Genomic DNA, 72,089 nt, shown 5'->3' on the forward strand with positions numbered 1-72,089 from the left:
TCCGGAGGACTGCCCCTGGCCCGGGAAGAAGGGCACAGGCCCCGAGTCTCAGGCAGGGCACGGCCCTGTCATCGCCGACGCCCCTGGCTGCCCGGCGCCTGAAACCGCACTCCTCCTTCCAGTCCTCCATTGCTCCCGCTGGCCCAAGGGCACCTCCCCAACTATGCCCAGACGAGTGGAGAACCCCGCCCCCACTGCTTGCAATCTGGCGGGGCCTGTGGAGGAGGGCGCGGCAGGGACACCGCCAAGCATGGGAGAGGGCCCGCACCCAAGGGGAACTTCCCTCCCTTGTGCTCCCACCGTACCCCCTCGAGGTCCCTGAGCCATCGCCTCTGCCCCTGGACACAACCCCTGCTAGCCAGCCCCCGGATGATGCCATGGAGGGCTGGGCCCTAGTCCAGGGGAAGCGGGCAAGCGGAAGGCTCGAGCTCGCTCCTCCATGTGACGCGGAGGCCCCCCGGAAGACCAGGAAGGGGGGCACCGATGCCGAGCCTTCCTTCTACCCACGGGTGTGGTTAATCCACCAGAGCCGGCTGGGGAAGACGTGGCAGCACTGGAAGGCGGGTAGGTTCTCCCCTCCACGGGAGTCCCTCCCTCCAAGACCCCGATGGCACCATCTGAAACCCCAGTGTGCCCGAAGTAAACGTGCGTCAGGTGCCGGCGGGGAGATCCCGGGGTAGCGGAAAACATTTCCCCTCTATATATGAGGAGATCGAGGCCCTGGGTCTGACCCGGGTCACCAAGGGGAGGGACGATCCTATGCCAGCGGGCCTCGATCTGGGCGACTTCTTTCCAGCCCCCTTTTCCCATACTCCATCCCCGTAACCGTTGCTTCTGCCCACCTCCGAGGAGCCACTGGACTCTCCATCAAACGGCTGCAGAGGGCACCTGCTGAGAGCCACCGAGCCAGTTGAGGCGACGGCCAGTGCCAGCGGCTGGAACCTGAGCCACCCAGGGGCACCCCTCGCTGGTGAGGAGCATTCGACCTCCTTTCAGGAGAGAACATCCAGAAGAAAAGTCCCCTCCTGATGCTGTGCTGCCAAACTCCACCAGAGAGCTTGCGCCCGGCATCAGTGAGAGCCCTCTCCCGACCCGACTCTCACTTCTACATGACCCCTGCCTTATCCCCCCCTCCCGAGATATTATTGCACCCCGGGACAGTCTCCTTCTTTCCAACAGTGACTCCCAGGAATGGCGTTGTGGTTGCCCGTCCCGACCAACAGGGGATGCTATTCTCCTCACGCCGCCCCCTATCGCCCCAGCATTCAGGTCAAACCCATCAGGAGCCCCCTCGGGGGCCGCACCCTGTCTGCCCGTATCGCTGGGCCAGGGGGCTGTACCAAGGGCCCCTTCGGGGGAGCACCAGACCAAACCCAGCCCCCCATGCGCTGCGAGAGGAGTTGCGGAGTTCCTAGAAGACGTCCGTGGCTCCGCAACAAAGTCCAGCTTGCCCTCCAGTGATGGGGGGACTTTAATCAAATCCTCCGGGCCGCAAGGGCCCTCAGGGGGGAGGGGGAAAAGGACGGGAGATAGGGCGCCGCGGCCTACCAGCGGGTCCACCACTTCCGTGACTCCTTACTCACCTACGGGGTGGGTCACGGACTGCTGCGCGGCCCGAAGGGAGCCACGAGCATCCTGCGGCGAGGATCCCCCCAGCCGCCTCATGGCAACCCTTTACCATCGCAACATTGAAACCCGTGGCTGTAAGATGGGTCTCCGCGGTCCCAGGTGCTCTCTTCCTTCGAGAGGGGAGGTACTCTGTGGTTTTCCTGCAGGAGACCATACGGATAGACCGCCGAAGACAGCTGGCGGCTGGATTGGGGGACAGGGTCTACTTTAGCACCTCACAGTCATATGGGTGGAGTGGCGACCCTGTTCTCCCCCGACCTACGGCCCGAGGGTTGGGGGTCGCTGAGGCTGTGCCGGGTCGCCTGCTGCACTCCGGGTCCGCATGGAGGGGCTCGTAGTCAACCTCGTCAACATCTATGCCCCAGCAGCGAGCCCGGAGCGGCTGCAATTCTATCAGCAGGCATCCGCCTTCCTCGGCACCTTGGATCCTCAGGAGTGCCTGGTCCTGGGAGGGGACTTAACATCACCTTGAGGAACGGGACCGCTCGGGAACGAGCAGAGCCCGGCCGCCGTCGCCGTCCTCCAGGAGATAGTCGAACACCACTCCCTGGTGGACGTCTGGAGCGACACACACGGATGACACTTCCACGTTCACCTTTGTCCGGGTGGAGGCCCATCGGTCGCGCCACTCCCGGTTGGACCGCATTTATTTATCACGCTTTCATCTTCACGAGCCCACTCCTCCAGCATCCGGCCGGCCCCATTTTCTGACCATCACATAGCCACCGTGACAGCCTCCCTCTGCGCGGAGAGGCGGGGCGGCCTATTGGCATTTTAACAACAGCTTGCTGGAGGATGCGGGCTTCGTGGCGTCCTTCCGGGAGTTCTGGCTGGCCGGGCGAGGGCAGCGGCGTGGCTTTCCCTCGGCAGGGCGGTGGGGGACGTAGGGAAGGGCGCGCGGCTCTTCTGCCGTGACACACCGGGGCGCCAGCCGACGGAGGGATGCAGCGATAGAGCAGTTGGAACGGGAGGTCTTAGAGCTGGAGAGGCGTCTGGCCGCCAGCCCCGAGGATCCACCCCTCTGGGAGCGTGCCGGGAGAAGCGGGAGGAGCTCCGGAGCCTCGAGGACCATCGGGCCCGGGTGCCTTTGTTCGATCCCGCATCCGTCTCCTTCGGGAGATGGATTGCGACTCCGCTTCTTCTAGCCCTGGAAAAAAAGAAGGGGGCTAAGAAACATATCATCTGCTACGGCAGAAGATGGCACCCCCTCACGGATCGGTGGAGATGTGCGAGGGCGGAGGGCGAGAGCCTTCTACGCAAGCCTATTCTTTCCGGAGCCGACCGATCCTAACACTTGCAGAGTGTTGTGGGAGGAGCTCCCGACGGTCAGCGTGTGCGATCAAGACCGGCTAGAGCTGCCCCTCACTCTGGCCGAGTTCTCGGAAGCCCTCCGTCGCATGCCCACCAATAAATCTCCGGGCATGGGGGCTGACGTGGAGTTCTACCGCGTGTTCTGGGACATCCTGGGCCCAGACTAGTCACCGTCTGGGCCGAGTCTTTGCAGAGCGGGGTCCTCCCTCTTTCGTGCAGGCGAGCCGTGCTCACCTTATTGCCGAAGAAGGGGGACCACCGCGATTTACGAAACTGGCGTCCCGTCTCGCTCCTCAGCACGGACTAAAAATTGTGGCAAAAGCCATCTCCTGAGGCTAGGGTCCGTGCGGCGGACATGGTCCACCCAGACCGACTACACCGTCCCGGGCCGCAGCATCTTGGACAACCTATATCTGGTCCGGACCTATTGGAACTTGGGTGTAGATGGTCTGTGGTTCGCCCTCCTGTCTCTAGATCAGGAGAAGGCGTTCGACAGGGTGGATCACGGGTATCTCCTGAGCACTCTGCAGGCGTTTGGATTCGGAGCCAGGTTTGGAATTTCCTCCAGGTGCTGTACGCTTCCGCAAGTGGTCTGGTAAGGTTCAACTGACCCTAACCGAACCGGTAAGCTTCGGGCGAGGAGTACGGCAGGGGTGCCCCCTCTCAGGCCAGCTGTACGCCTCTGGGATCGAGCCCTTCCTCTGTCTCCTCCGAAGAAGGTTGACAGGGTTGGTGCTGCGGGAGCCGGAGCTGCGGCTGATCCTGTCGGCGTACGCTGATGTCGTGCTCCTCATGGTCCAGGACCCGGGCGCCTTGGTGCGAGGGAGGGCTTGCCAGGCCATCTATTCAGCAGCCTCCTCCACGCGGGTCAACTGGGTCAAGAGCTCTGGCTTGGTGGTAGGGGGACTGGCGGCAGGCGAGCTCCCTCCCACCCGCGCTTCAGGCCATCCGGTGGAGCACGGGTCCGCTCTCTATCTGGGCGTTTACCTTTCTGCCACGCATCCCTCTCTGCCGGAGAACTGGCAGAATTTAGAGGGCGGGGTGATAGAACGACTCCGGAAATGGACAGACTATTCCGGTGCTCTCCCTTCGAGGATTCTCAGGATAGCCTTCTAGGGGCACAAAGCTCTAAAGATGTAGAGCAGGTTGCACAGAGGAGCCAAGAGGCCAGTGAAGAAGCTTGGCAACATGTGACCTCCAGAAGAGGTAAGCGGAATGTCCGGGTTCCAGTAACACAGACACAGGTAACTAACCGCTTTCATGTTCTCTCCACAGGTACCAATGCGGAGAGTGGACCAGATGATATGTCTGGGGGGAGAAAGCGAAGGAGACTCCGCTGGTTGGGAGGCATGAGATGCGATGTCCTGAGGTTGGGGGTTCCACGACCACCACTCCCAAGAGGAGAAGGCGGTTGTGGTGGTCGGGGACTCTCTCCTCCGGGGACTGAGTCATCTATCTGCCGCCCTGACCGGGAAAACCGAGAAGTCTGCTGCTTGCCAGGGGCTAAGATTCGTGATGTGACGGAGAGACTGCCGAGACTCATCAAGCCCTCGGATCGCTACCCCTTCCTGCTTCTCCACGTGGGCACCAATGATACTGCCAGAATGACCTTGAGCGGATCACTGCGGACTACGTGGCTCTGGGAAGAAGGATAAAGGAGTTGGAGGCGCAAGTGGTGTTCTCGTCCATCCTCCCGTGGAAGGAAAAGGCATGGGTAGGGACCGTCGAATCGTGGAGGTCAACGAATGGCTACGCAGGTGGTGTCGGAGAGAAGGCTTTTGGATTCTTTGACCATGGGATGGTGTTCCATGAAGGAGGAGTGCTGGGCAGAGACGGGCTCCATCTTACGAAGAGAGGGAAGAACATCTTTGCCAGCAGGCTGGCTAACCTAGTGAGGAGGGCTTTAAACTAGGTTCACCGGGGGAAGGAGACCAAAGCCCTGAGGTAAGTGGGAAAGCGGGATACCGGGAGGAAGCACAGGCAGGAAGGTCTGTGAGGGGAGGGCTCCTGCCTCATACTGGGAATGAGGGGCGATCAACAGGTTATCTCAAGTGCTTATATACAAATGCACAAAGCCTTGGAAACAAGCAGGGAGAACTGGAGGTCCTGGTGATGTCAAGGAATTATGACGTGATTGGAATAACAGAGACTTGGTGGGATAACTCACATGACTGGAGTACAGTCATGGATGGTTATAAACTGTTCAGGAAGGACAGGCAGGGCAGAAAAGGTGGGGGAGTAGCACTGTATGTAAGGGAGCAGTATGACTGCTCAGAGCTCCGGTACGAAACTGTGGAAAAACCTGAGTGGCTCTGGATTAAGTTTAGAAGTGTGTGCAACAAGAGTGATGTCATGGTGGGAGTCTGCTATAGACCACCGGACCAGGGGGATGAGGTGGATGAGGCTTTCTTCCGGCAACTCACGGAAGCTACTAGATCGCATGCCCTGATTCTCATGGGTGACTTTAATTTTCCTGATATCTGCTGGGAGAGCAATACAGCGGTGCATAGACAATCCAGGAAGTTTTTGGAAAGCGTAGGGGACAATTCCTGGTGCAAGTGCTAGGGGAGCCAACTAGGGGGAGCGCTTTTCTTGACCTGCTGCTCACAAACCGGTAGAATTAGTGGGGGAAGCAAAAGTGGATGGGAATCTGGGAGGCAGTGACCATGAGTTGGTTGAGTTCAGGATCCTGACGCAGGGAAGAAGGTAAGCAGCAGGATACGGACCCTGGACTTCAGGAAAGCAGACTTTGACTCCCTCAGGAACAGATGGCCAGGATCCCCTGGGGGACTAACATGAAAGGGAAGGGAGTCCAGGAGAGCTGGCTGTATTTCAAGGAATCCCTGTTGAGGTTACAGGGACAAACCATCCCGATGACTCGAAAGAATAGTAAATATGGCGGCGACCAGCTTGGCTTAATGGTGAAATCCTAGCGGATCTTAAACATAAAAAAGAAGCTTACAGAAGTGGAAGGTTGGACATATGACCAGGGAAGAGTATAAAAAATATTGCTCGGGCATGTAGGAAAGATATCAGGAGGGCCAAATCGCACCTGGAGCTGCAGCTAGCAAGAGATGTCAAGAGTAACAAGAAGGGTTTCTTCAGGTATGTTGGCAACAAGAAGAAAGCCAAGGAAAGTGTGGGCCCCTTACTGAATGAGGGAGGCAAGCTAGTGACAGAGGATGTGGAAAAAGCTAATGTACTCAATGCTTTTTTTGCCTCTGTTTTCACTAACAAGGTCAGCTCCCAGACTGCTGTGCTGGGCAACACAAATGGGGAAGAGATGGCCAGCCCTCTGTAGAGATAGAGGTGGTTAGGGACTATTTAGAAAAGCTGGACGTGCACAAGTCCATGGGGCCGGACGAATTGCATCCGAGAGTGCTGAAGGAATTGGCGGCTGTGATTGCAGAGCCCTTGGCCATTATCTTTTGAAAACTCGTGGCGAACGGGGAAGTCCCGGATGACTGGAAAAAGGCTAATGTAGTGCCCATCTTTAAAAAAGGGAAGAAGGAGGATCCTGGGAACTACAGGCCGGTCAGCCTAACCTCAGTCCCTGGAAAAATCATGGAGCAGGTCCTCAAAGAATCAATCCTGAAGCACTTAGAGGAGAGGAAAGTGATCAGGAACAGTCAGCATGGATTCACCAAGGGAAGGTCATGCCTGACTAATCTAATCGCCTTTTATGATGAGATTACTGGTTCTGTGGATGAAGGGAAAGCAGTGGATGTATTGTTTCTTGACTTTAGCAAAGCTTTTGACACGGTCTCCACCAGCATTCTTGTCAGCAAGTTAAGGAAGTATGGGCTGGATGAATGCACTATAAGGTGGGTAGAAAGCTGGCTAGATTGTCGGGCCTCAACGGGTAGTGATCAATGGCTCCATGTCTAGTTGGCAGCCGGTGTCAAGTGGAGTGCCCCAGGGTCGGTCCTGGGGCCGTTTTGTTTCAATATCTTCATAAATGATCTGGAGGATGGTGTGGATTGCACTCTCAGCAAATTTGCGGATGATACCAAACTGGGAGGAGTGGTAGATACGCTGGAGGGGAGGGATAGGATACAGAAGGACCTAGACAAATTGGAGGATTGGGCCAAAAGAAATCTAATGAGGTTCAATAAGGATAAATGCAGGGTCCTGCACTTAGGATGGAAGAATCCAATGCACCGCTACAGACTAGGGACCGAATGGCTCGGCAGCAGTTCTGCGGAAAAGGACCTAGGGGTGACAGTGGACGAGAAGCTGGATATGAGTCAGCAGTGTGCCCTTGTTGCCAAGAAGGCCAATGGCATTTTGGGTTGTATAAGTAGGGGCATAGCGAGCAGATCGAGGGACGTGATCGTTCCCCTCTATTCGACACTGGTGAGGCCTCATCTGGAGTACTGTGTCCAGTTTGGGCCCCACACTACAGGAAGGATGTGGATAAATTGGAAGAGTACAACGAAGGGCAACGAAAATGATTAGGGGTCTAGAGCACATGACTTATGAGGAGAGGCTGAGGGAGCTGGGATTGTTTAGTCTGCAGAAGAGAAGAAGGAGGGGGGATTTGATAGCTGCTTTCAACTACCTGAAAGGGGGTTTCAAAGAGGATGGCTCTAGACTGTTCTCAATGGTAGCAGATGACAGAACGAGGAGTAATGGTCTCAAGTTGCAATGGGAAGGTTTAGATTGGATATTAGGAAAAACTTTTTCACTAAGAGGGTGGTGAAACACTGGAATGCGTTACCTAGGGAGGTGGTAGAATCTCCTTCCTTAGAGGTTTTTAAGGTCAGGCTTGACAAAGCCCTAGCTGGGATGATTTAACTGGGACTTGGTCTGCTTTGAGCAGGGGGTTGGACTAGATGACCTTCTGGGTCCCTTCCAACCCTGATATTCTATGATTCTATGATTCTATGAGGGAGAGCGTTAGTGCTTAATCAACTAGTCCTGTCCATGCTCTGGTACCGGCTCAACACCCTGGTCCCGGCCCCGGCTTTCCTGACCAACCTGCGGACATCGATTCTGGAGTTCTTTCGGTCAGGACTGCACTGGGTCCCTGCAGGGGTTCTCCATCTACCTGTGGAGGAGGGAGGGCAGGGCCTAAAATGTCTGCTTACTCAGGTCCATGTCTTCCGCCTCCATACCCTGCAGAGGCTCCTTTATGGTGCAGGTAGTCCGGCGTGGAGCATACTGGCGCATGCCTTCCTGCGCCGCTTCCGAGGGCTCCGATACGACCGGAAGCTCCTATATCTCCATCCGAGAGGTCTTCCGCGAGACCTCTCCGGGCTGCCGGTCTTCTACCAGGATCTACTCCAGACCTGGAAACCCTTTAGAACGAGCAGGTCCGTGGCGGCCACCGAGGGGGCAGATCTCCTCGCGGAGCCCCTGCTACACAACCCCCAGCTCCGTTTGCAGGTGGCGGAGTCCCGCTCGGTGCGCCAGAGGTTGGTCCTGGCAGAGGTCACAAGAGTCGGAGACCTCCTGGACTATGACCGGGGAGACTGGCTGGATCCCCTAACCTTCGCTCAGCGCATGGGGTTTTCCAGACCTTGTACTCCCCGGCGCATACTTCAGGAGGTGAAGGCCGCTTTGCCGCCCGCTGCTCGGGTTTATCTCGACCGGGTCCTGCACGAGGGCACGCCCCGCCCACCCCCTACCCCAGGCCCGCCGGACCTTTCAATTGGACCCCTGCCCCGTGGACCCAACCGATCCCTTCACCCCTTCACTAGAAGCCGGCTGCACGAGATGTAGCCGGTCTGTTTTCAAACCGCGCCAAAAAAAATCTCTACACGCTTGTGCTCCACACCCTTCACGCCCGCACCCTCGTGTCCCACCCCGATACAAAATGGCGGGACCTCCTGCCACCTTTGGAGGGTGAAGAGCCCCGGTGGGCCAGCCTATATTCCATCTTAGTCCCAAAGCCCGCCGGGGATGTCAGTTGGCGGCTCCTTCACGGAGCCGTGAGCACGGGCGTGTACTTGGCACGGTTCACCACAATCCCAGACACCTGCCCCTTTTGCGGCGTGAGGGATACCCTGGCACATGTCTACCTGGAGTGTGCCAGGCTGCAGCCCCTATTCCGGCTCCTCACCAATATCTTATTACGTTTTTGGTTGCACTTCTCCCCTCACCTTCTCATTTATGCACTCCCTATCCGTGGCCCCACAAAGTCACGGGATCTCCTGGTCAACCTCCTCCTGGCCCTAGCTAAAATGGCCATCTACAAAACCAGAGTGAGGAGGTTGGCCGATGGAGTCTCCTGTGACTGTAGGGCCTATTTCCGATCCTCGGTCCGTTCACGTATCCGGGCAGAGTTCCTCTGGGCGGCGTCCTCTGACTCCCTTGCCGCCTTTGAGGAGCAGTGGGCGCTGTCCGGGGTTCTCTGCTCGGTGTCCCCGTCCGGTTCCCTTCTTTTGACCCTTTGACCGCACTCCTGTCCCTGTTATTTTATTAGTTGTCCCCCGGAATTTTTTGGGTATCTAGGTCCTGTGGATCCCCCTTTTAGGCTGGGGGGGATCCTTTAGCAGTGGACGGGCTTCGCCCGCCCACTTCCTGGATCCCAATAAGACTACTCTTCCATAGCCATCTGGCCTTGCCCCATCACAGTGCATGTTGTCGGCGGAGTGTGTCCACAGTACCGAGGCAACCATCGACTTCCGGAGCTTTGCACTGTGGGTTGCTATCCCATTGTCGCTGGTGGTTCTGGGTACATATCATCAGGCCCACCTTCCGTACCTCCCTCCGTGAAAGCAAGGGCAGACAATCATTTTGCACCTTTTTACTTGAGTTACCTGTGCAGTCGCCATACCACAGCAACCATGGAACCTGCTCAGCTCACTGTCACCGTATGTCTCCTGGGTGCTGGCAGACGTGGTACTGCATTGCTACACAGCAACAGTTTATTGCCTTTTGGTAGCAGACAGTGCAGTATGACTGGTAGCCATCGTTGACATAGTCCAGGGTGCTCTTTTAACCGACCTCAATGAGGTCAGGGTCGCCTGGGCAAACATGGGAGTGATTCAACAAGGTCATTTCCCTTTTAAGTTTCGTCTCATGGCGATTCAGTCTACTGGCAGTGCACTGTCTTTTAATTTGCAGCCAGCAGAAGATGATGGGCAGTAGTCATACTGCACCCTCTTCTGCCGAGCACCCAGCTGATGACAATGGCTAGCGGTCATACTGCACAGTCTGCTGCTAGCAAGATGTGTAAAGACAGATGAAGTGGATCAAAACAAGAAATAGACCAGATTTGTTTTGTATTCATTTTCTCCTCCCTCCCTCCGTGAAATCAATGGCCTGCTAAGCCCAGTTTTGAGTTCTATCCTTGAGGTTTTGAGTTCTATCCTTGATGGTGCCATTTTGTTTCTCGCAAAGCTACCCCCTTTGTTGATTTTAATTCCCTGTAAGCCAACCCTGTAAGCCATGTTGTCAGTCACCCCTCCCTCCGCCAGAGCAATGGCAAACAATCGTTTTGCGCCCCTTTCCCTGGATTGCCCAAGCCAGAGCAGACGCCATAGCACAGCAAGCATGAAGCCCGTTCAGCTCACCCCAGCAGTTATGACCATTGTAAACACCTCGCGCATTATCGTGCAGTGTATGGAGAACAAGCACCTGAAAAAGCAAGCGAGGAGGCGACGGCAGCGCGGTGATGAGGCCCTGAACACACTTTTCTCTAAAACCGCATTCCCCTACAATTCGGAGATCATGGTGTTAATGGGGCAGGCTCATGCCGTGAAACACCGATTCTGGGCCTGAGAAACAAGCACAGAATGGTGGGACTGCATAATGTTGCAGGTCTGGGATGATTCCCAGTGGCTCCGAAACTTTCACAAGCGTAAGAGCACTTTCATGGAACTTTGTGATTTGCTTTCCCCTGCCCTTAAGTGCAAGAATACCAAGGTGAGAGCAGCCCTCACAGTTCACAAGCGAGTGGCAATAGCCCTGTGGAAGCTTGCAATGCCAGACAGCTACCAGTCAGCCGGGAATCAATTTGGAGTGGGCAAATCTACTGCGATGCAAGTAGCCAACACAATCACTGAGCTGCTGCTATCAAAGGTAGTGACTCTGGGAAATGTGCAGGTCATACTAGATGGCTTTGCTGCAATGGGATTCCCTAACTGTGGTGGGGCTATAGACGGAACGCATATCCCTATCTTGGGACCGGACCACCAGGGCAGCCAGTATATAAATGGCAAGGGGTACTCTTCAATGGTGCTGCAAGCACTGGTGGATCACAAGGGATGTTTCACCAACATCAATGTGGGATGGCTGGGAAAGGTTCATGATGCTCGCGTCTTCAGGAACTCTGGTCTGTTTAAACAGCTGCAGGAAGGGATTTACTTCCCAGACCAGAAAATAACTGTTGGGGATGTTGAAATGCCAATAGTTATCCTTGGGGACCCAGCCTACCCCTTAATGCCCTGGCTCATGAAGCTGTACACAGGCACCCTGGGCAGTATTCAGGAGCTGTTCAGCTATAGGCTGAGCAAGTGCAGAATGGTGGTAGAGTGTGCATTTGGATGTTTTATGGGTTGCTGGCGCATTTACTGAGTTTACTGACTCGCTCAGACCTTAGCAAAACCAATATTCCCATTGTTATTGCTGCCTGTTGTGTGCTCCACAATCTTTGTGAGAGTAAGGGGGAGACGTTTATGGCAGGGTGGGAGGCTGATGCAAATTGCCTGGCCACTGAATACGCACAGCCAGACACCAGGGAGGTTAGAAGAGCACAGCAGGAAGCAGTGCACATCAGAGAAGCTTTGAAAACCAGTTTCATGACTGGCCAGGGTACTGTGTGACACCTCTGTTTGTTTCTCCTTGATGAAAACCTGCCCCTTGGTTGACTCTAATTCCCTGTAAGCCACCTGCCCTCCCGCCTTCGATCACAGCTTGCTTGCAAAGGAAATAAAGTCACTATCATTTAAAAACATGTATTCTTTATTAATTGATTATAAAAATAGGGAGATAACTCACAAGGTAGCCCGGGTGGGGTGTGGAAGGAGGGTAGCAGGGAAGGAAAAGGCCACTTTAAAACTTGTTGAATGCCAGCCTTCTGTTGCTTGGGCGGTCCACTGGGGTGGAGTGGTTGGATGCCCGGAGCCTCCCACCCCATGTTCTTGGGCATCTGGGTGGGAAGGCTATGGAACTTGGGGAGGAGGGAGGGCAGTTAAGCAGGGGCTGCAGCGGCAGTCTGTGATCCTGCTGCCATTCATGAACCTCCACCAGACGCCGGAGCATGTCTGTTTGATCCCGTAGTATCCCCAGCGTTTCCTCATGCCTCCTCTGATCTTCCTCCTGCCACCTCTCCTCACATTCATTGGCCACCGTCTTGTACTCTGCTATTGTGTCCCTCCACACAGTTCTGTCAGTGCCGGATGACTGCATGAGCTCAGAGAACATGTCATCGCGCATGCATTTTTTTCGCCGCCTTATCTGAGATAGCCTCTGGGATGGAGGAGGGAGGCGTGAAACATTTGCAGCTGCTGGAGTTAAAAAGGGAGTGAAGTATTTAAAAAGATACATTTTACAGAACAATGGCTATACTCTTTCACGGTCAACAACACTATTCACATTACATAGCACATGAGATTTTGGTACAAGGTCGCATTTTGCATCTTATATTGAGTGCCTGCAGCTTTGGTGTTAGAGATCACACACACAGGGCCGGGCAACAGAATTCGGCTTGCCCGCAGCCATGGTAAGCCATAGTCTTTCGGCTTCTGCAACCTTCATAACAGCAGCCCCCTCCTTTCCCATATCAAGCAAAGCCCGTTTTGCTGGCTATTTACTGCTGCAGTTTTCCTGTTAACGTGCAGCAGCAGAAACCAAACTAACCCCCTCCCCCCATTCAATTATCTGGGATGATCGCTTTTCCCCTCCCCCTACCGCCTGGCTGGTATCAGGGAAAATCCCTGCTAGCCAAACGCAAACAGCTCAGCGCCAATGGCCCCCCCTCCCACCGCGAGGCTAACTGCAGGAGGATTTCTTTTCAGCCACGGCAAACAGCCCAGTAGGAACGGCACCTCTGAATGTCTCCTTAATCAAATTCCCCTATTTCAACTAGGATACCATGAACGATATCACTCTCCTGAGGATAACACAGAGAGATAAAGAACGGATGTTGCTTGAATGCCAGCAAACACCGGGACCATACGCTGGCAGGCTTTGTCATGCAATGATACCAGATTACTTGCTACTAGCATGGCGTGGTAAACTGTCTACCATGGAGGACAGAATAAGGCTGCTCTCCCCAGAAAACCTTCTGCAAAGGGCTTTTAGAGTACCTCCAGGAGAGCTTCATGGAGATGTCCCTGGAAGATTTCCGCTCCATCCCCAGACACGTTAACAAACTTTTCAGTTGCAGTACTGGCCACAAATGCATCCCAAGTCCTCAGGGCTACTTAATCATTAAAAAAACGCTTGCTTTTATAACATGTATTATATTTAAAAAGGTACACTCACCAGAGGTCCCTTCTCCGGCTTCATTGGGTTGGGAGGGTCTGTCAGTCAGGGTGATAAAAAGATCCTGGCTGTCGAGGAAAATGGTGTGCTGTGTGCTCTCCTCAGGTTCGTCCTCCTCCTCCTCATCTTCCCCATCCGCAAAATCCTCAGTCATGGCGGAGAGCATCCCATCCTCAGAGTCCATGGACAGGGGTGGGGTAATGGTGGCGGCCCCCCCTAGAATTGCATGCAACTCAACGTAGAAGCGGCATGTCTGGGGCTCTGTCCGGAGCATCCATTTGATTTCTTTGGTTTTCTGGTACGCTTGTCTGAGCTCCTTAAGTTTCACGCGGCACTGTGTTGCGTCCTTGCTGTAGCCTCTGTTTGTCATGGCCTCTGAGATTTTTTGTAATGTTTTGGCATTTCGTCTGTTGGAACATAGTTCTGATAGCACGGATTCCACTCCCCATACAGTGATCAGATCCAGTACCTCCCATTCGGTCCATGCTCAAGCTCTTTTTCGATTCTGGGACTGCGTGGTCACCTGTGCTGATGAGCTCTGCATGGTCACCTGTGCTGATGAGCTCGCCTGGCCAAACAGGAAATGAGATTCAAAAGTTCCCGGGCTTTTCCTATACACCTGGCCAGTGCATCTGAGTTCAGTGTGCTGTCCCGAGCGGTCACAATGGTGCACTGTGGATAGCTCCCGGAGGCCAATACCTTCGAATTGCATCCACACTAACCCTAATTCGAAACGGTGATGTTGATTTCAGCGTTAATGCCCTCATTGGGCATTACAGAAATCGGTTTTAAGAGCCCTTTATGTCAAAAAAATGGCTTTGTTGTGTGGATGGGTACAGGGTTAATTCAGATTTAATGCTACTAAATACGACATAAACTCGTAGTGTAGACCAGGCCTTAAAGAGAAGCATATGGCTTAAGTGTTTTCCAGAATGGGACCTGTCTTTGAATGCTGACCATAGTCATTTCTAGTATTACAAGGGAGAAACAGAAAAGGAGTACTTGTGGCACCTTAGAGACTAACAAATTTATTAGAGCATAAGCTTTCGTGAGCTACAACTCACTTTATCGGAAACAGGTATGTCTATAATTGTTCAAGTCTGAACTCTGAGGGAATATTTTGCAGCAGCTCTTTTAATTAGAGATAGGCAATCCTATTTTGTCTGCTTCTGAACTCACTTAAGAATCATGGCTTTGCAAGTTTGGCTCAGATTCTAATGTTGTTGGGTTTGATTTCTCCTTTGGATAGACCATAAAACGAAGAAAATTCTTTGTCAATATCAAAGAGAACTGTATCTCTCTCTCTCTTAGAATAAGACTTTAATACAGTGAGTCTCCTCTCAGTTACACTGGAGTAAATCAGAAGTAACTCAGTTGAAGTCAGTGGGTCTGATCTTACGCCCAGTGAAATCAAGGGCAAACTCCCATTGATTCCAGTGGTTTAGGATCAGAGCCACAGGATTTATATTGCACCTTGCATTTATCATGCTGCTAAGTGAGATTTTTTGTTTTTGTTTTGCCTTGTATTTTTCTAGTTCTCCAGAATGCTATAATTGTTTGTTTCCTTTTGGTCTGTTGTATTACAACACAGACAACCACAAAGAAACTAAACCAACTGTTTCATTTTGCAAAAATGTACTAGGAAAGAAATTTAAAAATACCCACTTTAAAATGATTTCCAAATCAAATCCTTGCTAATTGGACTGGGAGGAAATGAGAGCACAGTGTCTAAATGGACTGCTTTTTCGTAAATCAGCATTATGTGGGAAAGCATGTGGCAAAAGCTGCATAGTCTAATGGTTAGGGCATTGGACTGGGATCCAGGACAGCTGGTTCTATTCCCAGCTCTGTCTCTGGCCTGCTCTCTGACTTTGAGCAAGTTACTTTACTCCTCTGTTTCCCCTCTGATCCTTTGCCTGTCATGTCTCTTAAGATTACAGATTTTTTTGGGCAGAGACTATTAAACCTTGTTTACATTAGGGACATCATTCACATGTTTACCTCTCTTGCTGTTCTGTCCCAAGGCTGGGAACAATTCTAATAGCTATAGTGCTTAAAATAGTCTGCGATAGGCTTTTGAATGTTGCTGGTGTTGAGGGCAGGTTTCATCCAATGCAAATGCAATTGCCAGTTTCACCCCTGTCGTATAGGACAATGTCTTTGAATATTTAGCCTAACATGTTTGTTCACTTGCAAGAGAAAAATCCTCCCCTATTTCCAGTCTTATTTCTGCTTTTTCCTATCCTTTCTGATCTAAGCACTACTTTCCCTGTGAAAAAAAAGGCTTAATTTATACCCCCATGTCCTGGCCTGTATATTCCACATGTAAAATTTAGGATAACAAATGGGTCTGTAATGATAACCAGACTGTAATTCACTGAAGTAGCTCACTGATGTCATACAACCAATGCTCAGCATTTCTTGAGTGGCTGTTTATTAAAGCGACTTAGTAGCTCAAGGGAATGGTAATGGGATATGGAGTCTTTCACCTCTAGATCATTGTGTCTAACCCAGTCCAGGCTGATAGTTACTGGAAGTTATTCTTGTCTGATTTCTGTTTGGCTGCCAGGGCGTTCTGGTCCTCAGTTCTGTTGAAACAGCACCTCCTGTTCATGACTAACAAGATACAGGTTAAAGGGGATATGGTGCTGTAGAGTCCTCCAAGCTCCACAGTGTAATTTTTAATGGGGAAAACCCAAACTCTGAGTGGTTAAAGGCTCTGTCCCCCATTAACTATTCATTAATGCGGCCTTTAAAGGAAGTGAAGGCCATTGGAAGGGCAGCTCTGCAGGGCAATTGGTTGACTAGGGGTAGGTCTGATTCTGTGTGGTACACTGGTGTGTAAATGAGGTATAACTGCATATGATTGCTGAATTTACACTACTGTAAAATTGGTGTAAGGAAGAGGAGAATCAATCCTATCAACTAGATTAGTGCCTGGAGGGTGAGGAGAGGGAAAGGGTAACTTCCGATTCCTGCATTTGGATTCCTCATTTTTTCCCTTTCTGTTCTCCCATCTCTTGCCATCCCTGGAAATGCCTCTCCCTCCACCCCCTCAACTCAACAGGAAACATCACCCCACTCTCCCTATTTTTGCCTTCTGAGTGTGGGCAGGTATACCTGCCCTGTGTGCCTTAGACATCTCAGCACTGCATCACAGACCGAGCACTTTGTTCAGACATCTTTTTAAAGCTCTTTTTAAAAAAAGAAATGCACGCAATATGAAGCCTGAATAGCAGCATTTCTATCATCTGTTGTCATGACACACAGCTGACGTGGGAACACTCCTCAGCAACAAGGCTGATTGTTAGATGGATTTAATTTTGGTGCAGAATTCTGTTAGAAGAGGCTTTCAAAAATATATCAGGGTGGGAGGGAAACAGGTGGGCACTGGTTATGTGTATGAAAGAGGAGGAAGTAGCTGGTTAATTGTTAGTCCTGACTATGCACCACTCCTTATCCACAAGCCCCTTGGTACCCTCACCATTTGACAGGAGATTTCTGATACCTTCTTTCTCTCTCCCCTACCCCTTTATTTCTGGGGCAGGCACTTGTGGCTTACACAATGCAAGGAGCACTAAGCATTGGATACCTGGATAGTACCATGATTTAGCTGTTTAATTTGTGCTCCGCTCAAGTGGTTGCATTACAGACATTTCTTTTCTGACACTGGAAGGTGATGTCATCATTGTCCATTGAAGGTCAGGTGAAAGAAGGAACCACCCGAGAAAGAACCCTGTGTGGACAGCTATTAAATGACTAGCATCATTTGAGAGCATGTTGGGTTGGTTTGCTTCTCAGAGGTAATGGGACCAGGTAGCAAACTTGGGGCTCTTTTCCCATCTTTCCCAGGGCAAGCCATACATAAAAATCTAGTTTTCAAAGGTGCTTGAGCACTCATGGCTCCCACAGAAGTTGCTTCAGTAGAAGTTATGTGTCTTTGAAAATCAGGCTGCTAACCCCTCTTTTTCTCAGTTTCTTCATCCACAAAGCATTCTATATTAAAACTTTGCTTATCTACATTAGTCATCTTTACAAATGATTTTACTCATCTATGCTAGTTCACTCATCTATTTTAATCCTTTCCTAGATCACAGGGACGTTATAAGATAATTAGTAATCAGTTAAAGGCTCAGAATTCCTTGAATGACAATTACTATGTACTGTAAGGGAAAAGTATGGCTTCTGGAAAATGTAATTCAGTGCATGGAACTCTTCTTTTTTCTAAATTGCCCATTTTATTACCTGTGGAATAGTGGAAAATCTGGGGTTTCAGAAGCCCACCGACGATACTGAAATATTTGAAAAGGGTGTAGGGGAAAAATGTTGGTGCTTAACATCAGAGGTGCACCATCTTGGAATGCCCAAACAATAACTTGGGATTCATCTTGGCTGCCCTTTTTCCCCCTCCTCAGGTGTAGTTTCCTGCCCTTTCTACCGAAAGGTGGCAAACCAAGCAAACCATGTGACCTGTAATCTGCCCAGTAACAGCAGGGCATATAAGGCCTAGCACATCAGAAGGAAGCAGCTGCCCTTCTGAGTCGCAGAGTCTGGAGCTGCTGCTGCTTCTGCAACTGTTGAAATGACAGCAGACACCTCAGCTCTCTACCTTGCTTCAGAGGAGTTCGCTGAACACTGTGCTCATTCATCTGGTTGCGGGAGGGTAATTCTCATTTGCATACAGAGAGTGTATCATACCAGCTACCACTCTTTCACTGAGGCCAAACACACACACATGACATGGCAGGGGGAGTACAAGCCGAGTCATCGCTGGGGAAGAGCTGTCATTGCCTGATCTTGAGGTCCACTCCTTACCTGGATGGAGTCCGGAGCTCTCCTGTCATCGCGAGGGTCCTCAGAGCTGCAGGACACGGTAGTGGTCCATTGATCCTGCATCCTCTTACCTAGGTCCTGTCCTAAGGGAGGGAACTTATCCTCAGCCACAGTCAGCATACTGTCGGTCCTTTATTTACCTTATATCACCTGTTGTGAGGGTCCTTGCTTTACCTGTGTTCCTATTTATTGGGTTTACCTTGTTTAGAACTTTTGATGGTTTAATAAAAACCTTGGTTGTTTACACCCACACATCCTTCTTGGTTTACCTTTTTTTTAAGGGGTTAACCACAAACTCCGATGATGGCTGCGGGTAGAGGGACGTTCCTCTAGACTGGTTCAGGAAGGGAAGTACAAATATTGGGGGTAAGTGGATTCAGAATAAAATGGGAGCAGAGAAGGGGGAAGAGAGACGTCAATGGAAGGAGGTAACTTTGCTAATGGCTTGAATCTGAACTCAAAGGGGATGGGATGCTTTCAGAGGTTCTCCTGCAGAATATTTCTCCTGAGTTAATGTGATCACAAAGCATGTTCATGCCACAAGAAATGTGTCACTTTTCCACTTTTAATTCAGGTTTCCTTAGTTCAGTCAGGTGAGTTGGCTTTTCCTATCCAATTCCTGCTAATTCTCTAATGATTGAAAAGTTCTCTTTGAAACAGTGTTTCTTGTTTGCAACCTAAATGAGGGTCTCTCTCTGGTTGGAGGGGTTTTACCCATTATTTAATCGTTTTTATTTACAGAACATCCCTTCATAGGTGCTGAAACTAGGAATGCTTGAAGTGGCTCCCATCATACACAGGGTTTACAGTTTGGTTCAATGGCTCTCAGCACCCCCACTATACAAATTCTTCCAGCACCTCTGCATCCCTTCCTCTGCTAACTTCCTGTTTTTCATTTGTTTTCTATTTCCTCTCCTCACTCACTGACTCCTCCTATTGCTCCCATCTTGAACTACATCATAAGCATCAAATATACGTAATCACATGTAATATGAGCTGTCTCTGCTGACTTGTATTAGATCATCATGGTTTACTGGCCCAAGTATGTTGTAGTGTAACCATGTAACCATTATTCCTTTAAACAAACTTCCACTGAGTCATTGCCTACTAAAATATTTCACAAATGTGGCCTGATTCAGCAGGCAAGCTCTGTATAAATCCCCTGGGAACATGCATATTATTGGCTCTATGTGTAGCTGAGCTGTCAGCAGTCACTTTGGCACTGGCTGCAGTAACTGTTAATTCCAAGACCACTGGCTGTTGTCTAGCAAAGAGCAGCTTATATGAACCTTCTCTTCCCACTCAACAGTATTTCCATCTGATTCAAGGGAACTGAGACAAATTAGATGACGTTCCTAATGCTAAAATTTACTCCAGCAGAAGATTTAGTTTGTTTTGCAAACAAAGACAAGATTTGTGCATGATATAGAATATTAAGTATAGGGGATGGGGATATAATTAATTTCATGATGCTCATCAGTTGTCTTTCATAAGAAACAGATCTATGTAATAGTAATACAGGGGAAAAATTCTCTAGATTATCCATTCCTTTGGTTTTCATAATGCAATTATTCAGTAAGTTTTATGGGGCAGGGAAAATGTTTTGTGATTTGTACAGTCCTGAGCAATATACAATAATCATTTGAAACAGGGGGAAAGTTAAACTAATACAGCATTTATTTATTTACTTTTAGCAAAATCCACTTGGAAGTGCCAAGTAAAGGCGTTGACTTCCCCTTCCTCCTAATGAACAGGTTTGAATTAATTTTTCTGAGCCATCTTTAGGCAGGCAACCTTAGTTATTCTATTTCCTCTGTAGGCAGCACTGTCTTCAGCAGATGGTATGTGTTCAATGATTTTCTGTACACAAATAGCAAGCATTTACTTTCACTCAGCATCTTGCACACAGAATGACCTAACCAAGAAAGAACACAATTAAATCTTTTAGGCAACCCGTATTCTGTGTATAAGTCTGCTCTGTAACAGTCTGCTCCGAACTGAACACAAAATGGCTGCCTGTCTTTGAAGACAAAAAGTCCTTTGAGATTTAAAAGTGCAGTGTGGGGAAAAGTACCTTTAACAGGCTCTGGCAAGAACATCTGGAACCCATTATGTTACTCAGAGCCTCATGTTAAGCAATGCTGATCAGTTAGAACAGAAAGAAACAGACCTTGTCAGACTCCTTGGCTTAGAGTGATTACTGAACATCACAATACAGTGCCCAAAAAACAAAGGCATAGCAATTGCATAGTTAAATACACTACCGTGTATATAAAATGATGAATGTTTTTGTGTGTTTGATTTTTTTGTAGCGATTTGGGGTTGGGGATGAGGTGGCAGTGGCTAAACATAGTTTTGGAGCCATTACAAGTATACAAGTATAAATATGGTAATATCTCCTAAATAAGTATACATGAAATACACATTTGCTTATCAGAATCTAGCAGTTCCGGAGGAGGCCTTGCAGTCTGTTAGGTGAATTACATAATCACCAGAATTAATGTATTTAACTGGGTAAATAAGATGCTTTTTAGAAATGTCTAAATAAACATTTCCCTGAGAGAGCTCTTCCAATCTCTAGAGTAAATAAATCATGTTTTATACTAAGCCTCCATGAAGATTGTTCTTTTGTTTAAAATGTATGCTTGCTAGAGTAAATAGTGTGTTACAAGCATGTATAGCACACACCTAAATGTGTATTTACTTCCACAAATACTGTGTTTTCAAAATGCCTAATCTCAAACTGCATCAACCCCTCAGGATTTAATAACCTGTTATGATTTTTCCCCCATTAGAAAAAAATGCAAAAAGAAAACAGATAAAAATTTCAGTCAATATTGCCTTCACAGTTAAGAATGTTCAAGTTGTGACACAAACTTCCAAAAGCCAGGAAATTAAACTGTGAAACCAGCACTCTATCCTTAACTCACCCTGTTGTGCATTCCCCTATTATTATGCAGAATAGCTGCTTTTAGTACTGTTGTGAATCTTTGAAACATGGAAACATGGAAATTCTCGGGTCCATTTGGGTTGAAATTTTCTGGCTGTTAAATAACCATAGATCTATTATAGTGGGTCATCTTAGTCCATCTCTATCAATGCATGATTAGTCCCTACTGGACATTTACTAGTGGTTTTTCTGGTCTAATTTTAAATGTCCCAAGCAACCTGGCGTCCTTAACTCTAGGTTGCCATTTAGCTGAGTTTTCAGTCCTGAGACTGTATCATAAAGTCATATTTTGTCAAAGCCTTAGTATTGATTTAGTTAATTTCAATAAAAACAAGCCCAGCCCACTTCCTACACACAAATAAACTAGTGATTCATTGCTAAACTCTCTCTCTCTCTCTCTCTCTCAGTGGTAGTGGTGCTGGCAGGGTAAGAGGAGGGGAGAATGGAAGAAAGCCAGGAAGCATTATTTGCAAAAATAGTATGCTGAGCTACATAAATGTTGTAACATGAATATGGCTTAAATCACTGATGCAAATACATTTATTACAGAAGGGTAAGTGAGCACTGCTACTGTATTCAGTCAAATACCACAACATAAATGGCCTTGCATTGTAAATGTCCTATAAATTCTGTATTTTTGAAGCTGTTGCATTTTCCGTTTGATTGGAGTAAATTGTGTTATCTGCCAATGCCATTTGACATTTCATGTTTTATTTCCTTAACGTTTGACTTTCTTGTAAAAATGACCAGGAAGGAACTGGTCGTTGAGCCTTCCAGAGAATATTGGTTCTTGGAGGCTCTGAGTGGGGTTTTGCTGCTGTTCGGGGCACTGAATTGGGAACCTGAATGGTTTCTCTGAGAACAGGGTGGAGCTGAGCAAAGTTGCAACTTCTGTATGTTTCCCGATCCTGAAATCTAGCAGCTGCATCACAGATAATTGCTTATTTGAGATTTATGTGGGATTTTTCCTTCATGGTTTTGAATTTGAAAAGGAAGTAGAGCCCCAGAATCAGCATCAATATTTTAATACCAAATGCACATATTTATGCACTTTTACATAATGCAAGGAGGAAAGAAAAACTGATTAGTTTAATTTGCTTTTTACCCCTAAATTGGACAGTATTTTATTCCTATTTATCTTGCACTTAACATCTTTCATCAGAGCATCCTAAAGTAATTCACAAACCTTACCTCATGACTTATCCATATGAGATGAGCATTATTATTCCCTTTTACAGATGAGGAAACTGAGACACAAAGAGGTTACCTGATTGGTCCAAGATCACACAAAGTCATGCAGAGTCAGCTACATAACTCCGTATCCCCGACTTCCAACCATATATTCTATTACTAGGTCATGATGAACCTGAGATGCCCAAGTCTGAAAAATAGCCTTTCCGTATCAATTCTCTTCTCTCTGCCTTTCAATGAGGTTCCTTAGTTTTGTTCTTTCTATGCTGCTTCACAACACTGTCATCAAAATGCGGACTTAAAATCACTGTAATTTCAGTACCTGGTTAACAGCTCCATTGTGCTATACACTAAATGCTGATGCTCAAAAAGAAATAGAATTAACAAAGACATATGTTAATTTAGAAAGACAGAGGGGAAATGAGATTAAAATTATAGGTGAAATTGCCAAAAAAGTCTCAAAGTTAATACACTTGCCCAGGGAGCCAGTGGTAGTTGTATTAAACTGAGAAAAAGAAGGGCAAGCATCTATGATGAACTGTTTTTTAGTTCACAATTTATTGAATGCCTACATGCGTTTATCACTTGGTGGCAGTGCTCTCCAGTTCCAGCTATTTCACCTGCTTGCTGCCTTTACCCGCTGCTCTAGCTGCAGATACAGCTTTTCTAGCCTGCAGGAAAAGAAGGGGACGGGGGAAGGGAATGATGATTCTAGAGAATCTGAGCCTCATGTCTGTGTAGCACTGTTTTCCTACTTCAGTTTAAACACCATTCCTCCTCTCTGATAGAGCTCAGCTGTGTTAGAGTATTGATTCTTATCTTATCCCTGTGAGCCCTTCAAAATAAAAGGGGGAAAAGGATGTAGTGGCAATGCATAGCATTGTTCACTTTTCAAGACAGTGAGTGCCCCTCCTAGTCAAAGGATAATTCTTAGAAATAGAAGGGGAGAGAGAAAAAATATTTTAAAAAAATGCATTCCACCATGCACCCCTTGTTCCCTTCCTAGACATGCTTATTAATGTATTTTCTACTATACTAATATTATGGCAAATAGGCTTGAACAGGCTGGTGGCACTTTTGGGATCCAGCAGACTGAGGAAAAAATGTCTAAGTGCAGGAACTCATTGACCTTCTCAGTCCTGGTTGTGATATGTGTGGAGAGCCAAAACAAGCAGAGGCCAGCATCCAGGTAAGCCCCACTTGTGAGGAATTTATTAACAGTCCCTCAGATCCCTTCTCATAGACTTTAAGGTCGGAAGGGACCATGATGATCATCTAGTCTGACCTCCTGCACCCACTCCTGAAATAGATCCCTAACCTCTGGCTGAGTTACTAAAGTCCTTCAAGTTACAGAGAATTCATCATTTACACTAGTTTAAACCTGCAGGTGACCCATGCCCCATGCTGCAGAGGAAGGCAATAAAACCCCAGGATCTCTGCCAATTTGACCTGAGGAAAATTCCTTCCAGAGCCCAAATATAGCAATCAGTTAGATCCTGAGCATGTGGGCAAGACCTGCAAGGCAGATACCTGGGAAAGAATTCTCTGTAGTAACTCAGAGTCTCCCCGTATAGGTTTCAGAGTAGCAGCCGCACCCCACCCCCCACTGTTCCTCAGATATTCTTGTTAACTGCTGGAAATAGCCTACCTTGTTTGTTACCATGAAAGGTTTTCCTCCTTTCCCCCCCCTGCTGCTGGTGATGGCTTATCTTAAGTGATCACTCTCCTTACAGTGTGTATGATAAACCCATTGTTTCATGTTCTCTGTGTGTGTATATCAATCTCCCTCTATTTTTTCACCAAATGCATCTGATGAAGTGAGCTGTAGCTCACGAAAGCTTATGCTCTAATAAATTTGTTAGTCTCTAAGGTGCCACAAGTTCTCCCCGTATAGTGTCCCATCTCCAGCACTTGAGGATTTTTGCTACTGCTTCTGACAACGTCCATTCAAAGACTGGGGCAACAGATTGCACTGAGGACATTGCTGATCAATGCAGATAGCTGTTCATTAAAACCGCCAGACTCCATGAATGGGCCTCAAATTAGACACTGGTACTTGTTGGAATCAACAAAATCTGGCTGAATGAATGCCCTGACCCAGTGTTGGCTCATCTCATTTCAATAAATTATTCATTATAGCATAAGGGAAAGGGAAAGGGAAGTGAAGTGGCTATACTATATGAATCCAGCTTCCACTGCAGAAAAGGCCTCACTTGAAGACAAACTGATTGAGTCTAGGGACAAGACCAATGTATGAATCTTGCAGTTAGATAGACCACTCCCCAGCTCCTGTTGACTTACTCCCTCCTGGTAACACACTATACCATCAGTTAGCCCCTATAATCTGGGCTCACTAATGAGCTAGTAATATATTAGAATATATAACAGAGCAGTGATGCTTCTGTAGATAATTAGTTACAGGATGATCTTGTGTGTTGTTATTTGATAAGGGGTTGCAGGAAAGTTGAGGGAATGCAGTGTTGTCAACTCTGATGACTTTGTGAGTCTGGCAATATTTGATGCTTTTCTTAAAGCCCCAGTTCCTGGATTCATGTGGTTATGTAAGAATTTAAGTTTTCCCTTTTAAAAAAAGTAAGTTTCTAGTCCTCATTGTTGTAGATAAAAACTTGAAAACATGAATCCTAAAGGTTATCTCATGATTTTGGGCATCTTGACCCATAATTTTTGAATCCTTGGACTTGGCAATATGGGGGTTGTTTCCTGAGGCCAAGGGGTAGAAGGAACTTTTTACTTGCTTTGACTTACAAGCTGGATGAATTCATCTGTCAGTTGGGTTGTTAAATTCAGCCCAGCAGCAGTATTAATCTGTTATTCATATATGATTTTTTAATGCTGGTAGTCTTTATGTATTAGCAATAGAGTAATTCTTCTGATCTACTCCATGTTGATTAAGTCTCAACTGGAGTATTGTGTCTAGTTCTGGGTGCCACGTTTCCACATGTGGACAAATGGACAAAGTCCAGAAAAGAGCAACAAAATGATTAAAGGTCTAAAAAGCTGTGAGGGAAGATTTAAAAAATTGGGTTTGTTTAGTCTGGAGAAGAGAAGACTGAGAGGGGGACATAACAGTTTTCAAGTACATAAAAGGTTGTTACAAGGAGGAGAGAGAAAAATTGTTCTCCTAACTCTGAGGATAGGACAAGAAGCAATGGGCTTAAATTGCAGCAAGGGCGGTTTAGGTTGGACATTAGGAAAAACTTCCTAACTGTCAGGGTGATCAAGCACTGGAATAAATTGCCTAGAGAGGTTGTGAAATCTCCATCAATGGAGATTTTTAAGAGCAGGTTAGACGAACACCTGTCAGGTATGGTCTAGATAATACTTTGTCCTGTCATGAGTGCAGGGGACTGGACTAGATGATCTCTCAAGGTCCCTTCCAGTCCTATGATTCTATGATTATGTTGTAGCGAGATGAATTATCAGGGCACATAGAGGTTTTTTTTATTGGTGCTAGGTTATTTTTTTACTATTATTTCAATTTAAATAATGAAATAAATAAATTGTTCCTCCCATTTATTGTTAATAAAGTTCTTTGCTGCATACTGCACAAGAAAGCCTAAAAAGCCAGCACTTACATAGGATGATGTGTGAGGACAAAGGAAGAGAACATCAAGGGCACAAACCCCTATTCAAATCTAATTGGCTGTAGCAAAAAGAGTTGATGTAATACAAGGTCATGGGTGTGAAAGGTTTTTGTCCTGATAGCAGCTGCAAATCTTGACCACAGAACTGTTTAAATATTAGGCCAACTAACCCTTTATTGCCTTCAGTCAGTCTCAGAAGCAAATACCTCCTGCTGTATACTATTATGCAGAAAAGAGCACTCAGAACCAAGTCAATTTATTGAGACCAAAGGTGATGAAACTACAGCAAAATAGGGCAAACACTACAGCTTTCTTGACCAAGTGTGGTTCAGTCATGCAGCAAGTTAGTCCTGAAAGCCTATAAATAAGTCCATGCTGGCACATTGACAGGGAACTGCTGGTTATTGGTTCCAGAGAAAGCCAGACATTACTTTTTCTATCTTCAGCTGACTAGAAAGCAACCCATGGACCTCTTTATGGTTACCTATTCTCCCACCTCCTCCTAACGGGATGCAGTCTACCTGGGATTTACTGAAAAGGCTACTGGTACAACCTGCTGGGTCTCACTAGGCCAAAAGGACTGGGAAGAGCACCTCAGACTGGTACTTTGTGCATTATACTAGCTCATCTTCCAATTCTGGATTCATTTCCATGTCCATGTATCAGGGATAGCTCTGTCTACATCAGAGTCTGCCTCTCTGTCAATGATCCACAACAACAGCTGAGGCTGATCTGGATGCTGTGGCTGACTGGGACTGGTCATTGCAGCAGGCTTGTAGCTGCGGAATTATCCAAGGGGGATGAGCCAGAGTCTTGCTATCTTTAGGATTCAATGTGTCCCTCAGTAATGATGGGTGGAGAATAACTGTTAATCTCTATTTGAAAAAAAAAACCAAGCAAGAACAACACCACTTAGGGAAGCAGCATAAATAATGGATGAAAGCAGAAGTATGGTCCTCTCTGACAGAAATTATGCTGTTTTAATTTGTGCTTATGGCACCTAAGTAATGGGCACATGAAAAATTCATGGATAGATAGAACCAGAATAAAATCCCCACAGAACCAAATAACACATACTACCTAGATTCTAGTGAACCAAAGGATGAGAAAGAAATACCTCTCTCCAACTTAGTAAGAAAAAATAAACAAACATTTATTAAAGAAGAGAAGAAACATTTTTTCCATTTCTAAAATGTATAGCATTTCTACAAAACCAGAATATTATTTAGGAAGAGAATTTTAATAGTAAAATCTTCCAGGCCAAGACATAGTTTGTAGAGTGCTCAGCACAATAGGGTCGAATTCTGATTGGAGGTTTTGGGGTATTACCTCAATATAACTAATTAATAATATTAATCATAGCCAAATTTAAAATTCCAATTGCTCATTTCAGAATTTGATCAGGGAAGAGTGTCCCTTTAACTTAGCTTCCCCAAGACTTTGTACAATTGATCTTATTAAAATAACTAATGAAAGTGTCACCTTTCATCTCCCCCTGTAATTTAGTTAGGATTAAGCTTGACTTTACAGCATTACCTACTCACAGGAATATCTTAAATACATAGAAATGCTTCAGTCTGTCTTGTGCCAGATGGGTAAAATGCTGAAAAGCAAGAATCTCCAAGAATATTTATAATTTGAGTCCTTCACCATTTTTCAGTTGTAACCTTGTCTTTGTTCTCTAGGAGCATATAGTAGAATTTCAGATTATGAACACTTTAGGAATGGAGGTTGTTCATAGCCCTGAAATGTTTGTAATGCTAACCAAAATGTTATGGTTCTTTCAAAAGTTTACAACTGAACATTGACTCAATATAGCTTTGAAACTTTACTGTGCAGAAGAAAAATGTTGTTTTCAACCATCTCAATTTAAATGAGGCAAGCATAGAAACAGTTTCCTTACCTTGTCAAATCTTTTAAAAATGTTCCCTGTTTTTTAGTAGTTTACGTATAACACTGCTGTACTATACTGTTTTCAGAGTAGCAGCCGTGTTAGTCTGTATTCGCAAAAAGAAAAGGAGTACTGGTGGCACCTTAGAGACTAACAAATTATTAGAGCATAAGCTTTCGTGAGCTACAGCTCACTTCATCGGATGCATCGAATGCATCCGATGAAGTGAGCTGTAGCTCACGAAAGCTTATGCTCTAATAAATTTGTTAGTCTCTAAGGTGCCACCAGTACTATACAGTATTTCCTTTTTTTTTTTTGTCTCTGCTGCCTGATTGCATACTTCCGGTTCCAAATCAGGTGTGAAGTTGACTGGTCAGTTTGTAACTCTGATGTTCATAACTCTAGGTTCTATTGTATTTTTAAGCCTGGTGAAATAAGGGTTAATGTGATTTTTGACTGAGGTAGTGAAATTAGTTTCTCCCTGGACTTGGTAGGGAATAAAGAGGAGCTTGTTTTTCTAAAGTAAGGAATGTGTCAGGGTGAATAGATATGACACAGCCATTTGCTAAAGCTATCCATAGAAAACAAAAGAATGTCCTATTAGAATCTTTGGGCCAGATCCTCAATCGGTGTAGATAAGGGCCAGATCCTCAGCTGATGCAAGTCAGCATAGTTTGAGAGTCCTGCACTTAGGAAGGAAGAATCCCATGCACCGCTACAGGCTGGGGACCAACTGGCTAAGCAGCAGTTCTGCTGAAAAGGACCTGTGGATTACAGGGGATGAGAAGCTGGATATGAGTCAACAATGTGCCCTTGTTGCCAAGAAGGCCAAGGGCATATTGGGCTTTATTAGTAGGAGCATTGCCAGCAGATCGAGGGAAGTGATTATTCCGTTCTATTCTGCACTGGTGAGGCCACACCTGGAGTATTGTGTCCAATTTTGGACCCCCACTACAGAAGGGATGTGGACAAATTGGAGAGAGTCCAGCAGAGGGCAATGAAAATGATTAGGAGGCTGGGGCACATGACTTACGAGGAGAGGCTGGGGGAACTGGGGTTATTTAGTTTGCAGAAGAGAAGAGTGAGGGGGGATTTGATAGCAGCCTTCAACTACTTGAAGGGGGTTCCAAAGAGGATGGAGCTAGGCTGTTCTCAGTGGTGGCAGATGACAGAACAAGAAGCAATGGTCTCAAGTTGCAGTGGGGGAGGTCTAGGTTGGATATTAGGAAACATTATTTCACTAGGAGGGTGGTGAAGCAATGGAATGGGTTACCTAGGGAGGTGGTTGAATCTCCATCCTTAGAGGTTTTTAAGGCCCGGCTTGAAACAAAGCCTTGGCTGGGATGATTTAGTTGGTGTTGGTCCTGCTTTGAGCAGGGGATTGGACTAGATGACCTCCTGAGGTCTCTTCCAACCCTAATATTCTGTGATTCTATGATTCTATTAAATGAAGTTTGCTTCCTTCTAACTCAGTCTTTCTTTTTCTTGAACCTTTCTGAGACTCTTTGAACTTCTTCCTTCTTCCTTTTTTGCACATGGGTTGACAGACAAATATAAGAATGCCTTAGCCAGCATATAGGTAAAAGATAAAGGACTAGGCTTTCAGTTGGTATACAGTGTAGCTCCCTGACTTCAAGCATATTATAAAGGCATTAACTGGGCTGCACAATAAACAAGGGATTTGTGAGGGGTCCAGCTACATTTCAGTAGGGCACTTCTCTGCTGTTCCTGTTTCCTAGCTCTCCCTGCCCCCAAAACCTCATCATCTGACTCACTTCTGAGCCATTCACCAGGTGATGACAATGTTGCTATATATCTCACACAAGGATTATTGCTGTACTGCCTGAGGCCATAACAAACCTGCAGCAACTACTGGTGGTGCTGCCACAAGAAACCAGAAATCTACTTCATTGGTTCTGAAGGCTGGGAAAGGGCCTTGAGGATTCAGGGACTCAAATCAGAGCCGTCAAACCTGGCGAGTCAAGTACTCTGACCAAAGGCCTGAACGTTGTAGACAGGAATGTCTGCTGTCTATGTGACACACTTGCATACTACTACTACTACTACTCCTCTCTCTCTCTCTCTCTATTTTTGAGGCCATAGTGAGCAGAAAGCTGCACTGAGGAAAAATGTCAAATTCACAGTAAAATTTTATGAGCTGATTAAGTTCTTTGAAAACATCCCTGAAAAGCCAGCATAGATCAAACCTTACTAAGAGTGATATACATCATGCAAACATATAGATGTCAATATCTTTTGGTCTGAAAAATTTGACAACCAGATTACATTTGAATGTCCTTGAATACAGCACACTCCTACTGTGTGCTGCAGGAAGCTTGAACTTAAAGATGGAGAACTGTGGTTACAGCAAATCTCAGTTTGACAATAAAATATACAAAACTAAGGAACAGAAAGACAAATACAGCTATCGCTGCAAAACAGGTAATGTTTCGAAAGAAATCAGCTTTAGTTTGTCCTCAGGTTTTTGCTTTCATATCAAATTTTAAATACTTGACTTGTAATGTTAACATCAAGATGTAGTATAGTTCCTCCCTGTCTGGAGAACAGTTTAACTAATACTGCTGTACAATAGAGGCAGTAGGAGGCCTGGAGCAACGTTGCCAGCTCCAAATGCTGTTGAACTGGCATGAGGGAGGGTCGACAATCTACTTCTCAGAGGAAATTACAGGATTTGAAGGAGGGTGCAATGGCCTGATTTGCCTTCACCACTAAAAATGTAAGTTGAGGGGCCAATCAGCTGTCTCTAAAGATGTTGGGCTGGCAAGTCCCCTGGGCCTCCCCAGAAGACATCTAAACAATAATACTGTGCCAGTCCTGAACTGGTACAAATCAGAATAGTTCCACTGAAGTCAGTGGAGCTTGCTGGTTTTCACTAGCTGAGAATCTGGTTGTGCGTGGTGTGGGGTCAAGCTTGTTGGGGAGGAGAAAGAGTCTGTTGGTAGAGAGGGGGAGTCCTAGCCTTAACTGGCCCAAATTCTTGAGCTTTGTTTTCACACCACTCTACTTGGAATGTCCTTGTGCCAGAAGCACAGAACTCTTTTACAAAAATGGGCTTCTGAAGGATGAGATTCAGAGTCTGAGAAGTGCTGGCAGATCATGTACATGTATACACCCATTGAAAAGCATTTGGACTTCTTCCTCTTTTTGTGTTTAAAAACACTTCAGTGGGTTGTACATGTATAGAATGCTCCAATCTGACACATAGATCAAAACACATACTTAAGCAAATGTTCAAAGATCCACAACCTCAGTGTCATAAGAAAACCAAGTAGGGGCAGAGCTCTTCTTGACCTCTGTGTCATAAGAAAACCAACTAGGGGCAGAGGTCTTCTTGACCTGCTGCTCAAGTTCCTCCAGCACTTGCACCAGGAAATTGTCCCCTACACTTTCCAAAAACTTCCTGAATTGTCTGTGCACCGCTGTATTGCCTCCCAGCAGATATCAGAGTGATTGAAGTCTCTCATGAGAACAAGGGCCTGCGATCTAGTAACTTCCATGAGTTGCCGGAAGAAAGCCTCGTCCACCTCATCCCCCTGGTTCAGTGGTCTATAGCAGGCTCCCACCATGACATCACCCTTTTTGCTCACACTTCTAAACTTAATCCAGAGACTCTCAGGTTTTTCTGCAGTTTCATACTTGAGCTCTGAGCAGTCATACTGCTACCTTACATACAATGCAACTCCCCCACCTTTTCTGCCCTGCCTGTCCTTCCTGAACAGTTCATATCCATCTATGACAGTACTCCAGTCATGTGAGTTATCCCACCAAGTCTCTGTTATTCCAATCACATCATAATTCCTTTACTGTGCCAATCACATAATATAGTGATGAGCACTGTAGAAAATCTAAGAACTACAGATCAGGGAATATCAAGAATTTCTGTTCACTGAGTTTTAAATCTTTATTACTAGCCAAGATAAAGATTCTTTCTGCATTATATAGATCCAGCAGGTGAGATATTTCTGCTCCTCCCCCATTTGTGTGCTAGAAATTCCAGATGTGCTAGGAAGAAATATGGAAGCTGACCTGGAACTTAGTGAAGGGGCATGTCACATAGCAATCAGACTGGTGCCAACTGAGGTGTTGTTTTTTGTGATGTGGCCATCAGTTGGCTATGAACTAGATTTAGAGCTCCAAACCCATTTCACATACAGGTCACTGAGACACTGTAAGGGACTGGAGTCATGTCCATGTGATTGCAGAGGGTATGAACTGTATAAACTGCCAATTCATTCAGGCCTCCTTTCTGGAAACCTCTTTGGCAATAGAAAGCTTAGGGATATTAAATATTTATTATATTGACAAAGGATAAAGGAAGGATTAACTGATGGCTTTTATGGCAAAATCTGACATTCCAATATACCACTGAAAAGAGCAGCTAGGATGTTTGACAATCAAGGTGAACATTTCACAGATGCCTTGGGGAAAGTAACTTCACTGTCCTGTGTCTTCCTTATGATTAGATTTATTTATATATTTTTCAAGTTACAATGTACCCATTTTAAAGCTTGCAGTGTAAAGACTAAAAGAAACTGAGAAATAAAAATATGTAACCCACAGCAAAAACAAGCCCCGCCTCACTCATCCTCCTGCTCTCCTGGTAAAAGTTGGCTGAGAGGAGAGGTTAGCCATTCATGTGGCAGACCAATGAGAGAAGCAACTTGCACAGGTAAGGCACCTTCACTGAGAATAGTCTGATCATAGCCCCTAGACATTCAAATCTAGCAACTATTAGCATAAGGGCGTCAGCTGTCCTCTGCTATAATGGCAGAACTTGGGGTGGGAGGTGGTCTCTCAGATATCCTGGACCCAAACAATATGGAGCATTTTAGACCAATGTTAACACCTTGATGTGCACTCAGACAAGAAGTCAATGCGATCTTGGGAGCAGTAGTATTCTATGATTCCTGAGACTACAGCCATCAAGCAGGCAGCTGGCTGCATTCTACACCAGCTGTGTCTTTTGAGTGGCCTTCCAGCATAGTCCAGTTTCCAGCATTTTTGGCTTCTGGCTGGGTAAGAAATACCATGAGGATAGTCTTGTGTGTGTTTGATATTTGGGGGCTAAATTCACAAAGAGATTTAGGCATTGTAGTGCTGTGTGTTGCAGTGCCTAACTCTTCGGTGCCCTGCCACCTAGTGGACTCCTCAGCCATGAGTTAGTACCCAGGTTCCCTATTCAATGCATAGGGAGAGTGAGGTGCTGAAGAGTAGGATTCTCAAAAGCCAGCATAGTGAGCAGGGAATCACCTCGGCTAGCCAGTAGGAAATGCTGGGGAGAGAGCTTGGGCCTGCCCCCTGCCCCTGAAAGGAAGTTCGGTGCCTATCTCTAAACAGCATTACCAGCCATGAACCCTTTCCTGGAGTTAAGCACCTAAGTCAGGTCAGCCCTATCTCATGAAAAAACAAAGAAAGAGAGGTTTCAGAGTAGCAGCCGTGTTAGTCTGTATTTGCAAAAAGAAAAGGAGTACCCGTGGCACCTTAGAGACTAACAATTTATTAGAGCATAAGCTTTCGTGAGCTACAGCTCACTTCATCGGATGCATTTGGTGGAAAAAGCAGAGGAGAGATTTATATACACACACACACACAGAGAACATGAAACAATGGGTTTATCATACACACTGTAAGGAGAGTGATCACTTAAGATAAGCCATCACCAGCAGCAGGGGGGAGAAAGGAGGAAAACCTTTCATGGTGACAAGCAAGGTAGGCTAATTCCAGCAGTTAACAAGAATATCAGAGGAACAGTGGGGGGAGGGGGGGGTTGGAGGGAGAAATACCATGGGGAAATAGGTTTCAGAGTAGCAGCCGTGTTAGTCTGTATTCGCAAAAAGAAAAGGAGTACTTGTGGCACCTTAGAGACTAACAAATTTATTAGAGCATAAGCTTTCGTGAGCTACAGCTCACTTCATCGGATGCATTTGGTGGAAAAAACAGAGGAGAGATTTATATACACACACACAGAGAACATGAAACAATGGGTTTATCATACACACTGTAAGGAGAGTGATCACTTAAGATAAGCCATCACCAGCAGCAGGGGGGGGAAAGGAGGAAAACCTTTCATGGTGACAAGCAGGTAGGCTAATTCCAGCAGTTAACAAGAATATCAGAGGAACAGTGGGGGGTGGGGTGGGAGGGAGAAATACCATGGGGAAATAGTTTTACTTTGTGTAATGACTCATCCATTCCCAGTCTCTATTCAAGCCTAAGTTAATTGTATCCAGTTTGCAAATTAATTCCAATTCAGCAGTCTCTCGTTGGAGTCTGTTTTTGAAGCTTTTTTGTTGAAGTATAGCCACTCTTAGGTCTGTGATCGAGTGACCAGAGAGATTGAAGTGTTCTCCAACTGGTTTTTGAATGTTATAATTCTTGACGTCTGATTTGTGTCCATTCATTCTTTTACGTAGAGACTGTCCAGTTTGGCCAATGTACATGGCAGAGGGGCATTGCTGGCACATGATGGCATATATCACATTGATAGATGCGCAGGTGAACGAGCCTCTGATAGTGTGGCTGATGTGATTAGGCCCTATGATGGTATCCCCTGAATAGATATGTGGACAGAGTTGGCAACGGGCTTTGTTGCAAGGATAGGTTCCTGGGTTAGTGGTTCTGTTGTGTGGTGTGTGGTTGCTGGTGAGTATTTGCTTCAGATTGGGGGGCTGTCTGTAAGCAAGGACTGGTCTGTCTCCCAAGATCTAAAACCTCTCCAACGCATCATCAAGGATCTACAACCTATCCTGAAGGACGAGCCATCACTCTCACAGATCTTGGGAGACAGACCAGTCCTTGCTTACAGACAGCCCCCCAATCTGAAGCAAATACTCACCAGCAACCATACACCACACAACAGAACCACTAACCCAGGAACCTATCCTTGCAACAAAGCCCGTTGCCAACTCTGTCCACATATCTATTCAGGGGATACCATCATAGGGCCTAATCACATCAGCCACACTATCAGAGGCTCATTCACCTGCGCATCTACCAATGTGATATATGCCATCATGTGCCAGCAATGCCCCTCTGCCATGTACATTGGCCAAACTGGACAGTCTCTACGTAAACGAATGAATGGACACAAATCAGACGTCAAGAATTATAACATTCAAAAACCAGTTGGAGAACACTTCAATCTCTCTGGTCACTCGATCACAGACCTAAGAGTGGCTATCCTTCAACAAAAAAGCTTCAAAAACAGACTCCAACGAGAGACTGCTGAATTGGAATTAATTTGCAAACTGGATACAATTAACTTAGGCTTGAATAGAGACTGGGAATGGATGAGTCATTACACAAAGTAAAACTATTTCCCCATGTTATTTCTCCCTCGCACCCCCCCCTCCCCCCACTGTTCCTCTGATATTCTTGTTAACTGCTGGAATTAGCCTACCTTGCTTGTCACCATGAAAGGTTTTCCTCCTTTCCCCCCCCTTCTGCTGGTGATGACTTATCTTAAGTGATCACTCTCCTTACAGTGTGTATGATAAACCCATTGTTTCATGTTCTCTGTGTGTGTGTGTGTGTGTGTATATAAATCTCTCCTCTGCTTTTTCCACCAAATGCATCCAATGAAGTGAGCTGTAGCTCACGAAAGCTTATGTTCTAATAAATTTGTTAGTCTCTAAGGTGCCACGGGTACTCCTTTTCTTTTTGCAAAGAAAGAGAGAGACCCCATGCTATAGCCAGTTGGCCAGTGATTGGAGCTCTCACCTATTTTCAAATCCGTGCTTTGGAGCAAGACTTGACCTTGGGCTCCTGGATATTCTGACAAAAGTCTCCTGGAGATAGATATATACATATCCCACTCTCAAATCCCAGCCCCCAAATTATCGATCCGGTTGCCCCTGGAAGTCTTTTGTGTGGGGCCTGAATCAGCAGGCATACTCTCAGAATGCCTACTAGGTTAGGCCCCGCAGGCAAGATAGGTGGGGGAACACCAAGTTTGAGGATCCTGCTGAGGATTAGGTGTAGGTAGGGCACCGAGCATTTTGCTAGTTTCAGGACTTAATCAGCCTTGTGCACGCCTGCTGGCATAAACATAGGCATCTGGGGGACTTTACCAGCAGGAACATAGATGCCATGGGAATTTAGGCACCCACAAGGTTAGGCAGCAGCTGAGCAAGGCATTTTTTGGGTCTCACTGTGCCTAAATGTTGAACTAAAGTGTCTAAACTAGCAGTTAAGTGCCTAAGTCTCATTGTGGATGTAGCTGTGGGTGCTTCCACTTCTGGTTCTGGCTAATACCAAATGCATGGGGGTGGGGAAACATGCAGAAAATTAACCAAACTTTTATTAAATCACAAAGTCTAATTAAAATTTTGGGTGAAAGTTTGGACCAGTTCTTTGTCTAAATTGGATTATTCTGTTCCATCTGAACAATTCCTTAATTCGTTCAACCAGATCCTGCTGATGTGATCTCAACACCTATTGAATGGAGTATCTGGAAAACAGCATGGTGTAAGGCATAAGAAACTGGGAGTCTTAAACCATAGAGTTCTAAATCTGGCTGTGCCACTAACTTCTGAGGTGGCTTTCCGCAGGTGAACTAACCTCTCTGTGCCTCAATTTGCCAATTCATAGATTTAGATTTAATATTTTAGATTGAAGATTTTAGATGTAATGTTTAAAGGTATATAATATACAAAAAATCATGAAAATAACAATGAGCCAATATGAATGACTAAGAAGGTTACTTTTCTGAAATGCTGACTACCATTACAAGGGTCTGTTCCTCTACAGCTCAGCCACTCCTGTCTGTTCCATTGCAATCATTGGTAAATCTTCCGTTGATTAAAAATCAGCTTTCAGGGGAGTTATGAGTTATCTGCTGCCAAAGACAAGTTTATGAGGCAACACATGTATATTTATTAAGCCTGTGAAAACACTGATTTTGACTCCTGTGGTTTTGGGGATCTTTAAGTTTTGGGTTCATTTTAACTCAATCTAGTTAAGGCAAAGTACAAAATGGTACAAAGGGTCCTATGTATTACTTCTGAGTTACATAGGGTTCCACCCAGAAGATCTACCCAGTGGCAAACTGTCCCAAGTTTTCTTACAAAGCCAGAATAAAATTCAAAATTCAGTCCAAAAAAATTCATTCCTATTTAGCATCAGGTAGCGTTTCAATGCAAGATTCACATACCTACCCCTCCTCTTGAAAGTAGGTTCCCATTTTTGCAAGGTATGGGACTGCTTTAACTTCAACATTAGTTCCATATGGAGAAACCTCAAAGGTTTGGGCCTAAGTTTTGTATAAACGTGGGCAACAAGTCATTTATGTCTCCATGTCTTGTTGTGTGTAATTCCCATCCTTACTCATAATACATTATTGTACAAAGGTCCCATCTCTCTCTGTAACATAGATTGCTGGTATTTTAAAAAAACACCCCTCTTAGAATGGTTTCTGTTACTGAGAAGTGACGAGCTGACTGACAGCTGATTGAGTGGTTATCGTTTTGAACTAGCAGGTGTGATTCACTCTGAGAAAACAGCACAGAACCATATGGGGTTTTGTGTATGTGTTTGTTCATCCTGAATTTCTTTTGTGATTAGTTTGGCTGCCTGTCAAGTAAATTTTCTCAACCTGACACTGACCTTCTATTTTAAACTCCTTCCCTGATTTGGATGGAGTATGTCCCCAACAGCAAAGCATGCTGATTCTAATTAAAGCATTTTCAGATGTGCCAGGTATTGCTGAATCCTCCTGGTTGCCCTGTGTGCATACATCTAACTGCACTAAAGACTGAGATCCTGATTAATGGGCCTGAGTGCATCTCTATTTAAAAAAGCATTTATGCATGTACTTAAATTTAAGGATCTACTTAAGTCCCATTGACTAACAATGTGAGTAAAGCACATGAGTTAAATGCATGCTTAAGTGCGTTCCTGAATAGGGATATTTTCTTGAATTGGTGTCTGAATAACTTTTAAGTGACCAACTCTTTCCAGAATTAGATGATACAGTAGTAGATGTAATCCATCCCTTTGCAAGCCTGAAAATCTTGTATTCTGCTTCTTTAGACTGCAGCACATCTACAAGCAGTTAACTAAAAGTTTTCATTTCACTTTATAATTTAGAGCTCCCCCCACCCTTTTTTTAATAAGAAATCATTCCAAATAAATAATATAATAACTAAAAAAATTCAGGGGGAAAAATGATCAGGTGATGGGTCCACTATGATTGATTATATGATAACTCAGTGTGTTAGTCAAACATGCAGTTTCCTTTCTTTTAGTTCGGTGTTTCCAATAATTTAAATGAGGCAATTTCAGATCACTTCCAAATCATGTGTGTGCAAATTAAAACAGTTTCTGCTTTTGTTTTGTCCAGGGAGTTAAGGGAGAAGAAGTAGTAGAGGTGCGCTATTCTCCAGACACACATGCCATGGCCCCACTCCCAGAATTCTAGTCCACCCTTGCTGCCCTACTTTCCTAATAAACCTGCTTCTCTGTTCCAAATGCATGTGGATCAGCAAAGTGAAATCGCCAAGATCTCTGACAGGCACTTCAAGGAAAACCACCCCAGGAGTATGTATGAAAGTTCACAGGGTAAGAAACACTTCTTGTTTTGACTAAACCATGAATTTTATTGTAAAGCTTTGCATTAAAATGATAGAGGAAGAATAGTCTCATGGTTAAGCAGTGGACTGGTATTCAGGATATACAGGTTCCATCTCCCAGGCTCTGCCATAGACTTTCTACATGATCTTGGGCAAATCACTTCAGTTGCCTCATTTGTAAAATAGTGACTATCTGACAAGGAGGTATTACTATCTCAAAGGAGTGCTGGGAGGATAGATAAATTAATGATGGTGAGTTGCTTAGATACTAATGATGGGGGTCCACACTTATGGATAATTGGGATTTCTGAGCCTAATGCTGGAGGAAGTCACCTTGCTAGAAAGTAATGTTGTTATTGACACAGGCAGTGCATGTGAGAACCTTATGGAAGAGAATGTAATATAGTTTAGTGTCAACTTTAATATGTAAAAAATCAATTATCTTTTTTATGATCAGCTGGACTCTGCTAACTCATGCTTCTGTAACACAGGAATTGGGTAAAAATCGAGGTTTGAGGTTTTTGAATTCTGTTATTGAGCACAAAACCACCAGAAAATCCCTACAAACCAGATGTGTATGAACATATTTACAGCAGTGCAGCATTCGTCAATTATCCCAGGTCTGCTTCCTTTGCATTTATTTATTGTAATTGAATCAGTGGTTTAAAACGCTTGAACTTCATATTCCATTTAAAACTAACTCAGGACTCTTGCTGGCAAATGGGATGCCTCCTGGAAGAGAGTATACCAATATGGGAGAGAGAGAGGAAAAAAAATAAAAAAAAGGAACAAAAAGCTTTTAACTTGCGCTGTACATGATAATGATAGACTTCCTTCAAAGAGCACTGGGGCTTTCAAAAATCACAGGAGTGCAAGAGGTCACTCATAGATATTTGAATTATTAACACATGTTTAACCATTAAAGAAAGATGTATTGATAGAATATCAATGTGATTAATTATTTAGTTACACAAAGTAAAGCATTGAAGAGAAATTAACTATTCACCACGTCTTGGTGAAGCTGAGCCTTGAAGAAATGCATCAGAAAAGGGTTTGTTACTATGAGGCTTGTTAATAGCTTCCAGAGCAAAAAACCTTAAAGTACAATGGAAGATGTGTACATGTTATTTGTATTTATCTTGGATACAACATGGGCCTTCATGATTTGATCTGCAATAAGATGAAATGGAAAAAATTATGAAGAACCAACTTTGTGTTTGAAGGGAAACGTGACAGCTATTTCACGTGTGGGGACCTATTAAAAACAAATCATTTTTTAAAGCAAATTTTGTACAGACACTTTAAAAAAAACCCAAATCTATCCAGTAAGACATTTTGCACATGGAGTTTTCCACATCTGTACAAAGCACCTCCTATGAGGTAGGGAGGTCTTACTATTGCCAATATGGATTCTGTGGGAAGGGGTAAAAGTCCCTTTGTTAATATGTTCTGGCAGGGGGGAAAATGGTCTGCCACTGAAACTTGTAACTTAGGGTTTGTCAACTATTACAAAGAAAATCTTAGTGCCTTGCACACCCGTGTTTGAATAAACTCATGTCTGAAATTCCTCAGAAGCGTTGACATAAATATATTAAATTACACCAGGGTTTCCTGAGTCCCTGACTAACCATCCATATAATCCAACTGGATTTTTTAAAACACAGTCCCCATCTGTAGTATAAATAGCCTAACATGCTCACTTCTGTATGTAGCTTATAGAATATGGGAGGGTTAATAGGAATAGTACTGGGTAAACTTCAGAAGGTTTGAAATTTGGCTTTTGTTGTGGATAATTACTACAGATGGGAGGAATATGAAATTTTCTGAATAATACAATGGTAAGGGCTGAGCTCATAAATGCTCCCTCACCCATCTTTTATGTTTCAGGCCCTGCTGTGGCAGGGCAATGCTGGCTGGGCACTTGCCCTCCTCTTGATCAGAGAGATGCAAAATAAAGAACACTGATGTATGTATCTCCCCTGGCTTCTGTGGTGAGGAGAGAGAAACACCTTTGCCCCATTTCAGCCTCTCTCTCTGGCCTCAGAAGGGAGGGTGGAGAAGAGAGTCCCCAGTGGTGGTATTTGGTGGCTTCCCTTTCCCAGGACTCAAAGAGGGGACTGAAGATCCCTGTCAAGACCCTCTCAACCACAGATGGGCTGAAGCATTGAAAAGGAAAGGGTCACCAGGACACACCGCTATCCTCCCCCAGCACCGCACAACTCCTTTCTGCCTCCATCAAACCTCCCCCTACTTCTCTGCTGCTGATTTCTGGGTAAAGTCAAATGTAGAGTAGGGCATCTCTCATTTCAGTTCTGCTGCTGGTGCTGCAGTTAGACAGGAAGACAACTTACCTGATAGCTGGGAGGGTGTGTTGAGAAAATAGGCAGACTCCCATCAAGGATCCGTTCCATCAGATCCACCCTTAGAAGGCCAAGAGGTGGAGTTGGGCTAGCAAACCATCATCTGAAAATATTGGGAAGGGACAAGAAAGATGTCAAAGGCCATTGCACCTCCCAACCATAGACAGCACCAGATAAGATTAATCCAAGAGCTGCTGGAGAGACAAGGGACTTGTGTCCTATTCTTGGAAGTGTGATAGCAGGTTTAGTTGAGTATAAATCTCAAAAATAAAGAGCATCTGAATATGAATATTGTGTTATTCACCCATCCTTACTAAGCTTCCCAACATGAGCTTATCTCAACTATCTGAACTTTCTGCATAATATTTCTGCTTCTGTTAAGGTAAAAAATCCTGTGTGAAGAGAGACTATTTTATGGCACTTCTGCTATGGCACTTGTTCTGGCCAGGACTGGGAGGCAGGGACGTGAAAAGGGTGGAGGGTTGGTTGGTTGTTTTTTTTCAGAGGGGGGCGGAAAACACTTTCATTCCAAAATGGCTAATTTTCTCCTTGTGTAAATGTGTGAAAATAACATTACTCATAGCCAGATGTGCAATTCATCTGGAAAAACAGAGAAAATTTGCATGCAAAAAATCAGGAACAGAAAAATCAATAGTTTTATACATCTCCAGTCAGGAAGATGTGCATATAATTCCCATGGGCCACAAAGAAAATGGAAAACTAAAAAGCAACGCAGCATATGGCTTCCAGGCTTTCTGGAGGCTGTAATTGTATTGCAAGGGTTTTTTGGTTTGCCAGCTAGACGTTTTAAGTTTGTCAGGCTTGCACATACCATATATTGTAAGTCACACATCAATTAATTAATCCACACTGCCAGTTAAAGGGGACTTGCAAAGGTAAGGTAGCACATTATAGCAGCTTTTGCATTAGGTGCTGAATGCCCTAAACAGCCAAACAAGGAGTAGCATTTGGTACAGATCCCCAGACTGTTACTTTCAAGCCTACTTTTTGTCCACCATGGGTAACCAGCTCATGTTGTAAGGAGACATTCCAACCTGGCTCTAACAGCTACTAAGAGCTTCATGTTCCTACTGGTTTACAGGGTCAGGTGAGTCCTACTTTTTTACTTTAATACATTGTGTGTTTTTCTTTTTTTTATTTGTATTTGATACCAACAGAGAAGGCAGCCAGATTATTAGTATACTTGCTAATTAGTCATGGGTGAATCTCAGAAGCTTCTGGGGTTTGGTTTAGATGCTTATCCAAAGCTCACTCAAGTTATCAGGATCTTTGGAAGTTCCCTCTTTCTTTGATCTTCCCTCCCTAATGCCTCCCTTTAAGGCCCCATGGACAGTGCAATTATGCAACTGTGGCCACATACCTCAACTCATAACTCAACAGATACATTAATAAATGTGAAGCTTATAAGGTGCACAAGAGCTCAGTCAGAGAGCCAATGGGGCAGGCTGGATGGGGGAATGGGGTGGAGTCAAGGCAGGCTAGCTTGTGGCAACTGTTGAGGGAGATGGGTCTCCTGTGAATCAGACTGGGATAGGGAGAGGCTTGGGAAATGAACATTGGTCAAGGAGCCAATCATGCTGTAAATGGTTCACATGGAAAATCTTTTAAGTTTGGTGTCTAGGATTTTTGAATGGCACCAACTTTCAGTCAGTGTGCAAACTGGTTTACCCTTCAATGGCTCCTTGGCTCACCTTCAAACCACTTCTCAGGCCTCCCCGTATCCAGGACCCCATCCTTTAGAGACCTCCTTCTCCTCCATTCACTCTTATAAGATGGCTTCAAATTTTAACCCAGCTGGTCATGACACTCACTGCACCCCCTAGTCAGCCTGGACTATCTACTCTGCGGTACAACCCCTTAGGTTTCAGTAGGCAGTCTTGTTGCTGTGAAGGTTAGGAGCCTGCCCTGTTTAGTTCCTTAGCTGTAGCAGAACTTAGGAGCATCAGAGGCTAGGAAGCTCTTGCTGTGAACCACACGCTGCTCAGTTTTAACCATAACTACTCCCTGACTCCAGCTCTCCTACTCAAGACTGTCACTCAGAAGTCTTCCCGTTTTCCTGGATGGTTTTGCATATGTTCTTGGGAAGGAGGCTTATGGCACTGGGTTGAAGGACTGGGGACATTTCTCAGCTGTAGTAGAGGGTATGGAAAGCAGGGAGGTTTGTGGGAACTAGCTAGAATTGTGTATGAGGGTGTTCTCCACAATGCTTTGCTACATAACTTTGCAAAACTTGCTGCATATTTTAGGTCTAGTGTACTACACAGTATGTGGGCAGGGGCAGCTCTAGGTTTTTTGCCACCCCAAGCTCAGGTGGGGCTGGGGCTCACAGGCAGTGCTCGAAGCGGAGGGAGTGATGTCGCCTTCTCCCAGCACCTGCAGGGGCTTTACCCCCTCCCCCACCCAGTTGCGTAGAGAAGCCCTGATAGAAGGGGTGGCACAAGGCAGTGCAGCAGCCAGTGTGCAGATGAGGCAGTGCAGCCCTGGCTCCCCAGCAGGACTCGCCCTCTCCTCCCCAGGTAGCGGCAGGGCCCTGGCAGCTCAACGTCCCGGGGCCGGGGCTTCCCCTTCCCGCTGCGGCCAGGGGTGCGGTGGCCTCGCCCCGTCTAAGTGGCACAGCTCCGAGAGCACAACTGCCCACCCAAAAAAAGGATGGCCGGAATGCTGCCCCTGGAAATGTGCCGCCCCAAGTACTGCTTGCTTTGCTGGTGCCGAGAGCTGGTCCTGTATATGGGGGACAGGAGACATCTAGTGTGGAGTCGAGGAGGCTCTAGGCCCATTTGCTCTGACCATCAGCAAGGGTCTTCTAAAAGTTTATTACTTACACTGCACTTTACATCTTTGAAGCACTCTGCAAACATTAACTAATTAAGCCTCACAACACCCCTGCGCAGTAGGTATAAGTTACTATCCTTAAGTAAGGAAAGCTCTGGACTCTCTTCCATGCAGACAGTAGAAGTCGTCATAGGAAACTCTAACCCTGCAGTCTGCAACCCCTTGTCTTTGGCTTTCTCTTGTAAATCTCATTCACAGACTCAATTTAAAACTGAGGAGCTGTGAAAGTCCCTGTACCTCTCCTATGAATTTCTAAAAAAAGAAAAGGAGTACTTGTGGCACCTTAGAGACTAACAAATTTATTTGAGCATAAGCTTTCGTGAGCTACAGCTCATTTCATCGGATGCATCTAAGGTGCCACAAGTACTCCTTTTCTTTTTGCGAATACAGCCTAACACGGCTGCTGCTCTGAAACCTATGAATTTCTGAGTACTTTGAGATTTGTTACCCATTACACCTATCGCTAGTGTCAGTATGAAGTTATTAGTCTTCTTTCTGCCTTATATGGAAGTTGTGTGATTCTACTCTCTTTTCTTCATTATCTTCCTCTTTCCTCAAAAATTCAGATTCTAGTGGGCCTGCTAGCAGTGTAATAAGTGCCAACAATATTTTGTAATGGCTTCAGGAAAGTCAGTTATAAAGCACCTTCCAAATCAGAGCATGGGGAAAGACTGATGCATATGTTACTTAGCAATGAAGGAATGAGGGGAAAGCAAGAGAGCACCTATTTGTTTGGGGTTTGTTTTAGTCTGATCTTGCTTTCAGTGAAATCAATGGTAAAACTCCCATTGACTTTAATGGCCTTTATTACAGGAATCTGAAACCCTTAAATTTTCAAAGAGATGTAAAGGATATGGGTACATTAGTCCCCATGAAGGTCAATGTGCCTAAAGCCTGCACCTCTGTCTGAAAGGTGGCGGTGTTTTATTTATAGAGTGGAATAAATGACTGGAATGGGGAGCACAATCCCAAAATGCATTGTACGGCAAACTATATGGCTGTGTCAAAGATTATCCCATAACAAGAGAATTTCCTACAAAGCTTGGACCAATTTGTCTACTTGTGTTGAAGTGCCTGGTAAGTATTTCTGTAATGAAGCTGCACTAAGAAGAATCAAAAGCATTTGTAGCATTGGCTGCTGCGAAATGAACCTTTGGCTAGCACATGTCAGAAGTGGAGACCACCCGCTCCTTTACTCCTGATAGGGGAATTCTCTGTAGCACTAATGGCAGCCCCATTAATGGTTCAGATCCCCAGAAATCAAATTGCTGCTCAATAGAGCCCCTTGAGAGGTTCTGGCTTTAATTTTTATAGTCATTAGAGGGCTGTTAATATGCCACTTAAAGAGACTCTTTGTAGCTGAGAAAAGCAGAGTGAGAGAAAACAGAATGACAGCTGTTCTGTCAGTCACTTGCTATTCTATGCAAGGCAGCTGGTTATTATTATCGTTTATTATTTATCATTTAAGCTAGTCACTTCAGCAAAAAAAAAAATAAAGAAAAAAGTCTTACATGGCCACAAAAAAGACAAACCTAGTCTTTGGGGCTTTGGAAACTTTTTTGTGGTCAGATACACATTTAAGTTGATACTTTTAAATAAATCAAATTACTTTCTCCTGCTGCCACCTCAGCTGCCATATTAAAGTGATCAAGCTGACCACAGATTTAGTAAATGGAAATATGCAGCTCACTTAGCCTTTAAACCACATAAATACCTAAGAGGGCTTTCTGAGTTCCAACGTTTATCATGAAACTACTGTTTAAGCTTAATCAGCTAGACTTCAGGCTGTGTTTTTAATCCATGATCAAGCATACAAAAACCCAGCCATCTTTCACCAAAAGGAAAAGGAGTATCCATTGCATGGACTAAATATTGAACAAATCTTTTATCAATGCTGAGAGAATCTTAAAAGTTTTATAGAGGTTTTGTTTGAATAAACACAAAACATTCCAGAAACTTGTATGAATTTTTGGAGGCTACACTCTCCCTCATACCTGCCCTTACCAGGTGACCACTTTATTAAGGAACATACTGTAGTGCAGGTGCACAAGGGGGCAGAGTTAGGGTTGTGTGCTTAACCTTAACTAGGGCATTTCCTGACTTTGGTATCCTTAACTGTGTAAACTTAACATTCTCTTCTCTGTTATTTGCATTTAATTACCTAGGCTTTTTAAAGGGAAAAAAGAAGGAATAAAAAAATCACTTTTCAGAACAAAGACCTTCAGTATCTAAGGACTGATTTAAGGACTTCAATAGCTCAGACATAGGCGAGGTTTTTTGTAGGAGTGGGTGGGTGAGATTCTGTGGCCTGCGCTGTGCAGGAGGTCGGACTAGATGATCAGAGTGGTCCCTTCTGACCTTAGTATCTATGAATCTATGAATCTCTGACTCCAAAATGTTCTTGTCTCCCCCCAGAAAACTGCTGTGAGAGTGTGAAGTTTGTACTAAGCTTCAATTGATGGAGGACACCAGGACCAAGCCACTGAGGAAGAGGAGAAGGCAAACAATTTTTCACTTTCTCCCATGTTGCCCTTTATATACAGGAAGAGCTCCCTGTAAAAATCTGCAGTGTCCTCCTTCAAATCCATCCTTATAATTCTTCTCTGACAGGATCCCTACGAAATACGTGACAATGGCTAGACAGCTAGTGTGGTGGTACTGCTGCTTATTGTGCCGATCAGCATAGTCCCATTGTTGCCTTGTCCTGCTCCCGGCTGTTTGTTGTATCCACCTGGGGGGGGGAGGGGTCAGCAGGAGAAAATCTCCCATTGACTTATTTTACTCTTCTTGTTGGGGGGTAGAGTACCGGGGTCAACTGGAGAGTGATCTGCAGTCAATTTAGTGGGTCTTTACTAGACCCACTAAATCGACCACCGGTGGATCAATCTCAGAGCATCGATCCCTGCTGTAGTGTAGACCTGCCCTGACAAAGTGGGAGGAATTGGTTGAGAATCTGAAGGTGGAAGGCAATTTCATTTGAAGGAAAGAAAGAAGTGAGAGCAACAGAATCAGGAAAATGGTATTGAAAAAAAGCAGCTTTGACAAACTGGTAGATAAGGTCCCACGGGAAGAAAAATCTAAGAGAAAAAGGAGTTCAGGAGAGCTGTCAGTTTCTCAAAAAGACAGTATTAAGGCACAACTGCAAACTATCCAAATACAAAGGAAAAACAGGAAGAATAGTAAGAGGCCAATATGGCTTCATCAGGAGCTCTTTAATGACCTGCAAATCAAAAAGGAAGCCTACAAAAAGTGGAATCATGGACAATTTGCTAAGGAAGAGTACAAAAGAAGAGCAGATAGGGACAAAAATCAAAAAGTCATGTAGGGACAAGATCAGAAAGGCTAAGGTACAAAATGAGTTAAGACCTAGCAAGGGACATAAAAGGCAATAAGAAGAGGTTCTATAAATACATTAGGAGCAAGAGAAAGATAAAGGAAGGTGTAGGTCCTCTACTTAGCAGGGAAAGAGTGGTAATAACAGATGAGATGAAGAAGAATGAGGTGTTTAATGACTATTCTGCCTCAGTCTTCACTAAAAATTTTGGTATTAATACCACAATTAATATTAAGAAGAAGGAAGGAACATGGGCCAGAATAGGGAAATAACAGGTTAAAGAATATTTAAGTAAGTTAGATGTATTCAAGTAAGCAGGGCCTGATGAAGTTCATCCTAGAGTATTTAAAGAACTAGCAATCTCTGAACCATTAGTGGTTATCTTTGAGAACTCATGGAGGGGATGGCTGAGGTCCCAGGTGACTGGAGAAGGGCAAACACAGTACCTATTTTTAAAAAGGGGAACGAAGGGGACCCGAGTAATTTATAGATTCATAATTTAATTCGGCACTGAAGGACCCCCCCTCCCCACCGCAATGCCACTGAAGACTGGAGCAAGTGAAGGACCCAACGCCAAAGTGCTGCTGAAGACCCGGAGTGTCGCCGGGTGAGTACGGGGGCATGGCGCCTTTTTTTATCTCTGCTCCCTGACCTGCCACCAAAGACCTGGAGCGCTGCCAGGTGAGTAAAAATTTAAAAGGCACCAAAGAATTAAAAAGGCACCACTTCTGTTCGGTGGGGGAACGGCCGCTGTCCCACTCCGCCCCTAGCTACGCTACTGAAAATCATGCCTATCCAACCTAATTTCCCTCTTTGGCGGGGTTACTGGCCTAGTGAATAAGGGGAAGCAGTAGACATATATTGATTTTAGTAAGACTTTTGACACAGTCCCACATGACATTCTTATAAGCAAACTATGGAAATGTGTTCTTGATTAAATTATTGTAAGGTGGATGTATAACTGGTTGAAAGACCAGACTCAAAGAGTATTTATTAATGGTTCACTGTCAAACAGGGAAGGTATATCTAGTGTGGTCCCACGGGGTCAGTCCTGGGTCTGGTACTATTCAATATTTTCATTAATGACTTGGATAAGGAACATAATAGAACATAAGAATGGCCATACTGCATCAGATCAAAGGTCCATCTAGCCCAGCATCCTGTCTTTTGACAGTGGCCAATTCCAGGTGCTTCAGAGGGAATGAACAGAACAGGTCATCATCGAGTGATCCATCCCCTGATGCTCATTTCCAGCATCTGGCAAACAGAGGCTAAGGACACCATCCCTGCCCATCCTGGAATGGAGAGTATGTGTATAAAATCTGTGGGTGACACCAAGCTCAAAGGGGTTGCAAGAACTTTGTAGCACATGTTAGAATTCAAATCAGCCTTGACAAATTGAAGAATTGGTCTGAAATCAACAAGATGAAATTCAATAAAGACAAGTGCAAAGTACTACATTTAGCGAAGAAAAAGTCAAATGCACAAATACAAAATGTGGAATAACTGTCTAGGCAGTAGTACTGCTGAAAAAGCTCTGGAGATTATAGTGGACTACAAACTGAATATGAGCCAGCAATCTGATGCAATTGCAAAAAAGGCTAATATTATTTTGAGGTCTAGTAACAGGAGTAAGACATGGGAGGTAATTATCCTTCTCTAGTCGAGCCTGGTGAGGCCTCAGCTGGAGTACTTTGCTTAGTTCTGGGCACCACCATTTAGGAAAGATGAAGACAAATTGGAGATACTCCAGAGGAAAGCAACTAAAATGATTAAGGATTTAGGAAATATGACCCAGAAAGAAGGATTAAAAAATCTGGGCAAGTGTAGAGAAAAGCAGACTGAGGAGGAATCTGATAACAGTCTTCAAATATGTCAAGGGATGTTATAAAGAGGATAGTGATCAATTGTTCTCCTTGTCAATAGGACAAGAAGTAATCTGTTTAATCTGCAGCAAGAGAGATTTAGATTAGGTATTAGGAAAAACTTTTCAATTATACCGATAATTAAACATTAGGAAAGGCTTCTCTGACTGTTGCCTTGTGTGGTATTCAGCTGAGAATGCCAAACTCAGGACAGACTGATAAAGATAGGGCAGGCACACCCCAAACTGGTGGTTATTCTAACATTAGATTCACCAAACCAGTAACAAAATAGGCTTCTGTATTACCACAGTGGTTAACAAGAAGCTACTCACAGTCTCTCTTAGATAATCCAGCCCTTCTCAGTACCCAGACACCTGGTCTTTATGATGAGAGGTTTCTGAAAACCAGATTCATAATAGTAAAATTCTTCCAATCCCAAATGGAAGCCACTTCCCCATGTCAATATATAACTCAGATCCTACCCAAAAAATGACACTTGTAGCCAGTCCTTTAGTAAAAAGAAAAGAAAAGTTATTAAATGGTTAAGGAATCAGATACCTTACAACTGATTTTTAGAGTTTGCAGGTCAGGATCACAGCAGTGATGTTAAATCTGCTAATTTGTGAAAAGTCTCTCTGTTTTACCCAAGCAGATTGGGAGTCATTCAGTTCCTTGTTCAAAGCCTCCTTAGAAAATTACAGTCCAGAGATGAGAAGTAGAAATGAAGACCAAGCAGTGATGTGACAGGTTCCACTTATATACCTTCAGCCCAGGTATATGGAAAGTTACTGACCCAAGATGGAGTCCAGGGTCACATGAGTATGGAAAGTTACTGATAAAAGATGAGGAGTACTTGTGGCACCTTAGAGACTAATAAATTTATTTGAGTTTCTAAGGTGCCACAAGTACTCCTCTTCTTTTTGCGGATACAGACTAACATGGCTGCTACTCTGAAACCTGATAAAAGATGGTGTTTTAGATCACATGTCCTCATTGCATGTCCTTAGCTTGAGGCTATCTGAGGCATGCAAGAAGACTCATTGAAGAGCTGATTTTCCTTAATGGCTCATCATCACATGGATGACCCATCAACCAGTAATGGCTAGTCTGAATGTAAATTTGTCTGAGGGATGTCAGCCAGGAACACAACACGTTTGAGATACCAATACATAGCAAATATTCATAACTTCAGAGACCAAGATGCTACATACATACAAACAAGATTATTGTACTTAGATCACAACTTTTCCAGTGATATCTTACATGACATACTTTATCTTACATGACATACTTTATATAGGGTTTAGTGCAGTTGTGCAATGATATAACGTTCATATAAAGCATCACAGCTTCCAAAAAAGGTTGAGGAATCCCTATCACTGGAGGTTTTTAAGCACCGGTTAGACAGACACCTGTCAGGTGTGGTCTAGGAATACTTGATCCTGCCTCAGCACAGGGAACTGGACTTGATATTCTCTCAAGTGCCCTTCCATCCCTACATTTCTACATTTCTAAGATTCTATTCCCAGCTATAATTCTATGATGTGTTAATTAAGCCTCCAGCACTGTATCTAGTGCTGCACCTTGAGAGCATGGTTATCAAAGACATATCCATTTCCTTTTGTTTATTAAAAAGAGATCATCCATCACTCCTTGTTGTTTTGTCATTCATTTCCTTGTTTGCTAAACTAACATCATTATCATGCCCATCCCATTTTTCACAAGAAAATAAGAGACTAAATTTTGAAAACACTCTGTCCTTTTGGGTCAATTTCCAACCCCAAATGTATGCATCTGACTCCCATTGACTTCTGTAGGAGTTGTGTCTGCATATCTTAGGGAATAATTGGGCCCTTGTTGTGTCTTTCTGTGTCTGTCTGCGTGTGAAGAAGAGTGTGTGAATGTGGTTATAAAAGTAAATTATCTCAATTAATACAGGGTTGGAGCACATCACATATATTTTGCAGACTGCTGAAACTATTAACATTTTCCACAAGTGTTATAGTAAATAACACACCTTCCCTTTTCTGTGAACTTGTCTTTTTATGTGGGATTTTAAATATTTATGAATGATTACTAGTGATAGCCTTTTTCCACAGCCTTTGCAAATTCTTCCTCTGCTTATCACCTGTAACGGCAGATGCCCAGCTATTGTGCACACAAAAAAGAGGGGACAATTCAAACATGCAGTTTAGATTTGGGTGATTCCAAATCATCACAGACTGGCTTACTCAGTCCCAGAAGTATCTGATATTTTAACAGATTCTCTATATAAAACATTTTCTTTGGGTTTCAGAATTAATCCATTGCGTAGAAAAGGGTAGAGTTCATGTGTCTTGGGCTAGCAGAAGTAGGTGAGTTTTTACTAGAGAGCTAACACACAAAATCCTAGTGCAGCAAGGAAAAACTGTATGTAGCTGGTCAATGGGACTCTGAGCAGGGAATCATTCTCCCATGAGTAGAAGGGAGTCTAGGCTTCACCTCAGTGGCCAGCTATATTGAGGTAAAACTACAATCCATCCTGTTTATGCTAGGATTTTACAATATGTTTGTTATGTTATAAAAACACACCTACTTTTCCTAGATTTAGGTGTAGTCTACTGGGGAGTCTGTGCCCTCCACAGATCATCTGAGTCTACTACAGCCCCAGCCAAAGAGCCTGGGCTCTTTAGTGCAGAAGTTTACACTTTCAGACTTGGAGGTCCGTGTTTCTACCTTTGCCGTATCAACCAGGATCATGCCAATTGCATAGGCATGGTCTTGGAACCATTGTTACAAACCATCTGCACGTTTAGGAATGCAATGCTTTAGTTCTGCACTTAGTTCTCATTGCAACCATAATGAAAATAAATCTTTTTTTGTTTTAAATGAAACCTAAATACTATTATTATGAAAAAAATTAAAAAATAAAAGCAGCACAATTCTGCAGGATTGGTAGGTTCTCCAGCAAATTCTTTGACTGCATAATTTAGGATCAGTTAAAAAGAGTTAAGCCTCAAGAATTCTGTATTAATTCTGTGGCCTCATAGCCTTTAAGAGTATCAGGAATCTAGAATTCCTTCCTAAGTTACTGATTTTGTGTGAGGTATCAAGACAGTTGGAGAGCTAGGAAGAACAAGAGCATTGTGCCCTAGGAGACCATACATACAGCACAACACAAGAGTTAGATTGTGTATGTGGTCCACTTAAAGTATGAAGTCACGGGATATTGAAGCTTTTGAGTGTACTATACTAAAAGCAGTTCCATTAATCTTGTCCTGAAAGGGATAAAATATCAGGTTGCTAAAAAGTTTGGCCTCTCAACAGTGTTATTCCAAGCTAACTCCCTCATACATGCAAGTTGCCAACCAGGTTGTTGTTAAAGGCTTCTCTTCTGTTCTTGGAACCAAGAGGGAGGAAAGCACTGGCTGAGATGAGTGTCAGAATGCTCAAAATATATGTTTTGGCCATGATTTATCAGTCAAATACAGACTTCCAGACTCAGCAGAAATAGCCTTGCTGGCCAGTCTCATTCTAAATTTCAGGGTCGGGCCGGTTGATGGAGGACGGCAAATGAAATGAAAATAGCCATGTGTTAGAGGACTGAGAAGCACGTATAGTGTCCAGCCAGTCAGCTTGTCAGGAGCACTCAGGGCTCATCCGCTCTCCCTGAAGATGATGTTCTTATGCCTTTCAGTTCGTAAAAGGCTAGCGAGACTGCGTATCAGGTTAATCATGGCACTGTAAATCACCTCATATTAAAGGAGTGCTTTTGGGTAGGAGTTCATAAGTGAAGAAAATATATTTGATAAGTAAGACACAGCCAGTGGTGGAGCCAGGTTTTACAAGCAGAGGGGAACAGTGATGCCTCCATATTCAATGGATTCACTCCTCCTTCTCCACCGCTGCCACCTCCTCTTCTTTCTTGTCCTGGTGCGGCAGCAACAACTACCCACAGCAGCACCATCTGCCCCATCACCACAAGTCAAATCCTCGCCCAATGTGGAGGCTCAGCTTAGGAGGTAGGGGTCTGGAGAGCTCACCTGGCAGCGGTAGCTCCTGGCCCATGGATCTGGGCCCAGTTCCCAGGTGTTGCAACCTGGCACATGGGGCCATTCTGGTTTCATCAGGACAAAGGGGTGGCCGGACCAGATTTGAGTGAGTGGTGTTGCAACATGGTGTCACAGTGCCACGCCACCCTTTGCACCATATTGTAATGCCCAGTGGGGAGCTGGATCCGCCCCAGAGGACAGGAGCCCCTGCTGCTGGGTGAACACAGTACAGGTTCACTGCCCAGTCCCATGTGAAAATTCATGTTGTACACTTCCTTTTGTCAATTGTATAATATGTTTGAAAAGGCACCACACATATACCTAAATGCTGCTGGAAGGGGGCGGTCTCCCCCTCAACCTTTTAGTACCTCTGCCACTGGATACAGCTCCTGAAAATCATTGCAGAAACATAGTATAATTGCAGGCAATATGGCTATAATAAATACTATGCTAAGGAGCTCATGGTCTAGAAGAGAACAGAAACAGTGTTTACTGGACACTGGCTAGGGACCTAAGAGACTGGGGTAATGTTCCAAGTTTGGCCTTTGAGCTGCTGTGTGACTTTGAGCAAGTCACTTCATTTCTTTGTGCCTCTGATTCTCTTCTTACCCTTTGTCTCTCTTGTCTATTTAGAGTGTAAGTTTTTCAGGGGAGGGACTGTCTTTTGCCATGTGTTTTGACAGTGCATTGCATAGTGGAGCTGTGATTTTTGGGGCCTTTAGACACTATTACTATTTAAATAATAATTACGCATTGTTTTTACTGAAACTCTCCAAAATAATTTAGTTGGAGGCAGACACCCAGCATGGAAAATTTCACCCAGGATGGTTAAAATTTGGCAACGTTATAAGCAAATAAAAACAGGGTCTTATTAATGGGAAGTGTAAAGCAACCTTAATGACAAATGAGGCTACCAGCCCTCCCTCTTCCCAATAATAACAACACAAGGCTGAACATTGACAGAGGAGGGACACATTGTTGTCTAAAACTTTTGGAAAACTGGTCATCACCAAAGTTGGAAAAGGAATAATTTAGAACAGCCAATTTATCTAGGAAAACCAACATAAAAGTTGTAAGGGAAAATCAGGCTGCATCTCTCTCTCTCTCTCTCACACACACACACACACACACACGCACACACACACACACACTTACTTACTTACTTACTTAAGGGAGGCCTCTTAAATTGAGGAATTGTCTCCCAAAAGAGGTGATGGAAGCCCTGTAACTTGAGTAATTTGAAATGAAACTGGACAATATCTTGGACAAAACCCTAACCCTGAAAATATCCTACACTGAGAACATTCCTACACTGGCAGGGGAATGGGAGGGGAAGATCTAAAATGTCTTTTCCATCTTTGACTTCTGGTTATACAGTTGCAGTTTGCAGTGAACCTGAAATAACAGAATTACAAAGGGAAAAATATTGCCATGGCAACAAAACATTTCTATTTAAAGGGAGTGAGGTCTCAAAAAAAGTAATGCTAGAAATTAAACAGAAACAGACTTTATAAAAAATGGTACAAAATAACTATTTTTAAAAAATCATAACTTAGCCTAACTTGTGGTGAAGCACATACCCAGAACTCCCCCACCCTCATCCAGTTATTCTTAGAGCTTGAAGGAAATAGCTTAAAAATGTAGACCAATATTTTACACATCTGGAGACTTAGAGACAGAGAGTAGGCTTCACTGCCTGGGTTCCAGACTAAGCTGCAGCTTCAAAGCACTGTCTATGTAGTATCCTTAGAGTACTAGCATGAGCCCCAATAGCCTGAGTCTATTGACCCAGGCTGAGAGCCTTGCTCCAAAATGCATGTAGACATATCCAGAGAGGTTAAGCAACTTGCTCCACGTTATATGGCAACTCAGTGTCAGAGCCGGAAATAGAATTTAAACAATCTTGGCTCCAAGTTCAGTCCACTAGACCATGTTGCCTCTCAGGATAAACTACACCTAAACAGTGTAAGTCACTATAAATCATTTCTGTTTTTTCTTTACCCTGCTCCATGAAAAACTGCTGTGTATTGAATTATCTGTCCTTTTCTCTAACTAAAGTAATCAATGTTCTCTACTAGGGATTCCATTTGAGTTAGCCCTTCTGCAAACTACACCCCAAATTGTAGGGTGAAAATCAACCTCTTGTCTTAATCTCTGATCTCCAATAGCTTTTCCAGCTCCATTTCAAGCGCAGGAAGCTAGAAAGGAACTCATTTTTCCTCCCCAGTCTCTTATTGGGAGAGATCTGATTGGTTGTTCTCTAAGAGAACATAACCCATTTTCCACAAAATGACTATTGACATGCATGTTTTGTGTTGTAAATATATTTGATTCTTTTGCACCACCATCTCTGTGATTCGTTTGACAGAGTGGCTCTTTGGCTGTTGAAGGCTGACTGAGAAAGCTCTAGAGAACGAGACCTTCTTCCAAAAACTCCACTCTTAAAGATAACACAGAAAGAAACATTTAAGCAGATAATTAAAATGATTAATTTTTCTGGAGAATGCGAAGTGCAGCTGTTAGCTCTTAAATTACTCTTTTTATTTTATTTTTAAAAGAAAAGGCGCAGAGATGAGACACAACCAAAAACCCTGGATCTGCACTAACAAGATTTTTTTGGGTGTGCAAAAACTTGTCCAAAATGATGTGTCCCTCAACGCAGGTGCACAATTCTGTCTCAACAACTTTAGGACCCTATCCTCTGATATGCTAGGTGACTCTTGCAAAATCTTAAATGCCCTCATCTTCCACTGAAGACAGCAGGAATTAAAAGTGTGGAACACCTCACCAAATTACGCCATTAGTGCCCATTTGGCACCCCTGAAAATTGGTGCTTGAGACAGGGTGTACAAATTCTGTACCAGGCAAGAAGGAGTTAAACTGCAGCTTTGGGCTCATGTGCCCCCACCCTGCCACACCTGCAAGGCATGCCAATCTTGGAGAAGGAGCCTTAAAAAGAGAGAAGCTCAATTCAGAAGGTCCTGGCCTGGTGAGGTAGATAGATCTCTTGCCCCTCTGCTCTCAGAGAGGACTATCACAGAGAACCAAGCTACCTTAGGTTGAGAGAGCAGAGCAGCAGGACAGACAGCTGAAGGATCTGGGTGAGACAGAGAAGCTGAAGCCACTCCTTATTACTGTTAATTTAGTTTCTTTTCCTTTGTTACCTTGAGAATTGAATCTAGGAGCTGGGCCCTGGAGCAGACTCTTGCTGAGAATATGAGCCCTACTGAGGAGAAGATGATTGTGCTGTAGGAAGAGCTACTTACTACAGGGTTCTTGGGCTGGAACCAGCATAGAGGGAGGTAGTTTATTCCCCTACAGCCTCACCAGGAGGACTAGCCAGAAGATCCCAGACACAAGGGGCCAGAAAAGACAATTGAGTCTAGAAATATGAGGTGAAAACCCTGGCTATCCCTGCAAGGGGTGAGGCCGAAGATGACTCACCTGGAGGGCCAAATCATAAGGCAAAAGGGGACTACTAGTGGACAAAACCCTACAACACTGCGTATAGTCACAAGGGGGTGCTCTATCTGATGAGTCACTTTGTCACAGGGCTATACCGAAAGTTCCCTTAAAATACAGCATTTGCCCTGCAGCAGTGGTCATGGTACCTCAATATCTCCTGTTGAAAGTACAAGCTGGGAAAAATCCCAGTGCCCAGGACAAGTCTAAGCGCTCATTGGGCAATTTCCTACCAGACAGACAATAAAGGGGGCAGCTTGACCAGCAATACTGAGTGGCCAGTCAGAGAGAAGGGTCTGGAAGGAAGAGGTGCTGAGCAATAGAACAGACTTGGCTGCTATTCAGAAGGGAGTAGGAATGATCTAGTTGATGTTAGCCATGCAGTAGGAGAAAAGAATGGGACCATGAAAAAGAGCACTTCTGAGCATGAAGCTGAGCTCCTTTTGAACTTGTCTATCAGTGATCAGAGATCTGAAGTGACTAAACAAGGGGTAGATTAGATGTTGGCTTTTCAGGTACACTTAAATAGTTCAAAGGCACTTATTTTTCCAGCCAAGTTGGAGTAAAGTTAATAGCAGCTTTTAGAGTCTTGCAATCCTAGCACCAATCGGATGCTTCAAAGACAGTTATTTTTCCCACAAAGGAGAGTGATAGTTTAATTGGGCAACCAAGTCAGAGTAGGTTTTTTAGTAGAATAAACTATAACTTAATTATTTGCTGTTGCTGCAAAACACAATTTGGGTTGCCTTTAAGAGGGTGGCTTTTATCTAATACTTTTTTTACAGCCTTGTGATTGCATGTATCCAGGGAAAAGCAGATCACTGAAATATTATGACTTCTCCAGATTGAACCGTAACACCTTTAAGACTTGTTAAAAGATTAAGTGACTTTTGCATCCAAATTGGATGATTTAAGATAAAGGATATGGGATCTAGAAAAAACTGAAATTAGACAGAAGGTGGATGACTCCTCCTAGTAGATGGGGCACATTTTGAGAAATGCTGAAACAATAAGATCCTCTGACTCTGACACATGAGGGAAATTCATCTGTCACTTTCTTGCTCACAGGCCAGAGCTCTTGAAACAGCCCTCCTGAGCTTCACTTTGAGAAGGATAGAAAAGAAATTCTGCTGCTGGTAAGAATGGAAAATGCATGTGCAGAAATACACAATTGTAGTCAAACAAAGCTGCTGATCAGGCAGCTGGAGAGGATGTTGCTTTTTTGGGTTAACATTGAACTTTGAGTCAGGAACATCTGCCTTTCGGTCCCATTATACCACAGGTTCTTGAGAACTCCTTTGAATCTAATCACTGAGACTATATTGAGGTGTGTGGTGCTTTATTGACCACTTCCATTGCATGCATTGCCATGCCAGTACTAACTAAACTCACAAGGTCAAGTCTAATTATGCAGGGACTCACTGTAAAAACTGAGATGGATTCTGGTAGGGAGGGATTCTTCTTTGATAGTTGGGTGTGCAAGGAGGACTTATTTCCTGCTCTCTGGGGAGTGCAGGTCCTGCATTGGTACCCCACTGCTGTGCAGGGACATAAAGACAGGGTCAGAGAAGGTCAGAGAAGGTAGACCTTGTGCCCCTGTGGGACACAGTCAAGAGCATGCAGAAAAAGAATGCGGGGACCTGACTCAATGAGAACAGTGTGACAGAATGGTGGTGGTTTTCACACAACTTATTAGTTCCAGAACTTTTGTTTTGATTTTCAGAAATATAGCTAAATTTTCAGTCATCCAATTACTGAACATTTCTCAAGTGTTTCTAGGACTTTTGGAGGAATCATATTTCATTTCTTTTACAGTATATATGAGAAATTGTTTCTCATCTGGTAAATCATTTCATGTTTTTTAAAATGTTCATTTATGACAGCCTGGAGAGTAAAACTAAACCCTCGAATTATACCCTACACTACAGAGTAGAATGATCACAGCAACACAATGGGTCTTTGCCTTACCAAAAAAAAATCTGGTGCTCTGTTTAAAGTATATTTATTAAGTTTTTTTTGTAACCTGTCTCCCCCGCCTCCCTTTTTTCGAGGGAGTTTCTTTGATCGACTACAGCAATTTGTTATACACCAATAGAAGCAGTGATTATGTCTCCAATGTGCCTACAATGAGAGATTCACCTAAATAAATATACTGTTCTGAATCACACGTGATTTGTATTTACCACATTTAATTTAAGAGAGCCATATATTTTAAAGCCAGAAGGGACCAGTATGATCATGTGGTCTGACCTTTCCTACAGATGACAGCATTTCACTTGCGTAGAGTAAAATAACTTGTGATTGAAGTAAAGCATATGTTTTAGGCAGAAATCTGATCTTAATTTAAAGAGGTCACGTACATTTAGTTATCTACAATGACCCCAGAGTCCTTCCCAGAGTCACTGCTTTCCAGAAATATAACCCCCCATCCTGTAAGTATGGTCTGCATTCCTTGTTCCTTAATGTATGCCTTTACATTTGACTGTATTAAAACCCAAGTTTCATTGCGCCCCGTTTACTTGAAATCTTGCTCTTTACAGAGACCTGTGCTCAATGTTATTTACCACCCCACCATTCTTTACACCATTTTCAAACTTTATCAGTAATGGCTTTATATTTTCTTCCATAGCATTAGTAAATATATTGAATGGCACTGATGCAAGAACCAGCCGCTGTAAGAACTAACTAGAAACACTATTAATAACTCCCCATTAACACTTACATGGAGATCTATTGTTTAGCCAGTTTTTGATCCATTTAATATGTGCCATGTTCCTGTTGTATAGTGTTAATGTCTAAAATAAGAACCTCATGCAGTTTTACAGAAATCTAAGTATATAATATCACAGCTACCTTTATCAGCATACTTGGAATCTTGTCAAAGAATGCTATCAAGTTTGTTGAGACCATGTTGATTTCAAAGCCTGGGGCCCAAAGGTGCTAGATGTTGAGTCACTTCTCAAACTCACTGCCTGCATGAATGGAAGCCAGTAGAAAACAGTGCACTTCACAGAAATATTGGGTGAGTTTCATCCCTGATGCAAGCCTATTTAAGTCAAAGGAGTTATACCAGTGATGAATTTAACTCTTCAGAACTGCTTTAGTTGAGAGCCATTGGATACTGCAGTGTTCAGAAGGATCTGAATTTTTTCTAAACTATTCAGTATTGCTGTGTTGTAGAATATGCAGCAATATCCCCTAACTTGAAAAGCATTAAGGGAATCTGGTAAAACAGCATCTTACAGTAAAGGATCTCATATAGCAGCTGTTTTCAAGTTGAAAAATTTATGTCACACCATATTCATGTCATTCTTACCAACTGTCACTTTTAATATACTTTTGGCAGAAAAATCATCTCCTAAAGATAGGCGAGGTTTGAGAGTAGCACTCTAGAGCTGAAGTTAATGGACAGTAAGGTCAATCATATAAAAAGGAATGGTGAAGGCAATTGATTCATTATGAATAATAAAGAAAGATGGACACGGGGTTATAATCCTAAAATCATAACATGGATTTTTTTTAATGAGCTCATTACCTGAGAATCTGGCATCTGATGACTGATTCCCATGCATGCGCACATATTATCACATTAGATATTGATAAATACAATATTTAAATATTATTTGGTTTCTAGGGATTGCTTTAGTGAAGGGTAAGGACACGAGTGGCTTGAGAACTGTCATACTGTGTCTTCTACATTCTGCTTCAAGAATCTTGGTCTGTAGAACATCTTAGAGGCCAAATTTAGGCTGCTAGGAAAGAGACTGAAATCCAGGACCTCTATGGTGGCATTCTCAGAAATGCTTCTGGTTCTACGTGCAGGGCCAGGTAGGCAGGCAGAGCTTCAGAGTCTCAATGCGTGGATGAGACAATGGTGTAGAGAGGAGGGGTTTAGATTTATTAGGAACTGGGGAAACTTTTGGAATAGGGGGAACCTATACCGGAAGGATGGGCTGCACCTAAACCAAAGTGGATCCAGACTGCTGACACTTAGCTATGGAGTGTGGCGTGAACATGGAGTAGTGGAACACAGCCATTACCAGCCTAGGAGAAAACCTCTGTGCTCTTGGAACTCATCCTCAGAGTGCTGGGTAGTGGGATAGGGACAGTGCTGGCCAAGGAGGACCCCCACCCTTCATTTTCTGAAAGCTCATCTCCAGCAAGCAAGAGGACAAAGCCATCTCACAAGACCCTTCCATGATACAAAGGCTCTTCCCCATAGCACAGGCAGAGGGACAGAAGTTGTGCCTGAGCAAAAGAACCCCCTTGCGCATGCCCCTCTGACCCCCAAGTTTCACACAAGTATTAGGCAGCTTCTAAGACAGGAACTAGGAGATGGCAGAACATCAAGGAAGGTGGATTGCAGTATCCACACTGAAATTTCAGAAAAGCTTCTAGATAGACTTTTGTGTAGTGCTGGAGAGGAGCTGGTGGTTGTAGTACATGTAGGTACAGAGGTGCATGTGGATCGGACAGAAACTTCTCTTAGAGGAGAGTCTATTGATAGAGATTCTCTAATTTTAGTCAGGAGGAGGGATGGAAGAGGATAAAGTATAGGCCAGATGAGATGAGAAACATTCACATAAAGAATCTGACACATCAGAAAAGGGCAGACAAATAAACAGTGACAAGTTTTTGAAGTGCTTGTGCACAAATGCTAGAAGTCTAAATAATAAGTTGGGTGAACTCGAGTGCCTTGTGTTAAAGGAGGATATTGATATAATAGGCATCACAGAAACCTGGTGGAGTGAGAACAATCAATGGGACACAATCATTCTGGGGTACAAAATATATTGGAAGGACAGAACAGGTCATGCGGGGGGTGGGGAGCGGCACTATATGTGAAAGAAAATGTAGAATCAAATGAAATAAAAAACTTAAATGAATCCACATGTTCCATAGAATCTCTATGGACAGTAATTCCATGCTCTAATAAGAATATAACAGTAGGGCTCTATTATCAACCACCTGACCAGGACAGTGATAGTGACGATGAAATGCTAAGGGAGATTAGAGAAGCTATCAACCTAAAAAACTCAATAATCGTGGGGGATTTCAATTATCCCCATATTGACTGAGTACATGTCACCTCCGGATGAAAGGCAGAGACAAAATTTCTCCATACTTTAAATGACTGCTTCTTGGAGCAGCTGGTACAGGAACCCACAAGGGGAGAGGCAACTCTCGATCTAGTCCTGAGTGGAGCGCAGGATCTGGTCCAAGAGGTAACTATAACAGAACCGCTTGGAAATAGTGACCATAATATAATAACATTTAACATTCGTGTGGTGGGAAGAACACCTCAACAGCCCAACACTGTGGCATTTAATTTCAGAAAGGGGAACTATGCAAAAATGAGGACATTAGTTAAACAGAAATTAAAAGGTACAGTGACTAGAGTGAAATCCCTGCAAGCTGCATGGACACTTTTCAAAGACACCATAATAGAGGCTCAACTTAAATGTATACTCCAAATTATAAAACACAATAAAAGAACTAAAAAAGATCCACTGTGGCTTAACAACCATTTAAAAGAAGCAGTGAGAAATTGTCAAGGTTCTTTCCCCACTCTGAACTCTAGGGTACAGATGTGGGCACCTGCATGAAAAACCCCCTAAGCTTATTTTTACCAGCTTAGGTTAAAACTTCCCCAAGGTACAAACTATTTTATCTTTTGCCTTTGGACTTTATTGCTGCCACCACCAAGCGTCTAATAAATATATAACAGGGAAAGAGCCCACTTGAACACGTCTTTCGCCCCCGGCAAAATCCTTCTAAACCCTACACCCCCTTTCCTGGGGAAGGTTTGATAAAAATCTTCACCAATTTGCATTGGTGAACACAGACCCAAACCCTTGGATCTTAAGAACAATGAAAAAACAATCAGGTTCTTAAAAGAAGAATTTTAATTGAAGAAAAAGGAAAAGAATCCCTTCTGTAAAATCAGGATGGTAAATACCTTACAGGGTAATCAGATTCAAAACATAGAGAATCCCTCTAGGCAAAACCTTAAGTTACAAAAGACACAAAAAGAGGAATATACATTCCATTCAGCACAGCTTATTTTATCAGCCATTTAAACAAAACAGAATCTAACACATATCTAGCTAGATTACTTACTAAGTTCTAAGACTCCATTCCTTTTCTGTTCCCGGCAAAAGCATCACACAGACAGAGCGAACCTTTGTTTCTCCCCCGCTCCAGCTTTGAAAGTATCTTGTCTCCTCATTGGTCATTTTGGTCAGGTGCCAGCGAGGTTATCCTAGCTTCTTAACCCTTTACAGTTGAAAGGGTTTTTCCTCTGGACAGGAAGGATTTTAAAGGTGTTTACCCTTCCCTTTATATTTATGACAATAAAAAGGCATCTTTTAAAAAGTGGAAGTCAAATCGTAGTGAGGTAAATATAAAGGAGCATAAACACTGCCAAATTAAATGTAAAAATGTAATAAGAAAAGCCAAAAAGGAGTCTGAAGAACAGCTAGCTAAAACCACAACAGGTAATAACAACATTTTTTTTAAGTACATCAGAAGCAGGAAGCCTGCTAAACAGCCAGTGGGGCCACTGGACGATTGAGATACAAAAGGAACATTTAAAGACGATAGTCATTGCAAAGAAACTAAACAAATTCTTTGCTTCAGTGTTCATGGCTGAGGATGTTAGGGAGATTCCCAAACCCGAGCCGTCTTTTGTAGGTGACAAACCTGAGGAATTGTCACAGGGTGAAGTGTCACTAGAGGAGGTTTTGGAATTAATTGAGAAACTTAACAGTAACAAGTCACTGGGACCAGGTGGCATTCACCCAAGAGTTCTGAAAGAACTCAAATGTGAAATTGCGGAACTATTAACTATGGTTTGTAACCTGTCCTTTAAATCAGCTACTGTACCCAATGACTGGATGATAGCTAATGTAACACCAATATTTAAGAAGGGCTCTAGAGGTGATCCTGGCAATTACAGTCCAGTAAATCTAACGTCAGCTCCAGGCAAATTAGTTGAAACAAGAATAAAATTGTCAGGCACATAGAAGAACGTAAATTGTTGCACAAAAGTCAACATGATTTCTGTAAAGGGAGATCATGTCTTACTAATCTATTAGAAAAGGAGTACTTGTGGCACCTTAGAGAGTAACAAATTTATTTGAGCATAAGCTTTCGTGAAGTGAGCTGTAGCTCATGAAAGCTTATGCTCAAATAAATTTGTTAGTCTCTAAGGTGCCACAAGTATTCCTTTTCTTTTTTGTGAATACAGACTAACATGGCTGCTACTCTGAAACCTAATCTATTAGAGCTCTTTGAGGGGGGTCAACAAACATGTGGACAAGGGGGATCCAGTGGACATTGTGTACTTAGATTTTCAGAAAGCCTTTGACAAGGTCCCTCACCAAAGGCTCTTACATAAATTAAGCTGTCATGGGATAAGAGGGAAGATCCTTCATGGGTTGAGAACTGGTTAAAAGACAGGGAACAAAACATAGAAATAAATGGTAAATTTTCAGAATGGAGAGGGGTAACTAGTGGTGTTCCTCAAGGGTCAATCCTATTCAACTTATTCATAAATTATCTGGAGAAAGGGGTAAACAGTGAGGTGGCAAAGTTTGCAGATGATACTAAACTGCTCAAGATAGTTAAGACCAAAGCAGACTGTGAAGAACTTCAAAAAGATCTCACAAAACTAAGTGATTGGGCAACAAAATGGCAAATGAAATTTAATGTGGATAAATGTAAAGTAGTGCACATTGGAAAACATAATCCCAACTATACATACAATATGATGGGGGCTAATTTAGCTACAACTAATCAGGAGAAAGATCTCGGAGTCTTAGTTCATGGATAGTTCTGTGAAGACATCCACACAGTGTGCAACAGCAGTCAAAAAAGCAAAGAGGCTATTAGGAATCATTAAAAAAGGGATAGAGAATAAGATGGAGAATATCTTATTGCCCTAAAATCCCATAATTTATTATTATTATTATTATAAATCCCATTTATTGCCCATAAATCCATAGTATGCCCACATCTTGAATACTGTGTACAGATGTGGTCCCCTCATCTCAAAAAAGATATGCTGGCATTAGAAAAGGTTCAGAAAAAGGCAACTAAAATGATTAAGGGTTTGGAACGAGTCTCATATGAGGAGAGATTAAAGAGGCTAGGACTTTTCAGCTTGGAAAAGAGGAGACTAAGGGGGGATATGATAGAGGTATATAAAATCATGAGTGGTGTGGAAAAAGTGAATAAGGAAAAGTTATTTACTTGTTCCCATAATATAAGAACTAAGGGCCACCAAATGAAATTAATGGGCAGCAGATTTAAAACAAATAAAAGGAAGTTCTTCTTCACAGAGCGCACAGTCAACCTGTGGAACTCCTTGCCAGAGGAGGTTGTGAAGGCTAGTACTATAACAGATGGAGATGGTATGATGGGATGACATGATTTTGGCAATTAATTGATCGTTAAATATTCATGGTAAATAGGCCCAATGGCCTGTGATGGGATGTTAGATGGGGTGGGATCTGAGTTACTACAGAGAATTCTTTCCTGGGTATCTGGCTGGTGAATCTTGCCCATATGCTCAGGGTTTAGCTGATCGCCATATTTGGGGTTGGGAAGGAATTTTCCTCCAGGACAGATTGGAAGAGGCCCTGGAGGTTTTTCGCCTTCCTCTGTAGCATGGAGCATGAGGACTTCACAATTTTAGGACTTCAATAGCTCAGACATAGGTGAGAGGTTTTTCGCAGGAGTGGGTGGGTGAGATTCTGTGGCCTGCGTTGTGCAGGAGGTCAGACTAGATGATCATAATGGTCCCTTCTGACCTTAATATCTATGAATCTATGAATGAACAGGGTTTAAAAGAGAACTGGATAAATTGATGGAGGTTAAGTCCATTAATGGCTATTAGCCAGGATGGGTAAGGAATGGTGTCCCTAGCCTCTGTTTGTCAGAGGTTGGAGATGGATGGCAGGAGAGAGATCACTTGATCATTACCTATTAGGTTCATTCCTTCTGGGGCACCTGACATTGGCCATTGTCGATAGACAGGTTACTGGGCTGGACGGACCTTTGGTCTGACCCAATATGGCCATTCTTATGTTCTTCCCCTGGACACTAAGCTGCCTATTGTGATGTAGACAGAATGTTCTAAATTGTCAGATTCTGTGGTATTTATCTTTATCCTATTGTCCCTGTAAAGCACACCCTCCAGTCCCTTCCCAAAATTCAGCATGAATTTTTGTGTGGGAGTGGGGAAAAAAAGAAGTAAAAAAGGGACACTGTATTCAGTAGGAAGAAAGTCAGTCAAAGCAAATAAATTGCCAAGGTACAAAATCTCCAAATACTCGGACTTCTGGGTCCATGGCTCCAGAAGGGAGTCTGCCAGCAGCTGGAGCTCAAGCTAGAAACAGAATACTAGGAAGTTTAGTTAAATCTGTAATAGAGTAATTGAAATATTTTAGGTCACAGAATCAGCATTTGCTGACCAGGTCTAGAATTAACTCAATCTATGCATACAGTAGATGACATAATAAGTGGCCAACATACCGTATTAATAAATTATTGCAGGTAATTCCAAAACTGTCGTGGAAGAAATTTCCAGCTGTTGTATTATCTCACATGTGACATTCTGAAACAGTCAAATAAAATGAAGACTGTTTAACTTATGTTGTAACATACATGCACTGAATCATCTTGAATCACTCATTAAGTGAAGATGAACCATATTATATCAGTCTCAGATGAAAAAATACATGCTGCAAAGAGAACAGTATGAGCTACTTATTGGGGTATGGAATGAAATTCCTCCAGGGAGTGACACGCATCAAATATGATTGACCCAGGGATCTCTTTGTGCCACCTGGCAGAGGGCAAAGGCTACATAAGGGTTATGGGGTTCCCCTGGGTTTGGGCTCTACGTATTAGTTTGCCAAAGAATGTCATGTAAGGTCTCTAAAGAAAGCTTGTGTCACACTGGTCGTCACAATCACTGCAAGATGTAAGAATGGAAAAAGTGAAGCTATGCCCTCTTTCTTTGGGAACAGCAGGCCTTGTAATTCTGTGAGTGTCAAATGGGTACCGGGCTGGACATTATGGGGGATGCTTGGACAAACACACCAGCATAAAATGATTATAAATTAAAAAAGTAAATAGTGTGACAAAGTTCCTCCTCTGCCTTGGGGGATGCTTGGAGGACTCAGGAGTTGGGTGGTGTCTATCATTAACCTCTGCCTTGGTGGGTCCTGCGCTTATTGGCAGATTTGCTCACCTCAGAGATTCACGGCAGCTCTCAATTTGGCCACTTTTGCTAGGGCTCAAATCTGCCATTCACTCAGGTAACTTCATCACTGGCCAGCATGTGGAAAGGGTGGAGAACAATCCCCGCAGTCTCTGCTGACCTCCCAGTGGGTCGGGGGTTAGGCCAGGGACCTTCCCCTCTAGTGGGACCCACAGTCCATGTCACTTCCTCTTGTATCAAATAGGGAGTTGAGAGGATGGGGGGAACCTGGGCCCATCATCTACTCTGGGTTCCAGCCCATGGCCCTGTGGATCGCAGCTGTGTACAGTGTTTTCTGTAACAGTGGCATGACAGCTACAACTCCCTGGGCTACTTCCCCATGGCCTCCTCCCAACACCTTCTTTATCCTTACCGCAGGACCTTCCTCCTGATGAACTTGTACTCCTCAGTCCTCCGTCTCACTCCCAGCTCTTTACGCGCCTCTAGCTCCCAGTTCCTCGCACTCACCTCACTCACTGAAGTGAGGTCCTTTTTAAACCAGATGCCTTAATTAGCCTGCCTGCCATAATTGGTTCCAGCGATTTCCTGATTGTCCTGGAACAGCCCATTATCTTACTTAGGGAAAAGGGACCTGCTTAATATGGGGCTAATGTATCTACCTTCTATCACTCTCCTGTAGCCCTCTGGCCTGACCCTGTCACAACAGATATTAGAACAGTATGGTCTCACTGGCATAAAACATCACTTTAAAAGGATAGTTTTAATTACTACTAGCAAGGTGGGGAAAAAAATCTAAAGTATGAATGAAAATGAGAAATTAGAATGTTGAGGAATTAAAAAGAAGTCCAGGACATGTTACCAAGGATACATATACCTGTAAGCTCGGTCACTGAAATAGGAGTTTCAGGGCAACCATTCGCTGCAGTGAACAGAATGTTTTCTTGCTCTGATAGCTCACAGCTGTTCCATCCAGGATGAACTTCAGTGATTACACTTGAAGGAAGGAGTTAGAGGAGGATGCAACTCCTGTGACTGCCAGCTACTGAAGTTCTGTGTGAGTTATTGATTTAGCTAGTGCAAACGGAAGTGACTGTCAGGAAACAAACATGAATGAAGACACAGAAAGAACAGTGGAATATTGTACTGCTGTGGAGCATGCCTACGTTTCAGCTGTCCATTTTCTTCTACGTAGCTGCGTTCATTCTTCTGTTTAAAATGCAGTTACTGCGTTATTGATTTCCTAGATATGTTTTTAAAAGCATTTAGAATTGGGCAATTAGTTACTGCTTAATGCAGAATGTCAAAACAGAACTATTGACCCAACTAAATGATCAATTGATTCATGATTTCTTTCATGTGGCTTGATGTGGATCAAGTAAAACAAAAAAATACGGCAAAAAGTTAGGAAAAGATTTTAGTTTTGAAAGGAAGTATGTTGGGTATAAAAGTGATTTTCCAGTAATTGCTTGTTTATTAAAGCAACCACTCAAAGAAAAAGCTCACAATAGGGCAATAGCAGTAAGAAATACAGTGCAGTGTAGAGTGTATTTATGGGAACCAGAATACAGTATATTCCTTTAACCAGTGTGTCATAAGACCAATTTTAAACCATTATTCTTTCATCCTCACGTAACACCAAAACAGCTGAGCAATTTTTGCTCACTTTAAAATAAAAAATTAATAAAATACTATCATCTGTGATAGAGACACACCATGGACACGTTCTAGTGAAAATGGTGAATGGTTCAGAATGATACAAGCAGTTTGAAAATAGGCACTATAATGGAAACTATTTCACATATTGTAACTATAGTGGATAGGAGAAACATCCATTATGATATTCCTGGTTTCTAGCACTGGTGTTTATCTCAGAAAGTTAGCATGCTCGTATCTCCATATTTTTCAACTTAGAAACCTTGGGAGTGATTTTGGCCCCTCGTCCAGCAACATAAAGGTGATGCTATGACTAGGTGGGAGAATTCCCCAGTGTTGAGCCAATGTAAGTGACCCTAGTCTGCTGCCAATGTAGGGAGCTGTTTACATATGCACTTCTGTGCCTCTAAAATGAATCACATATGCAATTCTTACTGTGCTGGCAACTCTAGCTACTGGATTTATGGCTCTGATTGGGTAAATACAAATTGGAGTTTACCATTGAATTGGATGCTGTTTGCGTATGCAATCTCCAAAAAAAGACTACCATTTTGAAAATATAATGCACAATGCCTCCCTGATTTGACCAAATTGCCTTCTGTACACATCAAAAGATTAAATAAAAAACCACAACAGTCGAGGTTCTTATTTCACCTCCAGGCTCAGGGCCCTTTGTCCCTGAATATTTGTTGTTCCTCAAAATAGTGAAGATACACAGCTGCTGTACAAGAAGGCCAAGCAAAATACCATCGGAAATGGTTAATTAAATAATGATGGATGTCGTACATGAACCTTCACCTATTAACCAAAATATTCCACAAATGCTCAAATAAGGAAATCTGATTTACAGAACATAGTTCAAAGAAACTGAAACTAGAACATGTTTAAACAGCTGGCGAAACAGGAGGTGCTGCTAATCGTCCTGTTAACTGCATACTGTTAGTGGATTGAAAAATAAATTTGAAGAGATGACAAACATCTAGTTTAGTGGCATGGTATTAAATCAGTTCTGGAGCCCCAAGTTTTCATTCACCCACATTGGTGGAAAACTGAATTAATGCTACTAACTTTTGTGATTACAAAAAAAAAAAATGATCTAGCTAACAGCAGGTTGAAAAACAGGCCCATTAAGCTTTGATGCTGTATCCACTGAAGTCAATTCAAGTGTTCTGTTGTCTTTGTGGGCTGCCTTAACACACCTGTAATCACCATGCAGAGCAGTCAGGACTGCTTCTCCAAATCATGTCACCTAGGTCACACTGAACTCAATTTCTTTTCAGTCCACATTTACACAAACAGACCATGAAGGTACCCAGAACAGTTTTCTGGTATTTTGGTAGTAGTACAAATGCCACATGTAGAGTTAATCAGTGTGTGGATTCCATTGGCATTCACAGTTGTTTGTTTCAGAGTAGCAGCCGTGTTAGTCTGTATTCGCAAAAAGAAAAGGAGTACTTGTGGCACCTTAGAGACTAACAAATTTATTAGAGCATAAGCTTTCGAAGTGAGCTGTAGCTCACGAAAGCTTATGCTCTAATAAATTTGTTAGTCTCTAAGATGCCACAAGTACTCCTTTTCTTTTTACAGTTGTTTGTGATGTGCCTCTTTGTCCTGCCATTTCTGCTGTAAATATTACCACCTGAACTGATGCTAGTGGTCATGGTGTGTAAGGACAAATATGTAGAGCAGCACTTTAGTATTTTTGGTTGTACTCCTGTTTTGCCATCTGGCTTATCAATACAACTAAATGGCGAATCAGAGGCAGCAATAATCATTTCAAAGAGAGACACTACAGCTCAGAAAACTTTCATTTTTCTGAGCAATTTAGATACAGCTGCAGATCTTCCAGCTGAATTGCAGAAGCAGATGAAAAAAGCCTGCACTTTCAAGAAATTCTGTGGCTTTTCAATACAAGGTGATTGCTTGGAAAGTTGCTCACTCCACCCACAGCATATATATCTTCATGCTCTTGTATACCACACAATGGCTTTAAGCTAAGTCAATTGCACACCTGCTTATCCCACTCGAAAGAGGAAATAAGCAAGTAAACTTAGAATAAATTGAAATTATGAAAAAAATGCTTTATTGAAATTGCTCAGAATGTTTTCCTCGACTTTCAAGTTGTTTCATTTGTGTTTCTTAAGTATTTGAATATTGGCTCCTCCCTGCTTCCACTATCAAATGCAGAAGTTTTAGAGTGAGAGTATAAAGTAACATGATAAAGTTACAGATTTCAGAAAGAAGGGAGAAAATGAACACTGTATCCTATTACACTTTAATCTCCTATTATATAAACAGATGTGAACTTAAAATCACTTAGCCTTAGTAGGTATAGTCTTAGTAGGAAGAAATCACTCATTACATTTTATGCAGCAATACAATGATGAAGACTGTATTATTTATCATTGTTATCATTTGTATCCCTGTAGTGTCTAGGAACCCTAGCCATGAACCAGGACCAAATTGTGCTAGGTGCTGTACAAACACGGAACAAAAGGACAGTTCCTTCCTAAGAAGACATGAGGCAACAGCTGGATACAGACAGATGGGAGTACAAGGAAGCCATGAGACAATACTGGTCATCGGCAGTGGCCTCAGCACACCAGCATCCTAACTGTTGTCAAGTTTTTTTAGGCAGAGAGACAAGGGGGAGTTTTCAGGCGGGATATGAAGGTGGACAAGAAGTTAGCATTGTGGATGTTTACAGGGAGTGCCTCCCAACCACATGGGGCAGCATGAAGGAAAGCACAAAGGTGCTTGTTTGAAAATGTACCAGTGGCTGATGGAGGCTGGAATCATGGCTGATGGGAGGCACGGGTCAACAGCTCAGTAGCAACTGAAAGATGATAGGTAGTATGGAGATTGACTGTGAAGGGCCTTTAAAGTGAAGACAAGCAGCTTATGTTTGCTGAGCAGTGGAAGGGTGCAAAGAGAGAGGTGACATGGTTAAAGTGACTGGCTAGGAAAATGATCTTTGTAGCAGCATTCTGTTATGGATATTTTTTTGCCATTTCCTCTTGAAAATATACCAGTAATTCATGCTAAACTTAATACTAATAAAAGTATAACTTGCGTGAACAGAGCAACTATCACATTATAGGATACAAAACTCCTGTTGTCCCATGCAAAATAAAAAAGCACCAGACCTTGACGATCGATCAATTATCTCCTACATGTCACCATCTTGGAATCAGACCTATAGATAGGACCAAACATGTTTTCTCAGATATTTTTACCATTTCTCATCATGTATCAACAAAATGGTGAATAACCATTGCCATATTTTAACATCAATATTGAATTGATAAATGACTTTTGAGGGAAAATTCATTAATAGCTCATGAAAGCATGACAAATATCAAAGATCTGATACTAATCAAAGTAATTTTGTAAGTGGACCTGTACTAGGAAAATTTCCTTTACAAAGTGCTGAGTCTCGTATTTTATTAGGAAAGTTTAGCACAAACTCTAGACTTTGGCTAGGTAAAGAAACCTCATGTTTTCTTCCATTTTGACATTAAATATATAGGGCTTACATTCAATCAGGAATTATTTTGGGAGAAATTCTATAGCCTATATAGGAGGCCAGACTAGATGATCACCATGATCACTTGGGGCCTTGGAATCTGACTCGAGGGTTAGTAGGACACCATAATATGAAGAACCCAAACTTTTTTTTTATTCCAGATGTCCCGGAGACAGCAGAAGTAATTATGTGCCCAATTAAAAATGAACTAAACAAAACCCCAAACAGTTCAAAAAATATTGTAGGTAAATCAATTTAAAACTCAAATCTGGCCTGAAGAACACAAAACTAGCATTGTCTCGTATGTCAATACATGTTTTTTCCACCTATTCAGAGGCATGTCC

At 43.8% G+C, this 72,089-nt stretch overlaps 1 long non-coding RNA gene across 1 annotated transcript; it reads left to right on the top strand.

Annotated features, from left to right (window-relative positions):
* Positions 1-17,924: 17,924 nt before the first annotated feature.
* Positions 17,925-40,130, top strand: LOC122460356. Its single transcript, XR_006281616.1, has 3 exons — positions 17,925-18,247; positions 36,275-36,414; positions 38,205-40,130. It is a non-coding gene; the product is annotated as an uncharacterized LOC122460356 (long non-coding RNA).
* The last annotated feature ends 31,959 nt before the right edge of the window (positions 40,131-72,089 follow it).

The sequence above is a fragment of the Dermochelys coriacea genome, chromosome 5 (genome assembly GCF_009764565.3).
Source record: "Dermochelys coriacea isolate rDerCor1 chromosome 5, rDerCor1.pri.v4, whole genome shotgun sequence".
NCBI classification, from domain to species: domain Eukaryota; kingdom Metazoa; phylum Chordata; order Testudines; family Dermochelyidae; genus Dermochelys; species Dermochelys coriacea.